Consider the following 64828-nt stretch of genomic DNA (forward strand, 5'->3'; position numbering starts at 1 on the left):
TAAATGGAGAGTGAGGCTTTGAGATTAAGAACACACAGTCTGGGGCCAGGCACAGTGGCTCATGCCTGTAATATCAGTACTTTGAGAGGCCATGAGGGATGAAACGCTTGAGCTCAGGAGTTTGAGACTAGTCTGGGCAACATGGTGAAACCACATCTCTACAAAAAATACAAAAATTAGGTCTTGCGCGGTGGCTCACATCTGTATAATTCCAGCACTTTGGGAGGCCGAGGCAGGCGGATCACGAGGTCAGGAGTTCAAGACCAGCCTGACCAACATGGTAAAACCCCGTCTCTACTAAAAATACAAAAATTAGCCAGGCATGGTGGTGTGCGCCTGTAGACCCAGCTACTCAGGAGGCTGAGACAGGAGAACTGCTTGAACCAGGAGGTGGAGGTTATAGTGAGCCAAGATCGTACCACTGCACTCCAGCCTGGGCAGCAGAGCGAGACTCCATCTCAAAAAAATAGTAATAATAAAACAAAAATTAACTGGGTGTGATGGCACGTGCCTGTAGTCCCAGCTACTTGGGAAGCTGAGGTGGGAGGATCACCTGAGCCCAGGAGGCAGAGGTTGCAGTAAGCATTGATTGCACTACTGTACTCCAGCCTGGGTGACAGAGTGAGATCTGTCTCAAAAAAAAAAACAAAAAAAACAAAAACCAAGAAAACACATAGTCTGATGCTGGAATGCCTGTCAACCATAACTGGGGTACAAGATGTTTATTAGGGATCAACACCTGTGGAAGGAAGGGGAAGGAAGCAGGATTGGGCTGAAGCAACCAACCATCCTGGTTTGTATGCAACTGAGGATTTATTGGGGCAAGGAGTGTTCAGTGCTAAAATCGAGAGACTACTGAGTAAACTGGGACAGTGGTCACCCTCATTGAGGAAACTGGTTATAAAGCCTTTGAAGGAGAATCTGGACAGTGAGGATCTGGACAGTGCATCTCTGTGTCTAACAAAAGCGCCAGTTTGTGCCTGGGTTTCCTCATCTGCAAAATGGCGGTAACAATGGTGAATGCCTGATTGCATTGTTGTGAAGGTTAAATAAGTTGATATGTGTAAAGTGATTAGAGCAGTGCCCACACAGTAAGCTCCTAAGTATTAGCTATCTCGCCAGATCAAGTGTCCTCCTATCAGATCCTGAAATTCTTGATCTTTGGTCTCCTTTGTCCAACCACCACACTAGTGTTCATCATGACCTCAGTCTGGTTGTGATGTACAACCAGACTGATTACATTTGCATTCATGCTGGTTTCTTGATTACAGCCAGAAAACTGGGGTAAGAGGGTCTTCCATTTCCCTCTCACTCCCAGATTTTGACTGATTCAGCAGACCCCCTCAACTCCTTGTGCTATCCTATTTCTATTATTGAATAATGGAAAGAATTAAGTGAGGAGAAAAGTGACACAGAAGTAAGGGCAGAATAAAAAAAATTATTTTTATTTTATTTTATTTTATTTTATTTTTTGAGATCGAGTCTCGCTCTGTCACCCAGGCTGGTGTGCAGTGGCACAATCTTGGCTCACGGTAACCTCCGCCTCCCAGGTTCAAACGATTCTCCTGCCTCAGCCTCCCAAGTCGCTGGGATTACAGGCACGTGCCACCATACCCCAGTAAGTTTTGTATTTCTAGTAGAGATGGGGTTTCACCATGTTGGCCAGACTGGTCTTGAACTCTTGACCTCAAGTGATCCACCCGCCTCGGCCTCCCAAAGTGCTGGGATTACAGGTGTGAGCCAACACACCTGGCCCTATTTATTTTTATTTTGGAGATAAGGTCTTGCTCTGTCACCCAGGCTGAAGTGCAGTGGCACAACTGTAGGTCACTATAGCCTTGAACTCCTAGGCTCAAGTAATCCTTGCAGCCCAGCCTCCCAAGTAGCTGGGACTACAGGCTCACACCACCACACCCAGCTAATTTTTAAAATTTCTTGTAGAGTTGTTTTTAAATTTCTTTTAGAGATGGGGTCTTGCTATGTTGCCCAGGCTGGTCTTGAACTCCTGGCCTCAAGTGATCCTCCTGCCTCAGCCTCCCAAAGTGTTGGGATTACAAGTGTGAGCCACTGTGCCTAGCTGAATTTTTTTGTTTTGTTTTGTTTTGTTTTTGAGACACAGTTTTGCTCTGGTTGCCCAGGCTGGAGTGCATGGCACGATCTCGGCTCACTGCAACCTCTGCCTCCCAGGTTCAAGTGATTCTCCTGCCTCAGCCTCCCAAGTAGCTGGGATTACAGGCATGTGCCATCATGCCCTGCTAATTTTTATTTTTAGTAGAGACAGGGATTCTCCATGTTGGTCAGGCTGGTCTCGAACTCAGCCTGCCTCAGCCTCCCAAACTGCTGGGATTACAGGTATGAGCCACAGCACCCAGCCTGAATTTTTAAGTTAAAAGTAGCTTCAAAAAAAAAAAAAAAAAAAAATGTAAGCATGAGACTTTGGAAGCCAGAGGGGGATGCATAAAAGGCAGAGTGACTAAAGATCATTTTTAGCCTGGGTAACTTCTGTGATTATGAAGCTGATGAAATAAACGATCCTCACTCTGGCTTCTCTTTTCTCCAAAATAAACCACGTCGTGTAATTCTATCAGGTGATCACTGGTTGTTTGTTCCTCCATTCTGAAGAAGCTAAAGCTACTAAAAGTCATGTGAATCACTTTATGAGCAAGAGCAGGAAACAGCACTAGGTTAAAATTTGGAGTATGACATTTTCCGTATGAGAATACTTCCCTCCCCGAAGAGCTGGACACAAATTACTTTTTATAGCAGCCCTTGGCTTTTCATCTAGCCAGGAGGAAAGTATGAGGTAGCAGGGTTCCACACCCTTTTACCTGGATGACATCCCTCTGTGTCATTTAAACAGATGATACTTAGAATAAGGAGGTAGGTTATTTACTCTCTATTCTCATCACCTGAACTAAAGCAAGCAGACGAACAAGCCAAGCAAAAGAGCAATCTTAGAAGTCATTTTATAAAATGCCTAGACCTCTTTTGGCTTGTTCTTCTGTTGAATTCCAAGCATTATTTGTCTAGGTTCCCTTGCCTGAATTGTTGGCACAAGAGGTGCAATTTTATCCTTGAAGCAGGGTGTTCCTCGGGCACTGAGCCAGTGCAGTTGGCTCATTCACTTCCTTCCCTGCTATGTTTCTTCAGGGCTTTCTACATGTCAGAAGCCTATTACACAATGATTCAGAAGAGGATACAGGAAGTATTGTTCCTACTGTGACACTGGCTGCTCACCTCTCTCTAGCCCAAACTGGTTTACTTCTCCAAGGAAGCCACAGAGTTTTCTTCATTTCAATTTCTTTCTTTCTTCTTTTCAATTTCTTTCTTTCTTTCACAGTTACCCATGATGGAAATATGAAGTAGAAAGGACTTCGGCCAGGTGCAGTGGGCTCAGCCCTGAAATCCTAGCACTTTGGGAGGCCAAAGTGGGATGATCACTTGAGCTGAGGAGTGTGAGACCAACCTGGGCAACATAAGGAGACCCCTGTCTCTACAAAAAAATAAAAATAAATTAGCCGGGCATGGTGGCACACACCTATGGTGGCATACACCTGTGGTCCTAGATACCAGGCCGCTGAGGTGGGAAGATCACTTAAATCCAGGAGGCTGAGGCTGCAGTGAGCTGAAATCAAGCCCCTGCACTCTAGCCTGGGCGACAGAAAAAAAATAAAAATAAAAAAGTCAAAAAAGAAAAGGCATGGTGGCTCACACCTGTAATCCAGGCAGTAGTTTGGGAGGAGGAGGTAGGTGGATTACTTGAGCCCATAAGTTTGAGACCAGCCTGGGCAACATGGCGAAACCTCATTCCTACTAGAAAATACAAAAAAATTAGCTGGGCATGGTGACGCACACCTATAGTCCCAGCCACTCAGGAGGTTGAGGTGGGAGGATCACCTGAGTCCAGGAGGTCAAGGCTACAGTGAGCCATGATTGTACCACTGCACTCTAGCCTGGGCGGGCCACAGAGTGAGACTGTGTCTCAAAAAAGAAAGAATAATTTGAAGAAAAAAAAAAAGAAGGACTTCCATGTCCTCTTTGTGGGGAAAGTGATTAGGACTTTTGCAGCTTCTGATGGAGAGCCCAGGACGTCTGTCATGCAGGGCTGCTTGTCTGATTTCCACTATCCATGCTGCTGAACTTCTTTTGTGCAGGTGGCCCAGCTAAGCCCTGTCCTAAGGACAGGCACATTCATGTGTTTCCCTAGTGGAGGTGTTGATGTGCATCACTGCAACCTTTCTCCCTCTCCTGGTTCTTCTCAAGAACCAGAGCGCACAGTTCTAAAATCTTATGATTTGAGGCACCTGGCCCAGGTTAGGGATGACTACTCTGCATCTCTTTCCAGGAATCATGCAGACACCTTGATCTCAGAGCCCACTCAACTGTGTGAACCATTCCCAGGAAGCCTAAAGATCCTGTTTCTTTGTAATGAGCCAGACCTGCCTGTCCTTACAGGCATCTCCACACAGGCTCAGGGTTCTGATCAGAACAGTAATGGGGCAAAGGGGACCTGCACTGGAAATTTGTCCGCAGAATCATGACAGAGGATGGTCTCTGAGTAGAAAGCCTGCCAGAAACCAGAGGTAAGAGAAAGAGCGAGCTGCAGGTTCAGACTTCCCCCTTCTATCATGCGACTCGAAGATCCTCTTACCAGCTGGAGAGGCGCCCAGCCGAGCTTCTCATTCAAGGATGCAGGAGATAAAATGGCTGGGTTGGTGTTTAAGCAAATGATTCACTCACCTTTTTATAATCAGGAGGACACAGGAAAGTTTTAGTCTTTCCATACATTTTGTACTTTATCCTTACATTCTATTGATTAAAGTGAGAAAAACGAAAAAGAAAGCACAATTATCTGGGAAAATTCTTTCATATGCTCCAGACTCAAATTTATTTTATGCCCATAAACCGAAGTCATCTTATCTCAGAACTGCTTGAGCTTTATAATCAATGCGTTTTTAAGGTTTCACATTGACTATACCTATACCATGAGACTTCTTATATCCTACAAAGATGATTGGATAAATTCAATATATTTTTCCCCCACTGCCTCTTTTTTTCACTCTCCACTTTCAATATAACCACTGCTAAATGATCCGACAATCGATTTCATATACATAAAAACATGGTGCTTAGTTCCATGTTTTTATGTATATGAAACTCTGGGGTGTAGGGGAGGAAGACATGCGTAAGAAGGTGTGCTGGCAAAGACACGCTGTGTCAGTTCCCTCTGGATGTTTTGTAAAACTGGTTGTGAAAAAATGCAAGAGAGGGTAGACACTGCATGACAGTGATGGAAACAGGCAGTGATGAAGGAACTATCTCCCTGAAAGCCAGCTATCTTCCAAGTACATCCTGAGTCTTGTTTCTCCTCCACATCTGCTATTCCTCCTCATGTAGCTTGCCTTCCTCCCACATCCTCAAGATTTGTCTCTTTTCTCATCTAAGGTTCAGCTGGAGATGCGAAGAGGAAACTGAGATCCTCAGATACTTTTTCCACCATCAAAGCTCCCCAGAATGTATCTTTAACTTGGAATCAAACTTAAAGGGCTTACCTGCCTTCCCTGTAAATTCTTTTGGGCCATTTGGGCAGCTTGTGAAATCTGTCCCTCAGAACACTGCTGGGTGCCTCTGTCACATTCACCAGTTTTTCCTTTCTTTGTCCTTTGATGAATTTTGAAAAATGTCCAAGGGTTCACTATACAAGGGGCAAACCATGTTTCCAAAAGACATCATAAAACCAAACCAGAAAAAAAAACAAAAAGAAAAAAAATGAAAATCTTGTACCTACAGAATTCTGAGGCATTTTTTGTAATTTTTCTAGAGAAGAGATTTTTAAATGCTATATGCAGAACTCAATCGGTGGACATAATATTGCTTTATGATCTCGTATGAACCATAAGCTGGAATTGTTAAAATAAATTCAGGTGGACAGATGCCAAATGACAAAGCTGGGGTGGAAATTGGTGGTAAAGAGGGATTTTTACTGCTCCATTTACTCACAGAAAAACTCCACCCAATAATTTCTGCAAAGCAAGACTAAAATACACTGAATCCTCTGCTGATCTCTAAAATCTTGAGCCTCTGCATTAAGGTGAGGAAAATATCCTGATTGAAGTCATTAAAATAAACACTGGTACAAGTGCCCAGAGAAAGCTGGCAGTGGTTCTGCTGAGAAATTCTCTAATTTGTTCCATTTTCCTTCAGTGCTTGTGCTGACATTCTGAATCTACTTGCCAAATAAGTTCTGCTAATAGACAAATACTCTGAGGTGTAGGGGAAGAAGACATGTGTAAGAAAGTATTCTGGCAAAGGCACGCTGTGTCAGCATAAATTTTATAGGACAAGTTGACTGTTTTAGGCCATACTTTTCTAGTTGTTGAAAAATACCATTGTAACAACACCTGTGAAACACTGAAAAATAAAAATAATGCTTCAGAAGTCCACCAGCTTGATCCTAAACTGTTCTGACTGGCTTGAACGATGACTAGGTACAGCCAGTGATATCTATTTGCAGATGTCAATTTGTATGACATGACTTGCCTGAGGGAAGAGAGAGGAGCCTGTGAATTGGAAAAAGAATAAAGAAACAAAAAAGAGCCGGGTGCAGTGGCTCACCCCTGTAATCCCAGCACTTTGGAAGGCCAAGGCGGGCAGATCACGAGGTCAGCAGATGGAGACCATCCTGGCTAACACGGTATAACCCCGTCTCTACTAAAAATACAAAAAAATTAGCCGGGTGGGGTGGCGGGCTCCTGTAGTCCAAGCTACTCGGGAGGCTGAGGCGGAGAATGGCGTGAACCCGGGAGGCGGAGCTTGCAGAGAGCCGAGATTGCGCCACTGCACTCCAGCCTGGGCTACAGAGCGAGACTCCATCTCAAAAAAAAGAAGAAAGAAAAAAGAAAAAAAAAGGCCGGCGCAGTGGCTCACACCTATAATCCCAGCACTTTGAGAGGCCAAGGCGGGCAGATCACGAGGTCAGGAGATAGAGAGCATCCTGACTAACACGGTGAAACCCTGTCTCTACTGAAAATATAAAAACAAAAATTAGCCGGGCGTGGTGGAGGGCGCTTGTAGTCCCAGCTACTCGGGAGGCTGAGGCAGGAGAATGGCGTGAACCCGGGAGGCAGAGCTTGCAGTGAGCCGAGATGACGTCACTGCACTGCCCCCTGGGCGACAAAGCAAGACTGTCTCAAAATAATAATAATAATAATAATAATAATAATAATAATAATAATAATAATTAAACAAAAAAGATAGCACCCTATTTGATTCCTTAGCTCATTCCCAGTACACACTTCTGAGCCCTAGAGACAAAAGGGCTTCATACAGTTGTTAAAGGAAACAGTTTTATGAGAGACATCTGTAAGGCAAATCGGCCTACATTGTGGTGCTGGGTCGAGGGGTGACATGGAGTGAAAGCATTAGGAGGCAGCACACATTTATCATGGGCATCAGTCTCGTAATGCTTGGTACTGACATAGGTATGGACCTGCAAATGGCTTCTTGGGCCACAGCCAACAACATAGGAGGCAAAAGAGAGGAATATGAGAGAACTGTTTGTGAGCCCGTAGGAGATCATCCTTGGGGATTCTGGGAGAGACATCGGGTGACGCCAGAAAACCTGCATTATGTAGGTTTAAACAAGAGCCAGTGAAAATTAGGATTTGTCATTAATGTGACCAAATTGGCCAGGCACGGTGGCTCACGCCTGTAATCCCAGCACTTTGGGAGGTCAAGGCTGAGAAAGCAGGTGTCATGCAGAATCTGTTTTCTGGTGAAGCTATGGAGCTTGCCAGTGGCACAGAAATGGCCCAGCACCAGTATTGGTACCCCCAGCAGAGAGTTAGTGCAGCCACAGTGCCAACGCCAGCGGCATTCTCTTCTATAACAGTCCAGCAGTATGATTTGGATATAACTTCCTGCCAGGTAACCCATTAGGTGATTCTCTGGCCCTTCCAGACAGTCTATGTACTATCTAATACCCTTTAATACTTTCATTTTATTTTATTTTCATTCTTTTTTTTTTGTCACTCTGTAACCCAGGTTGGAGTACAGTGGTGCAATGTCAGCTCACTGCAACCTCTGCCTCTCTGATTGAAGTGATTCTCCTGCCTCAGCCTCCTGAGTAGCTAGGACTACAGGCACAAGACACTACACCCAGCTAACTTTTTGTATTTGTAGTAGAGATGGGGTTTCGCTATGTTGACCAGGCTGGTCTTGAACTCCTGATCTCAGGTGATCCACCCACCTCGGCCTCCCAAAGTGCTGGGATTACAGGCGTGAGCCACCATGCCTGGTTCATTTTATTTTTAAACTAGTAAGAGTGGAGATTCTGTTGTTTGCAACCAAAAATCTTGAACAATATACCTGCATTCATGATTTTACATTAGGCTGAAAGACTTAAAAGTGGGCCAGGCACAGTAATTCATGCTTGTAATCTCAGCACTTTGGGAGGCCGAGATGGGAGGATCACCTGAGGTCAGGAGTTCAAGAGCAGCCTGGCCAACATGGTGAAACCTCATCTCCACAAAAATACCAAAAATTAGCCGGACATGATGGCGGGTGCCTGTAATCCCAGCTATTCTGGAGGCTGAGGTGGGAGAATCGCTTGAACCCAGGAGGCAGAGGTTGCAGTGAGCCAAGATTGTGCCATTATTGCATTCCAGCCTGGGCGACAGAGCAAGACTCTATCTCGAGAAAAAAAAAAAAAAAGTGATTTATTTTTCTTGTTCATCATGTTTCCCCAGCCTGTAGATATAAATTTGGTCACTTTTTTTTTTTTTTTTGACATGGAGTTTTGCTCTTGTTGCCCAGGCTGGAGTGCAGTGGCACTATCTCGGCTCACTGAAACCTCCACCTCCCGGGTTCAAGTGATTCTCCTGCCTCAGCTTTCTGAGTAGCTGGGATTACAGATGCCCATCACCATGCCCAGCTAGTTTTTTGTATTTTTAGTAGAGACGGGTTTCACCATGTTAGCCAGGCTGGTCTCAAACTCCTGACCTCAGGTGATCCACCTGCCTTGACCTCCCAAAGTGCTGGGATTACAGGCGTGAGCCACCGTGCCTGGCCAATTTGGTCACATTAATGACAAATCCTAATTTTCACTGGTTCTTGTTTCAACCTACATAATGCAGGTTTTCTGGCGTCACCCGATGTCTCTCCCAGAATCCCCAAGGATGATCTCCTATGGGCTCACAAACAGTTCTCTCATATTCCTCTCTTTTGCCTCCTATGTTGTTGGCTGTGGCCCAAGAAGCCATTTGCAGGTCCATACCTATGTCAGTACCAAGCATTACGAGACTGATGCCCATGATAAATGTATGCTGCCTCCTAATGCTTTCACTCCATGTCACCCCTCGACCCAGCACCACAATGTAGGCCGATTTGCCTTACAGATGTCTCTCATAAAACTGTTTCCTTTAACAACTGTATGAAGCCCTTTTGTCTCTAGGGCTCAGAAGTGTGTACTGGGAATGAGCTAAGGAATCAAATAGGGTGCTATCTTTTTTGTTTATTTATTATTATTATTATTATTTTGAGACAGAGTCTTGCTTTGTCGCCCAGGGGGCAGTGCAGTGACGTCATCTCGGCTCACTGCAAGCTCTGCCTCCCGGGTTCACGCCATTCTCCCACCTCAGCCTCCCGAGTAGCTGGGACTACAAGCGCCCTCCACCACGCCCGGCTAATTTTTGTTTTTATATTTTTAGTAGAGACAGGGTTTCACCGTGTTAGTCAGGATGCTCTCTATCTCCTGACCTCATGGTTTTATCTTCTGCATTCAGTGTTGCATGGCTACATCTCATTGCAGAAACTAGGTCACATGCTTATACCTTGGCCGCAAATAAGACTAGAATAGAGAATTCTAGTTTTACCTTGAAAAACAGTACTCAAAATGTAGAAATTCCCTTGATATGGGGAGGGCTTTTAAGGGACGATAAGAAGCCACAAACATAAAAAATGTCTACTAGGGCAGGCACAAAATGATTAGGCCACCAAACCCTTGAAAAGCAGCAGGAGGCCAGTGTTTGCAAGGAGACTTCTGTTCATGATTGGAACAGAAAACCGTCATAAAAGGATTTTTCTGTAACAACAACAACAAAAAAAAAAAAAAAAAAAAAGAAAAGGGCTTGCAGGAGGCACTCAATCTATAAATTGTTTTCTTCCCACCAAATACAAGGAGAGATTCAAGGTGTCTCCCTCTCACCTTGGCTTTGGCAGGGATTCCCAGAAACTTTGCAGACATTATTAGCACACTGAAGGACAGTCATATCTCCACCTTGACACAGATTTGGAAAAGAGTAGGCGGAAAAAAATGAAAGCAATTTAAATGTAGTTTTAACATTTGTGTGGTGCGAAGCAAAAGATCTCCATAGCAGACTTTAAGTAACTACAGACAGACTGAGACAGACAGACAGCTGAGAACTCTATCATTAGTGGGTCCCATCAGTTGAGAGTGCTATGGACTAGCACAGAAGTAGATCAGCACAAGGCACAGAATCTGGACAATATAGGAACAAATTCTGGAACTGAACTAGGACAGTGACGTTACCTTAGCCAAAATCCTCTAAGGCAGAAATTCTCAATAGATTTTATCTTATGTACCAAGATCTATGGTTGTGGCAACCTCAATTACCTTGTAAAAGACTGCCAAGAGGCTGGGCGTGGTGGCTCACACCTGTAATCCCAGCACTTTGGGAGGCCGAGGCGGGCAGATCACCTGAGGTCGGGAGTTTGAGACCAGCCTGACCAAATGGAGAAACCCTGTCTCTACTAAAAATACAAAATTAGCTGGGTGTGGCGGCACATGCCTGTAATCCCAGCTACTCGGGAGGCCACAGCAGGAGACCGTTACACTCCAGCCTCCAGCCTGGACAACAAGAGCGAAACTCTATCGGGAAAAAAAAAAGACTACCAAGAAAAATGTCCATATGTAAACCCATTTTTACATGGTTGATACTTACAAGGTTGATACTTACAATTTTGTATTCTGCCTTTTTCCTCATTCATTGAATCAAAAACGTCTTTTCATGTTGTTTAATCTTGTTAGTTATCCCTTTTAACATCTGCATAGTATTCCACCAGCTGATGCATTCTAATTTACTCAACCATTTCTCCACTATTTTATACTAGGATTAGCTCTAATAATTTGAGAAAAGTAAGTAGAATTTTTACGCTTTTTTTTTTTTTGTCTTTTTTTTTTCTTCCTTTTTGTGGAGAACAGGCTCTTGCTATATTGCCCAGGCAGGTCTTGAACTCCTGGGCTCAAGCTATCCTCCACCTCTGCCTCCCTGAGAGCTGTGATTATAGGTGTGAGCCACCGCTCCTGGCGAGAAAGGTAAGTAGAATTTTTAAAATAAAGTATTTCTGTTTTCTAAATAGATTAGCACAGAAATAGTACCTGAGCTTTTCACGGATATGGTCATGTCAACCTTGGGCCTTTAGAGATTCCACAGGTACCTTTAAAGGAAAAGTGGCTTTATGAGAAATCAGGTTCCAATACTTTCTTGGGAACTTCAAGCAGAAAGACTTTAGGAAGTCCTGACATATGTTCCCAAGGTGGCAACTACATACTACAATAAGATCTCTCTTCCTGAACTGAGTATCTCTAAGATATCCTTGGGGAAAGAGACCCAGAATGGGGCTGGCTCCCATTTGAAGTTCTGAAAACCACTCAACTTGAAAGCTCAGTCTTCGGAGTCTGGATAATTAGTGGAGAAAATGCAGAGAGCTGCTCAGCCTGTTGTGGGTTTTGAGATAAAACCTCAATTTCCATAATCGTCATAAAGAGCAGAATAGTTTTTCTACCCCAAAATATATCCAATATGAATTGTGAAGTGTCTTAGGAAGAATTTGCATGCAAGAACAGAATTCCACTAACTCAAATAAAAAGAGGGTTGATTGAAAGGCAGAGGTTATTATGGGGTCACAATAAGCCAGCGCTGGAGATACAGCTGCTGGGCATTATAGGACCAAGAAGGGGATTATGCAGATTTGATTTCTCTCTCTCTTTCCTCTGCCTTTTGAGGTACATGGCCTCTCTGTTTGACTCTGGGTGTCGGTCTGCCCCATCTTCGTGCTCTTTTGTTTGCACACGAGTTTTTTCTGCTGACTCATGGTTTCTCAGCTTCCCTTCACTGTGGCTAGCATGAGGTTTTGGCCTGCTATGGCAGGCCAGCTGGGCATGACCTTGCAGCTTGGCTCCACATAGCTAAATGACTCAGCCTCTTTGTCCCTATTCCAAATTCCTGGGAGAGAATTCGATCAACCCAGCTTGAGTCAGATGTCTACTCCGAGGTCAGTAACTGAGACTGGTGGGGCACAGTCACATGGCAGGTAGTACTCTCCCTTCCAACTCAGGAGCGGGGCAGAGTCTCCAAGGCAGCATATGGGCAGGGAGGAGGGAATGTTTGACATCTCTGAGGCAGATATGGGGCTGAGAGAGGCATGCACAGTTGTGATAAAAAAAAAAAAAAAAAAAAAAGCATGGGGTTTGGAGAAAAAAAAATCTGCCATTTCATAGTCGTGAAACTATAGACAACTTTCCTAATCTTCCAAAGACTCGTGTCCTTAATATGTAACCTGAACAAAATGACCTCACAGCTCTCAGGATCTATTACTGCTATTTTCATTTTAGGAATCTCATAATGTAAGGAATGACCAACTCTAATAGCAACAATTTGGCAGGTTTTATATGAACAAACATTGAAAAACTTGTCTTTGCATTAAGTCCAATGGTGTGTTATTACCAACATTACCATTACTGTAAACATTTTTGGAAGGCTGCTAACATGTGCTAACAATGTTGAAGTCCCCAGCTGGGCATTCAGCAAATGTTTCTTGCTTAGGGGGGAATTCTAAAGGAAGAGGAAAGCAGAACTTCCTTTGAGGTTTGCCTGTCAAGGTGTTAGAGGCTTGAAAAAGTAATGTGGTGAATAGATGCCTCCATTTCAACAGATGATTCACTCAGTTCTAATGCTGAGGGTGAGCATTGCTCTAAAATGCATTATTGGTGAACTGCTGCAAATAAAGAAAAAAGACTATGTTAACTGAAATTTCTATCTACGCCAAATTAATACAGTTATCCTGCAGTGTATGAAACTGAGGCATTCCTGTAATCTTGCTGTAATCTACAAAGCAAGATTAATTTTTCCCCATGGAAATCCATTGTGGCATTGAACATTTAGTATGTTCCCATGAAGAAAGGAAAGATCCAAAGGGAAACACTTAGAAAAATAACAATTATCCTGGTGAGGATCTTAATTTCTCAACCTACTCAAGTTTCTTTTTAAAATTTGAGCATCCGGCTGGGTGTGGAGGCTTATGCCTGTAATCCCAGCACTTTGGCGGTGCGGGGCGGGATGGGGAGGTGGGCGGATCACGAGGTCAGGAGTTTCAGACCAACCTGGCCAACATGGTGAAACCCTGTCTCTACTAAAAATACAAAAAGTAACCAGGTGTGGTGGTGCACGCCTGTAGTCCCAGCTACCCAGAAGGCTGAGGCAGACGAATTGCTGGAACCCAGGAGGCAGAGGTTGCAGTGAGCCAAGATGGCACCACTGTACTCCGGCCAGGGCAACAGAGTGAGACTCCATCTCAGAAAAAAAAAAAACAAAGAAAGAAAGAAAAAAAATCTGAGCACCCATACAAACCCATGTTTGATAGCAAGTAAATATGTTTCTGGAATTACCCTAGGCCACCTCCAGTTTCTCAGTTGCGCCTCTAGGTCTTCCTATATCCAAACCCTCACTCGGTTGCATACCTCATTTCTCATCATTTACCTGTCTGTTCTTTTCATATATAAATGTAAAAATATATTATTTTTGGCCTTGGCTGAAGAGTTAAATTCGATTTAATTAAGTTCATTAATTCATTTATAGCAGAAGAGAAAGGCCCTTGGGTTGTAGGTAAGCCAAATTCTTCAAATAGGATGGTCCTTAGGCCAGGCGTAGTGGCTCATGCCTGTACTCTTCAGCACATTGGGAGGCTGAGGCAGGAGGATCACTTCAGGTCAGGATTTAGAAACCAGCCTGAGCAAGGTAGTGAGACACTCCCCCATCCCTACAAAGAAGTTTTAAAAATTAGCTGGGCATAGTGGAATGCATCCTACTTCTAGCTACGTGGAAAGCTGAAGCAGGAGGATTGTTTCAGCCCAGGAATTTAAGGTTGCAGTGAGCTATGATCATGCCACTGCACTCTAGCCTGGGTAATAGAGTGAGAAAAAAAAAAAAAAGGATAGCCCTATGTACTCTGTGGTGCTAGGGGAAGCTGACTTTTCTCTTGTACAACCTAGAGAGCTCCTCCTAATAAGCCCAGGTCCCGGGCAGGGGCAGACTTTATTGCCACCTGCTATGCCTGATTGTTACTGGGACAATATTGGATTTTTTGTTTTCTTTCTTTAATTTTAAAATAGTCGATATTTTCCTTTCACATATGAAATCTGTACTCTTCCACCCCCCCCCAAAATTGCATCTCTTACTGCTTCTCTTCTGATTATAAAAGTAATTCATGCTTAAAAAAAAATTCAACAATATGAAAAGGGATAAAGTGGAAAGTGGAAAGTTCACATAATTCCATTCCCAGAGGCCACAATTATTAGTTTCATATGTTTTTTTCATATCAGATGGGTAATATGCCAATGTTGTAACAAGGTTTGAGGGTGGTACATCTTACACATGTGTGGGATCACCCAATCATCTTGCTCATGAACTACAAAAGGATCTAATATGTATTCTTTCAGATACATATTACATATATATAAATATATATGTGTGTGTATACATATATGTATGTACTCCAAAATACTATGTATAGTACATAATATGTACTCTATATGTTAACAAAAATGGGGTCATATTATCTACTCTTTTCTGTGCCTTCCTTTTTTTTTTTTTTTTTTCTGAGATAGAGTCTTGCTCTGTCACTCAGGCGGGAGTGCAGTAGCATGATCTTGGCTCACTGCAATCTCTGCCTCTTGGGTTCAAATGATTCTTGTGCCTCAGCCTCCCAAGTAGCTGGGACTACAGGTGTGTGCCACCACGCCTGGCTAATTTTTGTATTTTTAGTAGAGACAGGGTTTCACCATATTACCCAGGCTGGTCTCAAACTCCTGACCTCAAGTGATGCACTTGCCTCTGTCTCCCAAAGTGCTGGGATTACAGGCATGAATCACCATGCCTGGCTTTTTTTTTTCCCCCCTACAGTTTGTCATATACATCACCATTTTCCTAATGGTCTCTCAGTATTATTTTGTACCATAACCTCTACCCTCCACTGAAGGGCATGTATGATGTTCTAAGTTTTTCTTAAATACTAAAATACTGCAATAAACATATATGTAGATATATGCCTGTGCATGTTCTGATTATTTCCTTAGGATAAATTCGTGTAAGCAAAATAACTGGGTTAAAGCTTATGCACATTTAAAATATTAAAACATAATGCCCAATAGTACACCAGAAAAATCATATCACCTTCCTCTCTTAGCAAGTTTCCTTCAATTACCTTTGTTTTTGATTGTTGCCAACTTGATAGTCCAAAAAACATTAGTACCTTACATTGTTGTACAAATTTGCATATCTTTGAATATTAGTGAAGATGAGTATCTTTTCAAGTGCTTGTTAGCCATTTGGTTTTCATCTTCTGCAAATTGTTTGAAATTGTATGTCTGTACTACTCAATCTGTTTAATCCTCCCATTCCATATATATGTACATTTGGTTGAGAGTATCAGGGGCAGACGTGTGATAGGAGCCGGGCTAATAAATTCCCTCTTCTAGGAATTTGAATTGGAGAATAGGGCATCTCTAGTCTGCTGTATTTAAGCCAGGAAATCATGCAGTGCTCTCTGGGTCAACCATTTTTTATCATGTACATCATAAAGAAGAGAAAGTAGGTCTGCAGAATGAAAAGAAACAGGGACACTTTGGAAGCAGAAGAGATGAGGGCTTGTGGCCTTGCTCACACCCTTTCTCCAGGCCTGTGAGAAAGTTCTGTGTCCTCAGGCTAGTTTGATTGGATTTCTGTTAAGATAATCACAAGTTCTCTTCATAGGAATATTAGGGTGGAGAGGGAGGAAATGGTTTTGAAAGAATATTCTGATCTTTATTTTCCTCCCTCCTGGTTCCTAAGAAGCCCAAAGAGCCCTAAGAAATCTGTGATCCCAAGCTTTGAGGCAAGCCGAAGCAAAAAATTGCACAATGGACCAAATGTGTCATCACTGTACTAGTCCTTCAACTTGTTCTTCTAGGATTCTCCATCTGATCAGTTGCCACTCAGCTCCCTGTCAGCCTGATCTCAGTACTGCAGTGTTACCATAGTATTGGCTCTGTTTATTGAGCACTCACTATGTAATTGCTAAGTGCTTTGCATACATTAATTATTTGACCATAGTGCATATATTATTGCTCAATTTGACAGAAGAGGAAATGATGGCTTAGGGAGGGTTAGTAAGTTGCCCAAGAACACTCAGCTAGAAAGTGGAGGAGAAGGTTTCCAGTTTCTGCTGTCTGATTCTGCTATACCTCCTGCTCCAGGCCAGCTTGGCGACTACAGCCCAGAACTTAGGAGACATTGGCTTCTAGGGCAGAATTGTGGTCTCCAAGATTATGACTCCAGGCCCCCTCTTACTGCCACTTTCAGATCCTTGTCTTTCTTAGAACAGGAGGTACACTAATAACCTAGCAGCTAGCACATTTCTGGCCACAGGCAGCACAGCCTCGCTGCCCATTTCCAGTGTGAGGTTTATGCCAGGACCCTTTGCTGAATAAGCAAGCTCTGAAGGTTGTGCAGGCTACATCCTGAAGACGGGCTGGTTTTAACAAAGGTGTACTCACTCTCCTCTCTACACTGGTCTTCCCTTAGACACAGGCTTCCCATCCCCTCTGTGGTCTATGTCCTCTATAATAACGATAGCCAACACTTACATAGAGTTGGTCATTCAAAGCCCTCTACATATACTAGCTCATTTAACATCGCTGTTTGGGAGGCCAAGGCAGGATGATTGCTTGAGGTCAGAAGTTCGAATGCCACCTGGGCAATGTAGTGAGACCCTGTTTTTACAAAAAATTAAAAGATTAGCTTGGCATGGTGGCATGTGCCTGTAGTTCCAGTTACTTGGGAGACCGAGATCGGAAGATCACCTGCGCCCAGGAGGTTGAGGCTGCAGTGAGCTATGATTGTGCCACTGCACTCCAGCCTGGATGATATGGATGATAGAGTGAGACTCTGTTTCTGAATAAATAAGTAAATACATAAATGAATAACCATCCCTATCTCAAAGATAAGGAAATGGAAGCATAGACAGGTTAAGTGACATGCTCAAGGTCACACAGCTAGTAAACAGCAGCCAGGATTCCAACCCAAGTATCAGACACTCCTTTGAGTAGTTGATGAAAGCTAAGACTTGCTCCTCAGAAAAATGCACATATTTGTGATTTTGTTTAGTGTCAGGGTTTCATCTCAAGGAATCCCCTATTGTAGGTCAAGCACTTTGCATAGGAGGGCTCAGAAAACTTAGATGTCCTCAGGGGCCAGGCAGGAATGTTAATGAGTGAATGGGCTAGATGTGAAGAAAGACAGGGGGCCTGCAGAGTTTTTTCTACCCAAAAGCACTCTGATGAGAACAACCATCCAAAGCAAATCCCCCGTACTGGACCAAGAAAACGTGTAAGCTGACCTCAATCAAGTATTATACAATCAGTTGGCGCTTCTGTTAGAACACAGCACAGGCCCTTATTTGCTATAGACTCCCAGCAGGTCTGTCTGGTGATCCTAATATTCTGGTGTGTGGAACTGCTCTCCCAGCTCAGGGTGGACCTGCAGTTTATTCCAGGTAGAATCTCCCCATACAAAGCCTAGAGCTGATTCCCAAGTGACTTTCACCAAACCTCTGGGTATCCAGGGCCCCAGCTACTCTTCCTTGGGCTTCTGATGGGCTAAGGATGTTCTGAAGGTGCAGTTGTTCAGGTTGCTTGAGGCAAATGGTGTTACTCCTGCAGACAGTCATGAATACGGAGAAGGGATAGCTGGCTCTCAGAGACTCTGGATTTAGGCAATGGCAGTTCCTAGCTCCCAGGTGGCTCCTGGACTCTGGAAGATGGCCCACTGTAGCTGAGATGTGCCTGGTTTCTGTCTTCCTGGCCTCTTCAGCCCAGCCCTCTCTTTTTGGATCCCCTAATCTCCCTCCTGTCTTTGTTCTTCCCTACACCCACTCTCAGGAAGTTAGCAATATTTTTCTAGTCCTGGGAAAGCTGCCCTCTCTCAATACTGCTGCTATTTTTTCTGAGTGGCACTTGCTCTATTTTGTTATTACTGCCTCAAAACACTTGGCATAATTTGCTTAATAGGTTTAGGCTTTTTGGAAACACAAAAGCTAGAAACCATTTCTGCTTTCCATTTGGTAATGCTCCTCTTCTGAAGCAATGAATCACATGTTTGAATGTGATTCTAGGATTACCTGCTCGAATGGAACAGAGTGGAGGAGAAAAAGAAGGGTGGAAATATGGGACAAAAAAGTTACCATTAATTATTAAAAATATTATTCTATCACATATCCATCTTAAGACCTTTCACACTTTTTTTCTTTTCTTTTAAATTATAAAATAGCTTTCTTTGACAAATTTTAACTGTATATAATGATGGGGTACACAGTGATGTTATGATATATGTATATAATGTGGAATGACTGAATTAAACTAATTAATATCTCTATCACCTTCAATACTTATTTATTTCTCCTAACTGAACCTTTGTACCCAAGACCCCTTGACATTCTTTTTTTCTTTTTTGGGAGACAGAGTTTCGCTCTTGTTGCCCAGGCTGGAGTGCAATGGCACCATCTCAGCTCACTGCAACCTCTGCTTCCCGGGTTCAAGCGATTCTCCTGCCTCAGCCTCCCGAGTAGCTGGGATTACAGGCATGCACCACCATGCCCGGCTAATTTTGTATTTTCAGTAGAGACGGGGTTTCTCCATGTTGGTCAGGCTGGTCTCAAACTCCCGACCTCAGGTGATCTGCCTGCCTCGGCCTCCCAAAATGCTGGGATTACAGGCATGAGCCACTGCACCTGGCCTTTTTCTTTTCTTTTCTTTTTTGAGATGGATGTGGCCCAGGCTGGAGTACAGTGGTGCGATCTCGGCTCACTGCCACCTCCACCTCCTGGGTTCAAGCAATTCTCCTGCCTCAGCCTCCTGAGTAGCTGATATTACAGGTATCTGCCACCACAGCTGGCTAATTTTTGTATTTTTAGTGAAGACGGGGTTTCACCATCTTGGCCAGGCTGGTCTCGAAATCCTGACCTCAAATGATCCACCCGCCTCGGTCTCCCAAAGTGCTGGGTCAGCACTTTGGGAGATACAGGCATGAGCCATCGCGCCCAGCCACATTCTTTTTATTTATTTATTTATTTATTTATTTTAATTTTTTTTTGAGACGGAGTCTCGCTCTGTCGCCCAGGTTGGAGTGCAGTGGCCAGATCTCAGCTCACTGTAAGCTCCGCCTCCCAGGTTCACACCATTCTCCTGCCTCAGCCTCCCGAGTAGCTGGGACTACAGGTGCCCGCCACCTCGCCCGGCTAGTTTTTTGTATTTTTTTTAGTAGAGACAGGGTTTCACCGTGTTAGCCAGGATGGTCTCGATCTCCTGACCTCGTGATCCACCCGTCTCGGCCTCCCAAAGTGCTGGGATTACAGACTTGAGCTACCGCGCCCGGCCTCTTATTTTATTTATTTATTTATTTATTTATTTATTTATTTATTTATTTATTTGAGACAGAGTCTTGCCCTGTCACTTATGATGGAGTGCAGTGATGTGATCACAGCTCACTCAGCCTCAACATCCCAGGCTCCAGTGATCCTCCCACCTCATCCTCCCAAGTAACTGGGACCACAGGTGTGTGCTACCATGCTGAGCTAAGTTTTGTACTTTTGGTAGAAACAGGATTTCGCCATGTTGCCCAGGCTGGTCTTAAATTCCTGGGCTCAAGCTATCCTCCTGCCTTGGCCTCCCAAAGCACTAGCATTATAGGGGTGAACCACCACACCTGGTTCCCTTTATGTTCTTGACAACCCCAAAAACCTTGTTTATGTGGGCTATATTGTATTGATGTTTATTGTTTTAGAAATGAAGATGGATAAATGTTTCAAGTGTTTACTAATTCATTTAAAAATAACAATAAACCCATGACATGTTAAAAATGACTTTAAAAAAAACTGTTTTCCAAAACAAATGAACAAACAAAAAAGATTTACTGAGAAGAATGACATCATGTATGTTTCTGCAAGTCTTTTTAATGTCCAGCATAAGAGATGACAGTTGGATTCACATATGTGGTTCTGTACTCAATGTGTTGTGATATATCACATGTCACGTAGCTTCTGGAAAACTCCCCCGTACACTGGTGAGCAAACGAGTGAAAGACACAAATGACATCTTAGTATTTGGTGAAAATACCTTTACCTAGAGGACTGCCTGAAAGGACCACACTTTGATAACTGTTCTTTCAAATCATGATGTATATGCAGTCTAGAGTGCTAGTCCTGGCAGGAAACATACATAGTCATCATCTTAAGGAGACAATACATAGTCAAGGACACTGATTTCGGAAGCAGACACTTCCAGGTTTGAAGCTCAGCTCCTCAACTTCCTACAGAGTGGCCTTGGGAAGGTTACTGAACTTTCCTAAATTCCAGATCTCCTACCTAGAAATAGCGAATAGTACTTACCTTACTGAGTTTTTGAAAGATAACGTAGTATTTTCCAAACTTCCTTAGTCATAACATTTGCCAAGTCTGTGTAAGACCTATACTATTATCCTTTTGGTGTTTTTCTGTTGCTCACTTTTTAAACTTCAATAAATGTTTTAAAAGGAAATTTTACGTCACTGTTATAAATGCAACACTACTTGCCCTAAATTGAAGGTGCAATGAAAATTAAAGACCCTGTTGCCTGAGAAAGTGTTAAGCCTAAGGCCTACTCTTCTTTTATAACGAAAGGAAGTTGACATTAGAAAGTCATTCAAGACCTGCACCAACGGCAGACTCTCTGCCAGGTGTAATTAGGAGTTAGAGGCTTGAAGAAGGAACAGCTTTCTCAATATGTGATGCAATTTGATTTCTGCCTAGCCCATGTACCACTAAGCCATCAACTACCTGAAGCCATTTCCTGTATCACCCCACACTTAGGAGACAGTGAGATCACGCAAGTAAGCACTTAGCTCAATGCCTGGCACACTGTAAGGACTCTGCCATGTAGCTTTTGTTATGTTTTCTAATTCTTTCTTTTCTTTTCCCACAGAGGTTAAATGAGTCACCTAAGCCTGTAGCTATTAGATGAACTAGGACAATAATGTGTGTCTTATATCCCCTTGTGGGTAAGGGCATGGACTCTAGAACTGGGCTTTGCCACTTTAGTGCTGTGTGACCTTGGGCAAGGGACTCAACCTCTCTAAGTCTCAGTTTTCTCATCAGTAAAACAGTGATACAATAGCAGCTAATTTATAAGACTAAATAAGTTAACACACATAAAGCACTCAGAACAGTACCTGGCACACAGTCAACACTCTGTATATATTAGCTAATAGTGTTCTTTTTCACCATGCTAGCTTAGATGGTGGTAGTCATTAACAGGTAGCTACACTACCACAGAGAAGTTTTTCTCAAACTATCTGAAGGAACAGCTTTTTTCCCCAATCCATGTTGATCAATAATTTTGTAAATAGAACAAAATTAATTACTAGAAAAAAATAAAAAAGAGAAAATATAAAATATAAGCCCTTTTTTATTTGATTTAATAGACATATATTTTAATAAATATAATCAGAGGCAGGCTGGGTACAGTGGCTCATGCCTATAATCCCAGCACTCTGGGAGGCCGAGGTAGGCAGATTGCTTGAGTTCAGCAGTTCAAGACCAGCCTGGCTGGCCCACATGACAAAACCCTGTCTCTCTCTAAAAAAAAAAGAATCAGAGGAAAAACAGGAAAAGATAAATTACAAAAAATGTACATATTGTTAATTGAAAGCCTAGGTATACATGATTAATAGAGTCTTGCTTCACTACTTTGTTGTTACTCCCCATTTGTGATGAAACAAAAAGTTATGAAGGAAATAGCAATTCTCTATGTTAAATGCTGATATGTACACTTGAAACAAACACCTTGTATACTACCATTTAAATTTTTTCGTGGCAAAAACCACATTTACTTTTGCACCAACCTAATAAGATCCTAAAGGCAGTTCCACACTGTTGACTTGGGTGGCAAAGAAACTCTGAAGGAAGTAAATGGATTAATTTAAATTTTACAGAGCATCACAATGGAAATAAGTAGAAGTGGTTAACTAGGCTCACTGCAATCTTTGCCTCCTGGGTTCAAGCGATTCTCCTGTCTCAGCCTCCTGAGTAGCTGGGATTACAGGCACACGCCACAATGTCTGGCTAATTTTTGTATTTTTAGCAGAGATGGGTTTTAGCCATGTTCGCCAGGCTAGTCTCGAACCCCTAACTTCAGATGATCCACCCATCTCAGCCTCCCAAAGTGCTGGGATTACAGGCATGAGCCACTATGCCTGGCCTAAACAATGTTTTTAAGGACAGTCTCACTAAGTTCCAGAGGGCACAAAACATGTCTCCTACAACTGCCTCATTGTGCGTTTTTTTTGGTGGTTGTTGCAGAATCTCGCTCTGTCGTCCAGGCTAGAGTGCAGTGGCACGATCTTGGCTCACTGCAGCCTCTGCCTCCCAGGTTCAAGTGATTCTCCTGCCTCAGCCTCCTGAGTAGCTGGGATTACAGGCACCTGCCACCACACCCGGCTAATTTTTGTATTTTCAGTAGAGATGGGGTTTCACCATCTTGGCCAGGCTGGTCTTGAACTCCTGACCTCAAGTGATCTGCCCACCTTGAGCCTCCCAAAGTGCTGGGATTACAGGCATACACCCTCACTGTTTTGTTTCTCCATGGAACCTGACACTTGAGTACCAAGCTTTAAAAGATGATTGATGAACTTACTGCACTAGAACACGTTTCTGTTCTAAGTGATTGAGTTCTCCAAGAGTATTGGGAAATGACATGGCCCACATGACATATTTGCCTTTCCTAAGTAATGTCTTTCATCTTTTCTCTAAAACAGCTAGCACTTATCTACAGATCACTAAAAATCATTCCCATATTATGTTTAGCCACACCTTTTACTTCACCTAAATAGATAGAAGTTCAGGTTCCTTTCATTCCTCTTGGTTCCTTGCCACTCAAAATGTGGACCACAGACCAGGGGAAGCAATGGCATCACCTGGTAGGACACCATTGGCATCACCTGGTAGAATCCAAATCTGCATTATAACAAGATCCCCCAGGTGACTCACATGCATCTTAAATTTGAGAAGCTCTGCTCTAGTTCACTTAACTTCTTGGCAGATGTGTTAATGACACTATGCCATGGTCCTCAGGTGCGTGGCAAGCTCTCTGTGAGGCCACAGAGATACTAAGATAACTAAGACATGAGCCCTGTGATAGAAAGTAATAGTCTCAACTCTGCTCCATTTTAGACTGTGTGACCCTAGGCATGAGCCACAAATTCAATAGTAAAATGGGATTAACACTATGACCATGTAGGATTTTTATTAGGATAAACTGAGAACACACCTGGGCCACGGTGGGATCCTCTGTAAACAACAACTCTTATTAGGTTGGTGCAAAAGTAATTGTAGGTTTTGCCATATTCCCCCCACATATTGCCAACTTAGGCTGTAACTCAACTATCTAAGCAGGATTAAAGTGGCACATATCCTAAAACCCAACTGCACTGATTGGGAACACTAGATGTTATCTGAGTTCCCTCTTTTGCACCCTCTCTAGTGATATTTGTGTACATTTCTCCTCCACTAGACTATAAGCGTAAGGGAGGGGCGGTGTCTTCTTCACCTTGCTAGCCTCCATGTTGTCAAACAGTGTCTTAGACATAGCAGACTCTCAGTACATGGTTGTTTAAACAAGAAAAACTACTCTAGGTGTTCAAAATAGTTTTTATGTGCACCCCATTCTCATCTTTCACGTCACTTTTCATATTCCAAAATAAACTGCCAACACACAGGTTTAATGAACCTAATCACTATTATCTTCTATTGTAACCTAAAAGGCACAGTAGGTTTTAGAAGTTGAAAATTAGGCCATAATCCTGACATTCACTACTCCTGTACTGTGTGCTTATCAGAGAACATTCAATTGGGCTGGCTGATTCTCTTCTCAATGAATTCTCATAACCTTTCTTTCAGAAGGGTTGTGAATTTTTAAATTGACAATTGTGCGTGACCAAAACAATAAAAGATGAGCCTCCAATTAGAATTGAAATGTCAGCTGGAGAAAGGTTGGGAATATTAGTTTGACAGTTTTGAGTCTGAACTCTCACTCTTCTTTGGGAAGACATGTAAGAAGTCTTTGAAACACAATAGAAGATAATAAGGAACATCCTAGAAAGGCAGTCAGAGGTGAGAATTAAACTCATCACCCAGGAGTAAGACAAAATTGAATAAAGGTCATTGGCAGCATTCTGCTTGGGTGTGTATGTGGTGGGGGCAGTTGGCTCAGAAACTGGACTTCAGCAGCCATTATTGGCCTGTGGGCAATCTAGTAGACAAAAAGGATTGGGGAGATTTTGGCGTTTTCCTTAGCATGATAATAATAGACATGGCTAACTAAGGGTTTACTATGCGCTAGACAGTATTGTGTGATGTACTGGCTTTTAGTTTCCAGATTGATGGTAACTGGGATGACTTTTTTTCTCCAGAAAAAAAATGATATTTTATTTTTCCAAATTATTATGATAAATGGGACTTTTGAAAAAGAATTTTCAGACAAGCTTGTAAGATAGAAAGTAAGCTTTGAAGGTAGGAATGTCTTATTCCCATGGACCCACTCCATGACCCCACTACTCAGAGAGAGGCAAACCTTACCAGGAGTGTGAACTATCTCCTTTAAGTACAAGATGGGGACAATTCCTTGTACTCATCTGGCCACAACATATAACAAACTGTGGGACACAAGTTTCAGATAAAATCTAGCAATTTTTTGAGTACTCTATAAAGTCCTAAGTTTAACACAAGCCCTGAGGACTGCAAGGGACCAATAATCAGTCCCAAGGTGATGCTTGTTATCAGTGGGTGGGGTTAGGAAAGCTGCTCCTGGGGTAAGAGTTGAGCCTCTTTTTTCATTTCCTTCACGCCGCGCACCTGGCTAACCATTATAACAATGGGCTTGCAGAGGAAGCCCAAAGTATTGGGGAAGTGCAGGCATCATCTCATTCTCTCAGAAAGTCTCATCAGAGGAGGTTCGTGGTGGCATCATGGAACCACAGGACAAAAGGTACAAGAGGGAACGAGAACCTGACACAGAGAGTGACACCAATTCTGAGTCAGGCTTGGACTTCAGCAAGACAACGGAACAGACAGCTGCAGTAGAAGGTGTGAAGGAATTCTAAAACTAAATGATGAGGCGGGGCTAGAGACAACCTTCAGGGGCTTGAGGTCCCCCACCAATGAGGAGATAGTGTGTGAAGCTTTTCATTATTCATCAAATGTTTACTGTTTAGTTTATAGCTGGCACTCTGCAGTGAATAGAACATGCATGGTCCAAAGTATTTCATGTATTTAACTTTCCAACAACTGAAACTTTATCTGAATCTTAAATACCTTCTATGGGATGTTTTCTTTTCTTTTCCTTTCCTTTTCTTTTTTTTTGTGGGGGGGGGATGGAGTTTCACTCTTGTTGCCCAGGCTGGAGTGCAATGGCACGATCTCGGCTCACCGCAACCTCCACCTCCTGGGTTCAAGTGATTCTCCTGCCTCAGCCTCCTGAATAGCTGGGATTACAGGCCTATGCCACCACGCCTGGCTAATTTTGTATTTTTAGTAGGAACAGGGTTTCTCCATGTTGGTCAGGCTGGTCTCGAACTCCTGACCTCAGGTGATCTGCCAGCCTCGGCCTCCCAAAGTGCTAGGATTACAGGCGTGAGCCACCACACCCAGCCAGGGTATTTTCTAATATCATGTTTGTTACACATTTTTAGAACTGCATACTAAATATAGTTTGTGCTTTTCTTGACTCATGGTCACTGTCTTGTGCTCCTTACTTTGGGTTGCCAGATAAAATACAGGGCACCCAGTAAAAACTGGATTGCTAAATACATGTAATATTTGTGACTTTTAAAAAAATAGAGATAGGGTCTCACTATATTGCCTAGGCTGGTCTCAAAATCCTGGCGCAAGCAATCCTCTCCCCTCAGTCTCCCAAAGCGTTGGGGTCACAGGCATGGGCCACTGCATCCAGCATGTGACATATTTACACTAACAAATTATTCCTTGTTAATCTGAAATTCAAACTGAATTTGAATTTGGGCATCTTATTTTTTATTTGTTAAATCTGCAACCTACCACTGTTATATATGATGTTATAATAATACAAGGGAGACTCAGCTGCAGTTGAGCTGTGGTAGGGCTAGTTGTCCTGACAGGTAGGTGTCTCAACGTTGTTGTGCTTTTTGAATTCTGTAGTTATTTCTGACAGTCTCTTTTATTGCTACCCAATGATTGTATTGCTTGTTGTAGCCAGTGTATAGCATCTTTAATTCTCTTTTCTCTCTCCTAGTATATTCTTCCAGTTGGTTTGGCCTGGAAAATAAGATCCTCAAGCACATTTGAATTTTCTGTAAAGTTAAGAGTAAATAGTCTTTGAAGAAGGGTGCAGATACTTGAGGGCATATACTTAAGAAAAGTATGCAAATTTTTAAATAAGGACTTCATAATATTTTAATGTGACTGCCAGAGATTATCCTGTAATTTCTTTTCAACATTCCTCAGGCTAAGTGAATCATGGTTTATTTCCTGGAGTGCATAGGGCATTGTATAAGGAGAACTCAGTCACTGATGAAGAGATGAAAGCTGTATTAGCTTGGTGCAAAAGTAATTAAAATTAATGGCAAAAATTTTACAAAAAAAATTACTTTTGCACCAACTTAATCGATAAAAGAATTTGCAATTGTGTTTTTTACACTTGAACGGGATTCTGAATGTTCTTGACAATCTTTAGGAAGAGTCAGGTACTGGTCTGGCTTGAGTAGTTAACAGGTAATCTTGCCTTGAGGCTGGATTGCACTATGTGACCTCTTGAAATCACTAGCAGATATATGGTTCTGCTTACTCTGTGATCTACCCAATCGACTCAAAATAATGACCACATCCAAAATTATGAAAACTGAAAAATTAGTCAGCGTCATATCTACAATGGAAGGTACTATGTATTCCAAATATGGTGCTTAGAAGAGGTTTGGGCCAGCTTGCAAAATCTTATGCAGAAGGAATTACAATGTCTATTCTTCCCTAACTGCACTCATTTACACAACGATTAAACAATGTTTCTGCCCTAGACAATCCTTGTTCTGCATATAGATTTGAAGTGGCTCCTGAATTAGAACTGCCGTTCCTAATGCTGAGCCTATGATTTTTCAAACTCAGCATGAAAAGTCAGCAAACACCTCCCCACACCTTATATATTTGCATTTATCTTTATTTGACATCAGAAAAAAATGGTTTGAAAATGATTTAACGTAAGCAGATGATCTTCAGGCTCAGGATGATGAGGTCTTATGTTACCCAACTATGTCTGCTTTTATTGGCTTTAGTCAAAGAATGACTCAACAGAATCAGATCCTGGAGAATATTTTGGGAGGTGTTAGGAAGGTCTAATACCAAGCAAGACCAGTATCTTGGTAAAATAGTTTAATTTCTTCAGAGGCTTCTGAGATTGTACAAATCAGAAAATACTTGCTAGGTCATGGTAAAACTATTCTAAATATGTTAAACCTTTAAAACTTGTTACAGGCTTTTTAATTACAACAAGAGCAATTCTGGTCTCTGTAGGTCAATGGAGCCATTAGTTGTACTGTATATTTAGACTCATGTGACCTGAGTCAACTTATTAATGTGTTAAATATAGTTTTAGTTTTCCTATTCTTTCCTTTTTTCTTTTTCTTTTTTCAACATTTTTTTGTAGCTATGGGGGCCTTGCTATGTTACCCAGGCTGGTCCCAAACTCCTGACCTCCTCCCTGCTTCAGCCTCCCAAAGTGTTGGGACTACAAACATGAGCCACTGCCCTCGGCTCTTTTTCCTCTTTGTTACTACCTTACCCCGATCTCCCATCTTAAGGTCTGCTTTTTCCTCTTGATCAACAACATACATTCATTTCTCAAATATATTGTGGTGGCTCACACTTATAATCCCAGCACTTTGGGAAACAGAGGCAGGAGGATGGCTTCAGGCCTGGAGTTCAAGACCAACCTGGGCAATGTACTGAGACCCTGTCTCTACCAAAAAAATCTAAAAATTAGCTGGGTATGGTAGTGCAAGGTTGTAGTCCTAGCTATTTGGGAGGCTGAGGCAGGAGGATCACTTGAGTCCAGGAGGTTGAGGCAGCAGTAAGCCTTGATTGTGTCACTGCACTCCATCCTAGGTGACAGAGCAAGTCCCTGTCTCTAAAAAATAAAAGTGAAATATACTATGTCACGGCTTATGGCTTTTGAGTATTATTTTTATTTTCAAGTTAGCCTAATAAATACTTTTGTACATTTTGTTTTGTTTTTTTCCAACAGCTTCCTTCTATTCTAAAAGGGTTGCTATAGTATTTTAGCAGATCTATAAAGGAACAAGGATAATGTGGGCCACTGAGGATAGTGTGATAAAAAATGTTTAAGAAATATTCAATGGACATTTACTGAAGCATGCAAGGTATTATACTATTGGTAAGGAGCTAACACAATGGTAGGAGAGGCAGATTCATGAACAGAATTTTATTGCAATGTGGTGAGGATAATGATGAAAACATGCAGATAGGTGTCTCTTTCTCTGTGAGGCTATAAAACTAGCTTGGCTTTGAAACACTGGGGAAGGCTTCCTGGAGGAGTTAATGCCTGGCTTGAGTCTTAAAATATAAGTAGGCAAAAAGTGTGGAGCAGAGAGCCTGAGCAAAGACATAGGGGAACAGGGAAGGGTCTCCCTTGTCTTTTTAGTTTCTGAAGTAGCTTCCTGAGTCATTGGTAGAAGGGGAGGCACCCAAGCCCTGTCACTGCTTAATCTTGACAGCCTTTTGCAAATATGCTGTGCAGTGGTGACCGCACAGGCAGCTATTATGACTAAACTATCAAGTTTACCAGATATCCCCCACCACCTTTAAGTACAACAACACTTTGCTGGCTGGGTGCAGTGGCTCAGCCTGTAATGCTAGCACTTACTGAGGCCAAGGTGGGAGGATCGCTTGAGGCCAGGAGTTTGAGACCATCCTCAGCAACTTAGACCTCTGCCTCTACAATTAAACAAAACAACACTTGCTTCATTTTCTGGGCATTCTGGTATATTTCAAATGATAGCCTGATAACCATAATCCTCTCTGTATTAGTTTCTTACAGCTGCTATAAGAAAGTACCACAAACTGGATGGCTTAAACTATAGAAATTTATTGTTTCACAGTCTAGAGAACAACTCTGAGAAGGTGTTTTCAGGGTTGGTTCCTTTTGAGGACTGTGAAGGAGAACAACTTCTCTCCTAGCTTCTGGTGTTCTGCTGGCAATCTTTGGCATTCCTTGGCTTGTAGAAGCATTACCCTAATCTCTATTTTCATGTTCGTGTTCATGTGGGTCAAAATTCCCTTGGGCCCATGCCTGGGTCCAAATTCCCACCCCCACCCACTCTCCCCTTCACCCTGTCCTTTTTCTTTTTCTTTTTTTTGAGACAGGGTCTGGCTATGTCACCCAGGCCGGACTGTGGTGGTGTGATTACAGCTCCCTGCAGCCTTGACCTTCTGGGCTCATGCAATCCTCTCACCTCAGCTGCCCTGAGTAGCTGGGACCACAGGTGTCCACCATCATGCCTGGGTTTTTTTTTTATTTTTGTAGAGATTAGGTTTCTTATTATTGCCCAGGCTAGCCTCAAACTCCTGGCCTCAAGTGATCCTCCCACCTTGGCCTCCCAAAGTGCTGGGATTACAGGTGGGAGCCACCACATCCGACCCAAATTTCCCTTTTTTCTAAGAATACCAGTCATATTGGATTAGGCGACCATCCTACTACATTTAGCTAATTACGTTTGAAATAATCCTATTTCTAAGTAAAGTCATATTCTAAGGTACTGGAGGTTAGTACTTCATATGAATTTTGAGGGAACACAATTCCCTCAAACATAAGGAATTTAACTCACAACATCACATTTCCAAGGTAGGTTTTATAACTTAAGGGCAAATCTTAATTTCAGAAAATATTACCAAGAATGTAAATGCTTTATCTGATTTCCATGGGTTAACCAATCTTTTTCTACCTATTTACATAAAATATATATGTTCTGTTAATTTCACAGTATTATGAATTTCATAGTGTTTAGAATTTAGTAGAAATTTACCTAGTAGGTGTCTTAGTTAAGCTGCTATTTCATTAAATGCTTATCGTTTTCAAAAGATTTTCCAAATGTAGGAAATGTAGGATATTTCCAAATATCCTAAATTAAAACTAGACGGGCTTACTTGTTGACACAGTGTGATCAGGACTGCTGATCTCTGAAGCACTGGACAATTCTATAAAACAAGAATATATTGAACTCCTTCCAAATATGGTTTAAAAATAATAGACAAAATGGCTATACAACATCTGTTACTGAATAAACGAGAATATATGAGCATTGGAAATCAGTGTTTATAATCATTTGACAGTTGGCATTCACAAAATTGTTCCGTATTGCACTGGTGATAGTTTCTACATATATCACTTTTTTTTTTTTTTTTTTTTTTTTTTTTTTGAGAGGAAGTCTAGCTCTGCCACCCAGGCTGGATCTAGCTCTGCCACTCAGGCTTGATCTTGGCTCACTGCAACCTCCGCCTCCCGGGTTCAAGCGATTCTTCTGCCTCAGTCTCCTGAGTAGCTGGGACTACAGGCGCGTGCTACCACGCCCGGCTAATTTTTTGTATTTTTCGTAGAGACAGGGTTTCACCATGTTGACCAGGCTGGCCCCGAACTCCTGACCTCGTGATCTGCCTGCCTCGGCCTCTCAGTGCTGGGATTACAGGCGTGAGCCACCGCGCCCGGCATCCCTTTCTTTTCTTTTCATTTTTTTGAGACAGAGTCTCGCTCTGTCACCCAGGCTGGAGTGCAGTGGCACCATGTGGGCTCACTGCAACCTCCACCTCCTGGGTTCAAGCGATTCTCCTGTCTCAGCCTCCCAAGTAGCTGGGATTACAGGCGCGTGCCACCACGCTCGGCTAATTTTTGTATTTTTAGTAGAGACGGGGTTTCACCATGTTGACCAGGCTGGTCTCGAACTCCTGACCTCAGGCAGATCCACCTGCCTTGGCCTCCCAAAGTGCTGGGATAACAGGCGCGAGCCACCATGCCCCGCTACCTGATCACTTTCTAAATTAGTGCTGTATTTGTTTCTTATTTTAGGTATCTGATTAAAAATACAACTTTTAGAAACATTTTTCCCTCCGCTTACAAAATGGACCCATCCAATATCTGTTACCTAAACGTTTCACTGTCTTTTGATTAGTTTTGTACCAAAATTCACAATATATGCACCAGTATTCAATAGAAATAATGCAATGTCTGATACCACTTGTTTTTTACCCAAAGCAAAACAATTTGATTCTGTAAGTCGTTCAAATCCTATTCATTTTCAGAAGCAAAGCTGGCTTTACGGAATTTAACTAGTGGATGAAGCAGCTACCTGGGAAGGGCAAAGCATCGAGTTCAATCAAGGATCCTGTAACCTGATACTATTACTGTTGTTCTGTCTGCCAGTCCTAAATAGGTTTCATAATATCATTATCTCCTATCCTCTCCATGTTAAAGGTCTTGTTTTGGGTACTGTCGATACCGAAATTAATCTAACTTTGACTAGAGATTGGCTTATTATATTTCCCAGATCTTAAATCACTGTGGGAGCAACTATATAAAGAATCTTAAAAGAGTTCTACGTCGCTTAGCTTGCTTTTTCCACCGGTTCTCTTTTCCGTCTCCCACACTGTCTCAGAACCTTTTCTTTTTTCTCTTTTGCTTAGTTCCTTTTACACTCAAGCTGTGTAGGGGGATTTAAATTCCAACCCGGAACTCGGAATCGCGCGCCTTGCATCACGGAAGTCGTAGTTTCTATAACTCCTCCCTTCCCGTCCTTCAAGCCGATTCCTCCCCGCAGCTAAAAACTACAACTCCCAAAATGCATCCTCGGTTTGGCCCGCCCCCGTGCGCACGCGCTCTGAGGCCGCCGGATTTGAATCGGCGGCGTTGTTATTGACGCCATATTGGGGCCGGCGGCGGGTGGGAGAGTCCTACGGGGGAGGGGGAAGCGGTTGGACGTGTTCGCTTGCGGTCGTGCTGCCGCAGCCACCTCGCAATCTCTCTGCATCGATCGCCGCTCTCAATCTACTGACCGTACTCGGGCGTATTAGGAGCCGCGTTCCAGCCTCACGCCCCACGGTGCTGTTTTCGACTTCAGAAAGGATCTAGTCTCAGCACAGAAGCGCCTCAGGCGGGGCGCAAAGCTCGAGCGGACGGCGGGGGCGGCCGGAGCCTCTCCCGGGGGAGCCGCGCCTGAGGAGGCGGAAGAGCCCCCCTGACGCGACTGGCGTGTGCTTCTGCCCGCCACCGCCCCTCCCGCTCTCACCCGGGCCGTCCCTGGCCACTGCCCCTGCCGCGGAGGCAGCGGCGGCGGCGGCTCTCTTTTCCACAGCCGGCGCTCTGAGACCCGCTTGGCTCTTGAGCCCGTCGGGTAGGCTCTCCTCGAGTTCCCGCTTCTTCCCTCTTTCCCTCGCCCTCTTCCTCTCGTCACCCCTCCCCGACCCCGCCCGAGCCCGGCGCCTCAGCTGCCCCCGGCCATGGCGTGCGGAGCCACTCTGAAAAGGACTCTGGATTTCGACCCGCTGTTGAGCCCGGCGTCCCCGAAGCGGAGGCGATGTGCGCCATTGTCGGCGCCCACCTCGGCCGCTGCCTCTCCGTTGTCGGCGGCCGCGGCCACTGCCGCCTCCTTCTCGGCTGCGGCCGCCTCGCCGCAGAAGTATCTCCGAATGGAGCCATCCCCCTTCGGCGACGTCTCCTCCCGCCTCACCACAGGTGGGACCCGGCCCCGCGGCCGCCGGGGTAGTCGAAAGAACAGGGGTCCTGGGGCGTGGGATGCGGCCCCTGGGGTGGGGGTACCGGACTGTGTGGTTCTGGTTCTTAGCAAAGTAGTAGGGCAGCCACATTTTTCATTAGGTCCTCGTAGCCCGAGGACCTAATAAGACACAATAGAAATGGGCTGATGTCAAGGGGGTAGTGTTTGGAGGTGGGTAGGGGCTTTGCCTTGTCGGTATTGGGTAGAACAGGGACATCTTTTTCTTTGGGCCGAATGATTGGAATTGTTTCCGTAGTCGCTGGAGACTCAGCGGAAATGATTAGAGAGGGCGATATTACTCGTAAATTTAGGCGAAAGGGTCACGTTTCGCCCCAATCTCGATGTGTGCCTGTCGGAATCGATTGGTTGCAGCTATTAACTCTGGGACTGGGTGGTTTTGAGGCGAGGCTACAGCCCCTCCTCCAGTTCAGACATGGCTGATTTTAGTATAGTGGGGGTGGGGGGTGGGGATGGATGTCACTGGGGCGAGATCTAGGCCTGTCATTAATCACCCACAAGAACGCCACTTTGGCTGAGTCAAGACCTGTTTCCTTAGCAGGGTCAACAACAAAGAAAACGCTCTTCCCGAGTACTGTAATATGATCATACTGTACGTCTAGACCTTGAGAAATCTTGAACTTTTAATAAGCATATTGCATTGAAAATTGGGGCTGAGGAGTTGTTTTTATTTGGAAATGCTTTATTTTTGCCCAACAAAGTATGTTGGGAGAAAACAACCTAGCCTTGAGGATAATGAAGAAATCAACCCAGCATTCCAAGGGACTAAAGACTTTTGCTTTTCATCTTGAAACATTTCCTGAGAGAGACTATGGGGAATGTCTTTTGGCTGCTTTGTAGGGCATGTGTATGCCCAGTTTTTTCTGTACTTTGAAATCCTTGTGTGCCCCTGGCACAGTCCTAGGATAGGCTTTTGTGGATTGAAGTGTAAATGTTTCCTTTGTGTGTAGCATGCAAAGATTTCTGTGTGAGCCTTTAGTAATAATATCACCCTTTAAACAAAGCCTTTTCATAGCTTGATTTAAATGTCTCATTATCATTAGCTTAAAAAAGTGAAGTATATACCTCTAAGTTTGGTGACTTCCATTTGAAACTGACTTTAGTGTTTTTTTTTCTTTATGTCACATTTTGAAATACTTTCTAAATCCATGGAGTGACCCTCGAATATGCAAGCTACCATTTTTGCTATTAAATATTTGATCTAATTTAAGGACATACTATTTTAGAGTTGTAGTGAGTTGTCACGGAAATTCTCGGATAAATTTATTTAATGACCTTACTAACTGTCTTTTAATTAGATTGAAAAGGCATTTGTTGATTGTTAGGCTTTACTTTGAAAAAAAAAAAAAGGAAACAGCCAATGTCAAGAATGAGCTACTGGTGGTTGACATAGTGAAATGGTATCATTGGAAATTGAAATGAAATCTGTACTTAACTAATAAGGCCATTTCAAAATAAGGTCATTAAGTAGCTAACCAATAAATTTCAGTCGAGGGAGTGAATTAATACAGTGCTAGGTTTGGGAATTAAAGTACTATATCTCAATGGGAAAATAATCTTGGGCATGTGTGTAAACCAGTGGAGGTTATAACATGTTCCACCGCTTTAAAGCACACTTACTCGGAAAGAACTGTGATGCTTTGTAAACCTGACTTTTCATTGGCATATCTGTAGCGTTGGTTAATACAATTGGCTCCATATTATCTCAAGTTTAAATTAATTGAAGTATCATAGTAAAACGACTGGAATTATTGGAACTGTTTAAGCCAGCCGATTCAGATTCACATTCACTTTCCAAAATACTGCTATTCTGTTCTTCAAGGTGTTTTTTTGACATCTACTTTGGAAGTTTGATTATATCCTGAAACCTAAAATCACATCCTAATTGATTCTGAGTCTGCTGAAAGTTATTCTAACTAATCTGAATATTATCTTAAAAAGTTGACTTGAGAAAACAAGTTGAAATTGAAGTTTTGACTTGCTAAAATTACATTTTTTAAACTGTAGTTTTGAATGACATTCTAAATGTAATTTAATTTGACTTTGTGTTTATATGGCCAGTTTGGGGTATGGTCCTGTATGTTTTTTGTAATGCCATAATGGGAGCTGCAGTGTTGTGCAGGTATCAAAGAGCTTCCCCGTTTTCATGTTACTAAACTTGGAAATAATTTTCTCATGCACCTGATTTTTAGCTTCCTATTTTAACACCGATTATTCTTAAACTTTATGGGAGTAAATACCTATCTGTCATTAACTAAAATGAAGAGTTAGGATTGGAAGTAGACAGTGGCTTACCAAATTGAGATTGGCGAACTTTCGGGAACTCTGTTTTCCTTTCACATCTGTGAGTTCAAATATAATACAAATAATGTAGAATTAGAGTACTAAAGTGAATTTTTTTCAGAGCATGTATACAATTTATTTTATCATTGTTCTCCTCTGGATATTTTCAGTTTCTGATGGCATAGCTGAAGTCATGTTGTGGCTTTTATTAGTTTCAGGAACTTGGATGTTTTAAACCTTAGCTATCATTTTAGTCATCCCAGGAAGTTTGACTTGACTATTCTTATTTAAATATTTTTCAAACTGTTGCAACTTAATGCTAGGAAAAAGGAAGGACTAGCTGAGCTGAAGGAAGTTAAGATTGCTTTCTTAACCGCAAGGCTTAGAGCCTTTATTATGCTAATTGGCATTATGAATATTTTAGGGGCTCCTTAACACACAGATATCCCAAACCTGTTTTTTAGGACACTCAAGTGTTACTACTTCAGAAATGCTGTCCAGGGTCTAGGGGTGGTTGACAAAGTACAGCCATATTTTTGTGTAGCCTGAGAGCTAAGAATGTTCTTTACATTTTTTAAATGGTTGGAAAAGAATCAAAAGAAGTATTTTGTGACACGTGAGAATTATGTGAAATTCAAATTTCAGTGTCCATAAATAAAATTTTATTGGAACACAGCTGTGCTCATTCTTTTTTTTTTTTTTTAAAGTGTTGTTCATTGCAGGTGACGATGGCAGAGTTGAATAGTTGTCACAGAGAGTGTATTGCCCCGAAAACTCCATATTAGCTCCCTAGTGTTTACAGAAAAAGTTTGCTTACCCTCGTGTGGGGTGTCAGCAGTGAGGTTTATAATACCCCTGGGTATGGGAAAGGAAAAGTGATCAGTGGAAGTAAAGGGAGGGGGGAGTAGAGGCATCCAATATCGTTGGGGAAAGGGAATACCTCTAGTAGCTGCATCAATACTTATCCTGGTAAGTTAGTTGAAAACCAAAATATGCTTTACAATTGGTTTTTGAAACATCTGGTAATACTACCATTTAGCCAAAAGATTGTTATGACATTCCCAAGAGAGAATAAAACCAAAATATTGCAACATTGTAAGAGACCATCAATCAAATCCAACACATTGTTTTCATTATTATGTAGTGAATGAATGGTCTGAAGATACCCTTCTGTGAATGTTCATGTATTTGTGAGTTTGTTAGGCACATTAATTCACATTGTTTATGGCTTGGTACCATTACTCTAGTCTGCCTTAGGAATTGAATTCTGTGAAGAGTTAAGTTCCTTTGTAAGAACTCATTGTGCTTGCTGGAAACTTGCCATTAAAAATGGAAACTACAGCTTGTGAATGGAGAAGGGTTTACAAGAACATAGATTGTTCACCAGACATTGATGCATGCCTGCAAACGGAGACACCAGCTGGCTTAAATGAAATATAAATGGTTCTAGGCAAACAAATGAGACGTCTGTTGGAGGAGGCAGCATCTCACTTCAGATGTCATTTATATTGAGCCAGAAGTATTTTTTAATATTTTGTGGTTATTTAGACAGCTGTTAAGTTGCTCCTAGTTTCTCACTGGATTTGGCGAATAAATGTTTTTAATGGTCTTTGTACTTTGAATCTTAAACCTGATATTCTATTTAGGACTGTATGTAGCTGCAGTTACTGTGTATTTCTATGACTTATGCATTTAAGAATCCTGTAAGTTTATGGCCATTAAAAACTGCAGTTGTATTCTGATATCGAGATTTTTTTTTTTTTTTTGAGACAAAGTTGTACCCAGGCTGGAGTGCAGTAGCGTGATCTCAGGTCATTGCAACCTGCATCTCCTGGGTTCAAGCGATTCTTGCGCCTCAGCCTCTGGAGCAGCTGGGATTACAGGTGTGTGCCACCACACCTGGCTGATTTGTGTGTGTGTGTGTATTTTTAGTAGAGACGGAGTTTCACTGTGTTGGCAGGGCTGGTCTTGAACTCCTGACCTCAGGTGGTCCCACTGCCTTAGCCTCACAAAGTGCTGGGATTATAGGTGTGAGCCTCTGTCCCCGGCTTTTTGTTTGTTTGTTTGTTTTGAGATGGAGTCTCACTCTGTCGCCTAGGCTGGAGTGCAGTGGCGCATTCTTGGCTCACTGCAACCTCTGTCTCCTGGTTTGAAGTGATTCTCCTGCCTCTGCCTCCCGAGTAGCTGGGCTTACAGGCGCACACCACCACGCCTAGCTAATTTTTGTATTTTTGGTAGAGATGGAGTTTCACCATTTTGGTCAGGCTGGTCTTGGACTCCTGGCCTCATGATCCACCCACCTCAGCCTCCCAAAGTGTTGGGATTACAGGTGTGAGCCACCGCTCCCGGCTTTTTTTTTTTTTTTTTTTGAGACAAGTCTCGCTCTGTCGCCCAGGCTGGAGTGCAGTGGTGCAATCTCTACTCACTGCAAGCTCGGCCTCCCAGGTTCACACCATTCCCCTGCCTTAGCCTCCCAAATAGCTGGGACTACAGGCGTCTGCCACCACGCCCGGCTAATATTTTGTATTTTTAGTAGAGACAGGGTTTCATCGTATTAGCCAGGATGGTCTCCTGGCCTCGTGATCCGCCTGCCTCAGCCTCCCAAAGTACTGGGATTACAGTTGTGAGCCACTGTGCCCGGCCCCTGGCTTTTTTATTAAGGTAGAAAAATAAAGCCTAACTTGAGCACAGCAACACATAGGCTAAACATGGCTAGATTAGAGGTTAGCCCCTCTTTAGGTGTGGAAGGTACTAGCCACTGTGGTTGCCATGGAGACATAACCTGAGATGTAAAGGAGAATAAATTTCTTCAGTTTTTTAATGGTTTTATAGGAAAAAGAATGTAGTACATATTAATCAGGTCTTTGTTTTGTTTTTTTTGAGACAGAGTCTTGGCTTTGTCACCTAGGCTGGAGTGTAATGACACAATCTCGGCTCACTGCAATCTCTGCCTCCTGGGCTCAAATGATCCTCCTGCCCCAGCCTCTCAAGTACCTGGGGCTACAGGCATGTGCCACCATGCCGAGCTAATTTTTGTATTTTTTTTTGGAGAGATGGGATTTCACCATGTTGCCCAGGCTGGTTTCAAACTCCGACGGCTCAAGCAATCTGCCTGCTTCGGCCTCCCAATGTGCTGGGATTATAGATTTGAGCTGCTGTGCCTGGCAGGTTTTTTCTGCTAAGTATTTTGATAGACCTAGAAAGACAGTGATAGAAAGCTTTCGTTTTGAAAGACTGCGAGTAAAAGCTTCAGTGGAAGTGCCCAGTTGTGAGTATCGTTCCTATTTGAAAAGATATTTTTTTTCTTTATTAAAGAAGAATGTGAAGTAATAGCATGGGTTAAGTTTGGGCCTCTTGAATAGTTGGTTCATTAAACTAGATAATGTTACTGGGAGTGGGAGTAGGTATTTTCAAGTACCTATCAGTGAATTAGTTAACCAGCAATTTGTAGTCCCTGTAGTCCTTGTGTGAACCCTATGCCTAACACTGTTGATTCACAGAATGTTCTTTACATATGTGAAATTGCAGGGAATTTCTTGCCGTTGAGAGAACTACCTGCTTTTAAAAAGGTATGAGAGAAAATGCTTAAGCCTATACAAACCAATTGGGCACCTGAAGTTGCTAAAGAAGTCTTCACAAATGGATTTAGTTCAAAGAGATTCATCTTTAATTTTATTGCTGACTACAGGATTGTGGAACTCGGCTTACCTCCAGTGTTTCTTAGCTTTCTAAACACACCTGAGAGATACACTGTCTCAGCAGCAGTCTCACTGTAGCCATGACTGTTAACAGGAATATCTCCTGAATTTTGGGGGCTGGGATGAATCTTGGGACTTGAATATGGTGGTTTGAAAATAGCCCGCAAGATTCTTATCTGCCATACCTTCCCTTTTAATGTCACAAATAGTTTTAAAATGCTAAATTTATTTGTTGAATTAAGTCTTGACATTTCCCAAGCTTCTTAGAGTTGCTATGGTTGAAAAGAAATGTAATTTCAGTTTTACCCTATAATTCTGTACCAAATTTTCTTTTTAGACTGTTCTATGACATTGTCATAATGTGTAACATTTTTTGACAAAAAATGTGACTCAAACGAGTCGTAATAAATACTGCAATTAGTTTAAGACTTTGAATAATACTTTTCTGAGGCACTTTAAGTATACTCAGTATTCATTTTTCTGGATAATGATGAGAAACATGGATTACGTGAATTACAATATTTTAAGTAGCCCCATGTGTAAGAATTTCTCTATTATCAGATATTTGCTCATCGGAAGAAACATTTTAAAAGGTTTTACAGGATTTTTAGAAGAGAATACTTTTTAATACAAAGTTCTGATTTATTTCTAAATAAATTTATTTGTTATAACAAGTTTCTCACATGAGATGATATTGTAGCCATATTAAGCAGGGAATCCTTGCAGGTAATTTAAAATTCTAGTGGATATTAGTCTGTCAGCTTTGATACTTATTTTGGGCCTATTGATCAGAATTTTACAGTATAACATATTTTGTAATATTTCTTGTGATCAGGATTTTACAGTATAACAGTTTTTGTAATGTTTCTTACATTTCTTACATGTAGGCTTTGTTGGGTGGTGAACTTTCTAGCACTAAGAAAGCAGCTCGTAATAATATACTTTTAGTTTGTCTTGGGGTGTAGCTTTTTTTCCCTTTAGTTTTTATCTGTCACAAGTGTCATAAGCAGATCATCTTGAGATGTACTAGTGGATATTCTGATTTTATTAACATTGTTATCTTTCCATAAATACAACTTCTGGATTTGACTTTTTAGGTCCTTTGATGTACCTGGATTTTCTTAACATTATTAAAACATTTAAATTATTCTTCTAGAAGTCACTTGTTCAAACCCTTATGAGCCTCATTTGAGTTCCAGGTACTGCACTGGCTAGGCAAAGAGTAAGAGTCTCTCTTGAGAGACTGATGATAGAGCGGCCACTGTTGATACTTTATTAGCTAGCACTTTATCAGTATACCTATTTTCATTTCTTATTAACATTTTTCTATATTAGTGTTCATTTCCCCTTTGATAGCCTAAGTATTAAAATTGGTTTACTGATTAAATCACTTCTGAAAAAGTTTTTTTCCTAAAAGTATTAAGGCTTGTTTACTAAGTTTCTGAAATTGTGTCAGTATATGATGTGTATTCTCACTTTGGTTAGCATTCATTTTCATTTCTGTTAATGTTAATTCTTATAAAACTCCCTCAAAAAAATCGAACTAGACGGAATGGTTGGAGAGAGGGACTTGGATTTTTCTTTTGTTTCTTTTTGTTGAACTGATTAGCAAATGAAGAGTAGAATGTACAGTGAAGTTTGAAGAAAGCCAATTTTTCAAACATGACTGTCCCTCTGAACTGTGCCTTTTAATTATGAAAGGAGATTGCCTTGTTCCTCCCACTAAAATATGATTAGAACTTCTCTAACTGGTATACTTGATTTAAAGTATAGAAGATTTTAGTTGCTGTGATAGAGAGGGGGACTTGATGCTGTCCGTGACAATCTTTCATAGCCCAGGGTAAAATAGTGCATTATCAGAGCCTGGCATTGTAATCAGTTGAACATGTGTGGAAATACTGACCTATCAACTTGGAATAATTCTTCACTTTTTTTTTTTTTGAGACGGAGTCTCGCTCTGTCACCCAGGCTGGAGGGCAGTGGCACGATCTCGGCTCACTGCAACCTCCACCTCCTGGGTTCAAGCGATTCTCCTGCCTTAGCCTCCTGAGTAGCTGGGATTACAGGTGCGTGCTGCCACGCCTGTGTAATTGTATTTTTAGTAGAGATGGGGTTTCACCATGTTGGTTAGGCTGACGTCGAACTCCTAACCTCATGATCTGCCCACCTGGGCCTTCCAAAGTGCTGGAATTACAGGCGTGAGCCTCTGCGCCTGGCCATTTCTTAACTTCTAAAACACCAGTAAAACATTCTGGTTAGATACAAATGCCTGTCCTAAGAGGAGGCATTTTAGACTCTTTAAGCATCCCTTATATACATTTCTGGATGTAACATGAAGAGGTGTTACGGTTTTTTTTTTTTATAGCTAGTGATCGCTGTTTCAGGAGTCTCATTAGATGAGAGTTATGCTTCATTTTGGTTATTGCCTTTTTTTTGGGGGGGGGGTCGGAGTCTCACTCTGTCACCCAGGCTAGAGTGCAGTGGCGCAATCTCGGCTCACTGCAACCTCCACCCACTGCAACCTCCACCTTCTGGGTTCAAGCGATTCTCCTGCCCCAGCCTCCCAAATAGCTGGGACCACAGGCACGTGCCACCACACCCAGCTCCTTTTTTTGTATTTTTAGTAGGGATGAGGTTTCACTGCGTTAGCTGGGATGGTCTTGATCTCCTGACCTCGTGATCCGCCAGCCTCTGCCTCCCAAAGTGCTGGGATTACAGGCATGAGCCACTGCGCCTGGCCCGTTATTGCCTTCTTGACAATCGCATTTTTGAAGTTTCAGTGTATGAAAGTATAAATTATGCATAGTATTGATGTCTCTAACTCCTATTTTCTAAAAATTAGCTTTCCTTATTGTGATATTTTGAGACAGAGTCTTACTCTGTCACGCAGGCTGGAGTGCAGTGGCATGATCTTGGCTCACTACAGTCTGCCTCCTGGGTTGAAGTGATCTTCCTGCCTTAGCCTTCTGAGTAGCTGGGATTACAGGCATGCGCCACCGCGCCCGGCTAATTTTTGTGTTTTTAGTAGAGACGGGGTTTTGCTATGTTGGCCAAGCTGGTCTTGAACTCCTGACCTCAGGTGATCTGCCCGCCTCTGTCTCCCAAAGTGCTGGGATTACAGGCTTGAGCCACCACGCCCAGCCCATTGTGATTTATTTTAACGTTAGATGCTAATAGAATTTTGACTAAGTGTAGTAATATACTACTGGATAGGGTAGTAGATGCTAAGAACTTGGGCCCTGAGGTCAAACCTGGCTCTGCCATGTTCAAGCTGTGTGACATTTCAGAAGACACTGAAGCAGAGCCTCATTTTTCTCATCTCAGGAAATGTGCACATGATGATAGTAGCATCTGCCTCTTAGGGTTGTTGTGAGAATTATGAGCATTTACTGGCCAAGTGATGGAAACGGTCTCAAGAAGGCAACCTCAAATGGGACTTTTATTGACCAGCAATTTTGCCTTTCATTGAATAAGCCTGCCATCTGCAAAAGAAGAGTTGCCATCAAATCACAGTTTTTCCATTGTTTTTAGTACCAGCACTACTGACATTTGAGCCTGTCCTGTTTTAGTATCATCGAGGATTAAATAATTATGAAAGCACTGTATACAGTGAGGGAAATATTCCACTTTTCTCCAAAGTAACCTTATCCTCTTGATTATTCCCTTTTTCTTCTCTCAATTGGATCTTTGCTTTTGTCTTTATATATTCCCAAGTCTTTCATGAGAAAGTAAAAGAACAAAACATACTCAAATTCCTCCAGCTATCTTCTAGATCTCTTCCACTTCAAAATCAAATTCAAAGAGCTTTCAAATAGTCTGTTTGCTTCCATTTCTTCAGTTCTCAATTCCTGACATGCCTCAAGCAGCTCCTGTGAGGTCATCAGTGACTTCCATGACACTCAATCAGTCCTCCTCTTATTTGACCTTTCTTTCAGCATTCTTCCTGCTGGCACACTACTTTCTTTTTGAAATGCTTTTTTTTCTTCTTTGACTATAATTTCCCTCTACTCCCTAGCTGTTCTTTTTGTCTTTACCTGGGCATTAAACCTCGTTAATTTTTTAGTTCTAGCTCTAGCTCCATGCTTATCTCACTGCAACCTCTGCCTCCTGGGTTCAAGCAGTTCTCCTGCCTCAGCCACCCAAGTAGCTGGGATTACAGATGTATATCACCATGCCTGGCTAATTTTTGCATTTTTAGTAGAGACAATTTCACCATGTTGGCCAGGCCGCCCTCGAACTCCTAGTGATCCGCCCACCTTGGTCTCCAAGGTGCTGGGATTACAGGTGTGAGCCACCATGCCCAGCCTAATTTGGACCTTTTTATCGTCAGATCTTGTTAGTGCCTTCCCTCTACCACTAGAAGTCAGAATTTTTGTGAAATCCATTGACTTTTAAATGTTCACAACTAATTTACAAAATACATGGGATAAATAAGAGATGTATGTGGACTTCTAATCAGTGCCTTATGTGAGAGGTGGTCTTTTTGTTGTTGAAACCGTCTCACTCTGTTGCCCATGCTGGAGTGCAGTGGTGTAGTCTTGGCTCACTGCAGCCTCCATCTCTTGGGTTCAAGTGATTCTCCTGCCTCAGCCTCCCTAGTGCTGGGGTTACAGGTGCCCGCCATTATGCCTGGCTAACTTTTGTATTTTTAGTAGAGATGAGGTTTCACCATGTTGGTCAGACTGGTCTCGAACTCCTGACCTCAAGCCATCTGCCCAGCTTGGCCTCCCAAAGTGCTAGGATTACTGGCGTGAGCGACCGTGCCTGGCCTGAGAGGGGGTCTTAATTCCTCTTTTAAAAAGCGGTCATGTTGGTAAAGTAAATGAATTGCTTCATCATCTGTCACATAATGACGAATATGAATTTCCTTTTTTAAAGTGTATTAGGAGAGATGGAGTAATCATTGTATATAGGTTAATGTCATGTAATGAGTTTTCCTAAGTAGGTCCAATCAAGTTAAATTAATTTGCAGAATATTTTCCTCCTAGGGGAGGGGTATGTCTAACTTAGAATTACACTTGGAATTACACTTGATCTTAGCCAAAAGGCTGAGAAGCAATGAACTTACAACTATAAAAACCATTCAGGTGAGGGTGGCAAAATGATTTTAAGTTAGCTTAGATATTTTCGTACTTGTAACAACTGGGCTGCTAACGTCTTCCTTTCCTTCCTCTCCACTCCCTAGTATGTCCAATAGTAAACCAACCACTTTTTAAAAAATATTCAATTAAAGGTTTTTTGTTTGTTTGTTCTTCGGTTTTTTTTTTGAGACGGAGTTTCGCTGTTCCCCAGGCTGGAGTTCAATGGTGTGATTTCAGCTCACTGAAACCTCTGCCTCCAGAGCTCAAGCGATTCTCCTGCCTCAGCCTCCCAAGTAACTGGGATTATAGGTGCCCGCCACCATGCTGAGCTAATTTTTTTGTGTTTTTCGTAGAGACAGAGTTTCACCAGGTTGGCCAGGCTAGTCTTGAACTCCTGACCTCAGGTGATCCACCCACCTCAGCCTCCCAAAGTGCTGGGATTACAGGCGTGAGCCACCGCCCTTGGCCAAGGGAGTTGTTATTTTAAGCAGGGGCTAGAAACTTTAAATACGCATAGTTCCAGAGATATAAATGATTTAAAGTAAACTAGGAGGGAACTAGTGAATTCCAGTACTGACCAGCAGCATCACCTCATAAGGAATGTAGAATCTTAAGCTCCACCCTGCAGGGTCTACATTTTAACAAGATCCAGAGGTAATCTGTGTGTGCATTAAAATTGTAGAAGCACTTGAGAACTTAGGCCCAAAAGGTAGCAGTCACTTTGAATCTTCAGCTGAGTTTTGCCATGTTACCTGGTTTTCTAAGAGTTGTCAGAAGTCTGACTTTATATGTAAAACCACCCAGTTTTTAAATGGCTACAAATTAATGTGTTTAAAAAAAATCATGTCCGTGGGGCTGAGTTTGGCCTGTTAGTCATCAGTTTTGCAAATCCTGGTTCCAGGTACGTTTTTTTTTGTTTGTTTTGAGACCAAGTCTCGTTCTGTTGCCCAGGCTGGAGTGCATTGGCACTATCTCGGCTCACTGCAGCTTCCGCCTCCCAGGTTTAAGCGATTGGGATTACAGGCGTGCACCACCTTGCCCGGCGAATTTTTTTGTATTTTTAGTAGAGACGGGGTTTCACCATATTGGCCAGGCAGGTCTCAGAACTCTTGACCTCAGGTGGTCCACCCTCCTCGGCTTCCCAAAGTGCTGGGATTATAGACATGAACCACTGTACCTGGCCCAGGTATGCTAATGTTTTTTTGGGGTGCCTGAACAAGTTGTTATAGGAAATGAGTTTGTTCTTCAGCTTGATTGTGCTGTACTGGAGTCCTCAAAGAGTCTGCTTTCTCAGTCTGTGCAAGGTGGTTTAGGTTCTACATTTATACTTACATAATATTTAACTGTATAAAAGGCATTCATTTATCTTCCCTACGGGAGGAGGAACAACTATAATCACTACAAGGGCAAATTCTTTGATTTCACTGGTACTGTGTAGCCAGTGCTACTTATTTGAAGTAAATTTCTCAATTTGTTAAAACCCTGCAGGTAAGTACCATTGCCCTTGTGGCTGTAGTTAATTGGAATAAGAGCTGAATCTTTTGCTTTGGAACCAAATGTTTCTATAGCATGCACATTTTGGGTTTTGGATTTGGGGCAGTTCAATTTCCACTTCTCCATTTATTGCCCTTTTTCTTTGAGATGGAGTTTTGTTCTTGTTGCCCAGGCTGGCGTGCAATGGCTTAATCTCGGCTCACTGCAACCTCCACCTTCCCCTGGGTTCAAGTGATTCTCCTACCTCAGCCTCCCGAGTAGCTAGGATCACAAGCACGTGCCACCACACTTGGCTAATTTTTTTTTTTTTTTTGGTATTTTTAGTAAAGATGGGGTTTCTCCATGTTGGTCCAGCTGATCTTGAACTCCCTACCTCAGGTGATCTGCCTGTCTCGGCCTCCCAAAGTGCTGGGATCACAGGCGTGAGCCACCGTGCCTGGCATCTTTTTTTTTTTTTTTTTTTTAAGATAGGGTCTTGCCGGGCACGGTGCATCACACCTGTATTCCCAGCACTTTGGGAGGCTGAGGCGGGTGGACACCTGAGGTCAGGAGTTCAAGATGAGCCTGGCCAACCTGGTGAAACTATCTCTACTAAAAATACAAAAATTAGCTGGGCTTGGTGGCAGGCGCCTGTAATCCCAGCTTCTCTGGAGTCTGAGGCAGGAGAATCGCTTGAACCTGGCAGGGGGAGCTTGCAGTGAGCTGAGATCACACTATTGCACTCCAGCCTGGGCGACAGAGCGAGACTCATCTCAAAAAAAAAAAAAACTCAAGGTCTCACTCTCGCCCAGGTTGGAGTGCAGTGGCGCCATTGTAGCTCACTGTAGCCTGGAACTCCTGGATCAAACTAACTTTCTGCCTCATTTTGCCAGTAGCTGGGGACTACAGGGGCAAGCCACCACACCTTGCTAATTTTATTTTTTATGTTTTGTAGAGATAGAGTTTTCACTTTGTTGCTCAGGCTGGTCTCAAACTCCGGGCCTCAAGTGATCCTCCTGCCTCAGCCTTGCATGAGCCACTGCATGTGGCCATGCTTTCTTTGTTATATTTTGGTAGCTTGTAAGTTATTTGAGAAAATACTTAAAAGTAGTTAAGAGCTACATAACAATAGCAACAAGGTTAATGTATCCCCTTAGTGTAAATATAAGCTGGAGATGTAAAACTTAACATTTACCTGCAGTGTTTTAACAAATTGAGTCGTTTCTTTCAAATAAGTAATCGTTGGCTATATGTACCAGTGAAATAATAGTATTTTAAAGTGAATTTAAAATGGCATCAGCTCATTCTTTATAGTTAAATAGCTCTTGGTTGGATAAGAATATTGTCCTTAAGATTCCATCAAGGAGAACATAAGAACTGTTTTAGTTTCTGAAGAGATGATCCTGGGAAAATAGCCAATTAATAAAGATGGGTCTCCATAGCAACTCCAAGTTGTGTTTTGTTTTGTTTGAAAATGGAATTTCGCTCTTGTTGCCCAGGCTGGAGTGCAATGGCGCAATCTCAGCTCACCTCCACCTCTACCTCCTGGGTTCAAGCGATTCTCCTGCCTCAGCCTCCCGAATAGCTGAGATTACAGGCATGTGCCACCACGCCCAGCTAATTTTGCATTTTTTTTTTTTTTTTGAGACGGAGTCTCGCTGAGTCACCTGTACTAGAGTGCAGTGGCCGGATCTCAGCTCACTGCAAGCTCCGCTGCCTTCCGGGTTCACGCCATTCTCTCACCTCAGCCTCCCAAGTAGCTGGGACTACAGGCACGCGCCACCTCGCCCGGCTAGTTTTTTGTATTTTTTAGTAGAGACGGAGTTTCACCATGTTAGCCAGGATGGTAATTTTGCATTTTTAGTAGAGATGGGGTTTCTCCATGTTAGTCAGGCTGGTCTCGAACTCCCAGCCTCAGGTGATCTGCCCACCTCAGCCGTCCAAAGTGCTGGGATTACAGGCATGAGCCACCGTGCCCCGCCCAAGTTGTGCGTTTTAATTTAGAAAGTAATCATGACAGTATCTAGTGTGTAGTTCAGAACCGTACATTGCTCTGTTATTTTGGAACGGTGTCTTAGTTTGAAGTCTTAATGGCTACTGCAAGTGTTCTTTACTTAATTATGTACAGGTTTTCATATCATTTGTGTTCCTGACTAGAACTGGCAGACTTTCTAGATTTTTTTTTTTTTTTTTTGAGACTGAGTCTTGCTCTGTCGCCTGGCTGGAGTGCAGTGGTGCGATCTTGTTTCCCTGCAACCTCCGCCTCTCGTGTTCAAGCAATTCTGCTTCAGCCTCTCAAGTAGCTGGGATTGCAGGCGCCCACCACCATGCCCGGCTAATGTTTGTACTTTTAGTAGAGACGGGGTTTCATGTTGGCCAGGCTGATCTCGAACTCCTGACCTCAGGTGATCTGCCTGCCTTGGCCTTCCAAAGTGCTGGGATTACAGGCATTAACTACCGCACCCAGCCCCAAGATTTCTTTTTTAACCCCATTGTTTGCGTTGTCTTTCTAGGTCCACTTTCATTTTGTTTTCCAAAGATATTCCATGGAGAAATAAATGGTATTGATCTATAAAATGATCCAGAGGGACCCCATACACCTAAACTTAAAACTGTTAGCGAAACCTTAATGTTTGATCTAGTAATGGTGTCTGGAGGAAAATAGTAAAGCTTTATGGGTGTGGAGCAAAAGTTTCTAGTTTCACATGTCAGATTTTTAGAACTTAAATTTATGGAACCTGGAAAGATACTTTGACAGCCCACCCTTCCTTTGTGGTTCTCCTTAAAGTTATTTTTAGTTGCTTCTAATTCCGTGTTCTTTGCTCAGTCTAACCTTGATGCTGTTTGTCCTGCCCCCATCAATTCCATTATGCTTTTTATCCCGTAACTACTTTCTCCTGTTCATATTGTTGACCTTATTCATGGTGCCCAGCATTTCCTAAGTAATCAGTGGCAACTAGAAAGAGGCCTTTTATTTCCACGTTTACAATATTTACTTATTTATTTTTTTGAGACAGAGTTTTCTTTCTTGTTGCCCAGGCTGCAGTGCAATGGCATGATCTCAGCTCACTGCAACCTCTGCCTCCTGGGTTCAAGCAATTCACCTGCCTCTGCCTCCCAAGTAGCTGGGATTACAGGCACCCGCTACTGCACCCAGCTAATTTTTGTATTTTTAGTAGAGATGGGGTTTCACTGTATTGGCCAGGCTGGTCTCAAACTCCTGACCTGAAGTGATCCTCTGGCCTCGGCCTCCGAAAGTGCTGGGATTAAAGGTGTGAGCCACTGCTTTCGGCCTCCTTATTTGTTTTTAAAAATATTCCAAAGAAATAAGTGCTGACTTGTTGATACCACCTAATTAGCAATTTTAGTGACGTGTACTAGTTTTGAGAATGAAAATGCTGTGAGTCATAGAACTCGCTAATAATGACTTCCACTTAGCAGTATTTTATGGTAAAAGAGGTAGTTTTTAGGATTTAGTAAAAGAATATAGAGCCATTTGTGTGCTGTAGGTTGTCTTGAAGATAACTCTCCATATTTTGCTCTAAATGGTTGCTGCAAATTCAGTCTATGCCTCATAAGCCAAATAGGAAGGCATATGATTAAAACTGGAATATGCAACTGATAATACAAGTGAAGCTTGGACTTTTTTCTTTAATGAACTTTAAATTGTGTTGGCAAGACAATGTCAGATATTACATGTACCTTGGATAAAATGTTAACTTGCTGGTTTGATAAGAGATGGTCAGATCTAAGTAGCTTAGGACTAAGTAGACAAGTACTTTACTGATACATGGAAGGCCTTTATCTACCTGGTGTGAAAGCAACTCAGGTCAGCCAAGTATCTAGATTGACCTTAGCAATGTGGTGGTTGTGGAATATTGAATCTGAGGAAGTTTCTTGAGTTATCAGCTTCAAGACCGTTTATATCCCTGGACTGAAATAAATTGAGCTTGAGGCTTGCCATTGCAGTTAGCTGTTTGCTACTTGTGCAGTTGAGATCTTGGCCAAGTTAAATTGGACCCTTCACTGCATAACATTGTTGATCACATGTTACCAGTATTAGAGCATTTGAGGGCACCAGTGTGGCTTAGATGACATAGTTGCATCATATTTGATGTAAAAAGCATGCAGTCAATAGCTTTAAAAATTCTTCAGCTCTTTAGCTGACAGTATCAAGTGTTGGCAAGGATGTGGAACAGCTGGAGCTGTAATACTTTTATGGTAGGAATGCAAAATGACAAAATCACTCTGGAAAATGGTTTCGCGATTTTATTTTGTAAGAACAAAATAAACCCTTCATTTGCCATATGATTAGGCAGCCTATTCCCACTCCTAGGTATTTATCCAAGAGAAATGAAAACATGTCCGCCAAAGACTGATACTTGAATATTCGTAATAGTCCCAAATTGGAAACAGTCTAAATGTCCATTAACAGGAGAAAGGATAGATGTGTATATATGTATACATACATACAATGGAATTCTCACCAGTGAAAAGGAATTTCTGACTCATGCAAAATATATGAATCTCAAAAGCATTTTGCTGAGTGAAAGTTCAGACATAAAAGTCTGTACTCTTTATGATTCCATTTATGTGAAATTCTAGAGAAGGCAAAACTATATAGTAATAGCAGATGAGCGTTGGTAGACTGTACTGGGGAAGTGGTGATGGTGGTAGTGAATTAACTGCAGAGGAGCCCAAGAGAATTTTTTGCAGTGATAAAAAGTTACTTATCATAGTTATGTTAGTTCCAAAACTGTATGTATGTACTTGTCAGAACTCAAATGAATTGTACATTTAAATTGGTTAATTTTGTCATTTGTAAATTACACCTCAAAATGTCAGTGATGTCTCTAAGTGTCTGATGGTACAGAGTTTTACAAAGATAAATTTTTAAAAGTTTTACTGTTTCTTAATTCTGGGTTAGCTTTCATTTGAGATTATCAAATGAACAAATTGAGGTGGTTGTTATACCAGCATTCTTTTGGTACATTTTAGTTGTGCTTTGGTTGGCTTGTGAAGCAGAAGGAACACTAAATCTGAGAATAGCTATGTGGTGATGAAAGAATGTATATAAGTCACACAAAAGATAAATATTAAGGTCAGGTTACTCTAAACTAGTACCGTCGGGGGGCGTGGCGTGGCGGCTGCTGGGGGCCCGGAGCGAAGTACCCCCCGGCGAAGTACCTCCTAAAATCTCTGGTTATAAATAAATTTTATGGCCGGGCACGGTGGCTCAAGCCTGTAATCCCAGCACTTTGGGAGGCCGAGACGGGCGGATCACGAGGTCAGGAGATCGAGACCATCCTGGCTAATATGGTGAAACCCCGTCTCTAATAGAAAATACAAAAAACTAGCCGGGCGACGAGGCGGGCGCCTGTAGTCCCAGCTACTCGGGAGGCTGAGACAGGAGAATGGCGTGAACCCGGGAGGTGGAGCTTGCAGTGAGCTGAGATCCGGCCACTGCACTCCAGCCTGGGCGGCAGAGCAAGACTCCGTCTCAAAAAAAAAAAAAAATAAATAAATAAATAAATAAATTTTATGATGTTTTGAATAGCACTTTTGATCAGGATAATGGTAGCTTTGGACAGAAAGTGATGAATGTGAGGGAAGCTTTCTTTCAGAGAGCAAAATATAAATGCTGGGTGCGGTGGCTCACACCTATAATCCTAGCACTTCGGGAGACCGAGGAAGGTGGATCACCTGAGGTCAGGAGTTCGAGACAGGCCTGACCAATGTGGTGAACCCCTATCTCTACCAAAAATACAAAAATTAGCTGGGCGTGGTAGCTCACGCTTATAGTCCCAGCTACTCGGGAGGCTGATGCAGGCGAATTGCTTGAACCTGGGAGGCAGAGGTTGCAGTGAGCCGGGATCGCGCCACTGCACTCCAGCCTGCATGACTGAGCGATACTCCGTCTCGAAAAGAAAAAAACGCTTTAGATTGCTGTTACTGAAAAGAGGTCTGTTATTTAAAAAACGAGGATATTTGTGTTTGTCCTGGTCGATACCAGATGTTACATTAGTTTTATTGGGTACCTCTGGTGAATATTAGGCAACCTATTTATATCAAGGTATGCTTACCATTCAGTGGACAACTCTTTCATGCCAACACTGATAATTTAATAATTTAACCACTGTCACTCAATTGGAATAACTTTGTTTTCAAATTACAAAGTAGTTCAAATAAATGCAAAACGACTGAAAATGACCATAACCCGTATTAAACAAATGTTAACAAATGAAAAATGTTAAATACAGCTAAAGCACCCCAACATAACCATCCTGAAATTAATCATTATAGACCTGTTTATGTACACACGAATGTGTGATTTTGTACTTAAACCACACATTCATGTATATATAAACAGGTCTTTTTATACAACAAAATTTATGTAAATGGTATCTTTAACTGGATATGTCTTGCAACTTTTTTTCAGTTTAAATAATGAAACAGGCAGTATCTAAAATGTTTAAGGGAACTTATTTGTCTTCCCAGAGTCTCTCAAAAATTCTAAAAATTCTCCTAGGGAAATAAAGTGAGAAAAGAGGTAAGTGACAAGATTTTGTAGATATGGTGGTTATCTACGAAAACCACCAGCATTACATTTTAAAAAGAATTATTGTATGTAAATCTTTAGCTTTCTTTTTTGTGTGTCGTAGAGACAGGGTCCCTCTATGTTGCCCAGGCTGGTCTCGACCTCCTGGCCTCTAGTGACCCTCCCACCTCGACCTCCCAAAGTGCCGTGGTTACAGGTGTTAAGCCACCACACTTCACCAATATCTAACAGTTCTTAAATTAATGCATCATTGTAGAATGGAATGTTAAGGCTACACTTCACTCTGTCAGTCTTTTTATTGCCAGCTAATTGCCACCTAAACATTTCATTTTTGTTTAATCTTGCTTTGGATTTTGATTAGTAAACTTCTAGGGATGTAGTTTCACATTGATAATCTGTTAAATTGGGAGCTATGGAGTGTGGAGGTGTAGTGAGGAAGTCTGGATGGGGAGTGGAAACCCCCAGGTAGGGATTTTCTGGAGGGGCCAGATGGTAATTATTTTGAGTTAGAAATCTTTCTGAAATGAATCATACTGGCCTAAAAGATACGCCAGATACAATTTTACTCATTCATGTGATTGTGGTTCAAGATAATTGCACTGTGGTATAGTGGTTCTTATTTATTGAGGACTTGTCATGTACCAGTCACTTCACATGGTCTCTCCCTCACCCCACCCTCCAGCCCCAAGATTCAGAATGCTATAGTATTCTTAGGTTTTACTGAGCTTAAAATAATTGGCCATGGCCATTTAATGTATGATGACTTTTTTAGTTCCCATCTGCTTTGTCATTTTGTTGACCTACTGTCACTTCAGACTGTTGTGTGCTTGAATATACATAATCCCCCATGCCCCTTCTTATTTATGGGCTTGGGAAAGGCATAAAGGCATTAAAGGCAGTTGGAAAAGCCTGTTAGTGTAATAGTTCTATGTGATGAATAAATGAGCTTTGAGTTTGGAACTCAAGAATCTGAGTAAAATAGGTGTTTGGGTTCAAAGACTCCTTGACCATTATTTTGATTGAAAAACTTTATTTTTGCTAGTCAGTGCTCAGCAAGAATATTGAACAGCTGAATTCCAGTTGGTGTGTATGTGCTAAGTGAATGTCCTCATTTATGCTGAAGTGAGTTCCTACCAGAATGTCAAGTTTTCTGGATATTATTTGAAAGGAATATTTTGGGTAGATTGGTCTACTAAATAATGTTGGAAAGCCAACCTCTTTTTTAATGTGAAAGTTTTTATCTTGCCAAATTTTAACTTTTTTTATTTTAGAACAAATTCTGTACAACATAAAACAAGAGTATAAACGAATGCAGAAGAGAAGACATTTAGAAACAAGTTTCCAACAGACAGATCCGTGTTGTACTTCTGATGCACAGCCACATGCATTTCTCCTCAGTGGACCAGCTTCACCAGGTGATAACATTTCTTTTCATTTACAAAGTTTATTATTTAGAGTGAGAAAAGTTTAATCCAAATTGTCTTTAGTCATTTAAGCTACTCTATCTCCTCTGAGTTTTAAAAAAACATTTATACAAGTAATGCATGACATCTTAAAAATATGGTACAAAATAAGGAATTATCACCTGGATTCCCACTAACCAGAGACAACTACCTGTATAATAATACCCCCAAAGTGGACATCCTGTAAATACTATGATTTGTAGACTTTATTAAAAAAATTAACAATAGGCCAGGCACGGTGGCTCATGCCTGTAATCCCAGCACTTGGGGAGGCCGAGCGAGGTAGACAGGTCACTTGAGGTCAGGAGTTGAGACCAGCCTGGCCAACATGGTAAAACCCTGTCTCTACTGGAAATAGAAAAATTAGCCAGGCATGGTGGCATGTGCCTGTAGTCCCAGCCCCTTGGGAGGCTGAGGTATGAGAATCACTTGAACCCGGGAGGCAGAGGTTGCAGTGAGCTGAGATCGTGCCGCTGCACTCCAGTGAGACTTTGTCTCAAAAAAAAAAAATTAACAGAATACTATATGCTCCTTTGTTAGGTATAGATGTACCTTATCATAACCGAACGCTTATTGATAATTCAACTTAGATGTTTTGCCAGTATAGTATTTTAAGAAATATCCCTGTATACATACCCTCCCTTACACACTTGTCTTATTGGGATAGATTTCTAACGGTGGATTATTATTATTTTTTTTGATCCTGTATCTGTTTTTACCTACCTTTTGTTGGGGGGAGTGTTTGCAAATAACCTTCCTTTAAAAAAAAAAAAAAGGAATAAGGACTACTTGAAGGAAAGAGAAAGTTGAAGGTTTTGCTGAAAGAGAGCCATCAATAGTGGCTCTTACCTTTAGTAAAGTTCTCAGCAAAATAGCTTTTCTTGTGACAACAGTTGCCTTTGTTCAACGCTTTCTCTCCTCCCTCTAGCAAGGGTAGGAAAACCTGGCACAATAAAAAAATTTCGACCAGGCGTGGTGGCTCATGCCTGTAATCCCAGCACTTTGGGAGGCCGAGGCGGGCGGATCATGAGGTCAGGAGATCGAGAACATCCTGGCTAACACAGTGAAACTCCATCATTCTAAAAAAACAAAAAATTAGCTGGGTGTGGTGGCAGGTGCCTGTAGTCCCGGCTACTGAGGTAGGAGAATGGCATGAACCTGGGAGGCAGAGCTTGCAGTGAGCAGAGACTGCACCATTGCACTCCGGCCTGGGCGACAGAGCGAGACTCCGTCTCAAAAAAAAGAAAACAGAAAAAAAAAAAAAAAAAAACAAAGACCATGATATAGTCAAAGAAAATTAGATTAGGAAACATGAAATTGTTCAAAACTAAATACCGCCATGCCCGTTGTGGGGGGCCAGTTATTAGTGGTTGAAACATAGTAAGAGGTGAGGGTTGGGTACTAGACTATATTAGCAGGAAACCAAGATCATTATTTCCTTACTCACTTAGAAGATCAGTTAACTGGCAGTCTTAAGTAACAAAGCTGGGAATGTGAAAAAAATTAAGATAGCCTTGGGTAATTATGGAATAAAGCTGGTGTGCTTTGTTATTGTGATGTGCGCAGTTCTAATAAGCATAGTTAACTAGCTCCTGCCATGCTGGTTATAAGCAGCATTAAGTTAAGAGAGTAATATTGGTGGTACCAGGGCAAATTCACAGAGCGAGATGAAGAAACAATTGGTAACAAATGAGTGGTGCACTTGAATATGAATGAAATACTTCTAGCAGTATTACAATAGATGTTATTACTACAAAATATTTTCTCTTTTATAAAAAAATACTAATAGGTATAAAAATGCTGAAGGAATATTCTTGCCAATTTACTAATGAAATTGACAGACACTGATGTTGCAGCTGCTTTGGGATTCTTAGTGTGATGATAGTGTAGTTCTATGATATTATAGAGTTTTGAGCATAGCATTATCAGCTCAATGCTGGAGCTTATTTTTCCATGCGAATTGTTGTTAACTGAATGGTAGTAGTCAATGTGTTCAAACACCTTTAGAATCATTTATGCTTCTCCAGCAAAGTAGATTCCAGAACGTCTTTTTTGTTTCATTTTGTTTTTGAGACAGGGTCTCACTCCGTTGCCCAGGCTGGAGTGCAGTGGTGAGATCTTGGCTCACTGCAACCTCTACGTCAGCCTACCCTGTAGCTAGGAACAGGCACATGCCACCACTCCCAGCCAATCTTTGTATTTTTACTAGAGACATGGTTTGCCATGTTGTGCAGGCTGGCCTTGAGCTCAAGGGTTCCACCTGCTTCAGCCTCCCAGAAAGTGCTGGGATTATAGGTATGAGCCACCATACCCAGCTAGATTCCAGAATGTTTTTTAATCTTTTTAAAAAAGGGTTCATGCTGTACCTTCTTTTTTTAAACATAAAGGTTTTATTGTGCCAACATGAAATTTCTTTTTTTTTTTTTTTGAGATGGAGTTTCCCTCTTGTTGCCTAGGCTGGAGTGCAATGGCATGATCTTGGCTCACTGTAACCTCCGCCTCCTGGGTTCAAGTGATTCTCCTGCCTCAGCCTCCCGAGTAGCTGGGATTACAGGCATCCGCCACCACGCCCAGCTAATTTTGTATTTTAAGAGCCAGAAGCTTTTTTTTTTTTTTTTTTTGAGGCAGAGTCTCACTCTGTCACCCAGGCTGGAGTACAGTGGCCGGATCTCAGCTCACTGCAAGCTCCGCCTCCCGGGTTTACGCCATTCTCCTGCCTCAGCCTCCCGGGTAGCTGGGACTACAGGCGCCCGCCACCTCGCCCGGCTAGTTTTTTGAATTTTTTAGTAGAGACGGAGTTTCACTGTGTTAGCCAGGATGGTCTCGATCTCCTGACCTCGTGATCCGCCCGTCTCGGCCTCCCAAAGTGCTGGGATTACAGGCTTGAGCCACTGCGCCCGGCCCTAATTTTGTATTTTTAGTAGAGACGAAGTTTCTCCACGTTGGTCAGGCTGGTCTTGAACTTCTGACCTCAGGTGATCCGCCCGCCTCAGCCTCCCAAAGTGCTGGTATTACGGGCGTGAGCCACCATGCCCAGCCTATTTTCTTTTTTAATAAAGGAAAACCCCTTTCTAAAGGTGTGAAATGATGGTAGAATAATTTACCAGTTCATTGTGTGTGGGCTGTTAAGATATTAATGGTATGGCTTTGAAGACTACTAAGTGTCTTTTTACTGGCATAATGATTTGTTATTCTGGGACTAAATACATTAAGTTTAGACCTGAGGTGTTCTTTATTCCTGGCGTAGGAAAGTTTAGTCACTAAAATACTTCATGGTATGGTATTTTCCAGAAAGGAGATAAGAAGTTTTGTAATGGGACCCATCATTGTAATGTTTGTTTTTCTCTTTTTTAAATTTAGTTTTTAATTTTTTGTTTTTGTTTTTTTGAGATGGAGTTTTGCTCTTTTTGCCCAGGCTGGAGTGCAGTGGCAAGATCTCGGCTCACTGCAACCTCTGCCTCCTGGGTTCAAGCAATTCTCCTGCCTCAGCCTCCCCAGTAGCTGGGATTACAGGTGCCCACCATCATGCCTGGCTGATTTTTTTTGTATTTGTAGTAGAGACAGGGTTTCACCATGTTGGCCAGGCTGGTTTCAAACTCCTGACCTCAGGTGATCTGCCCGCCTCGGCCTCCCAAAGTGTTGGGATTACAGGCATGAGTACCACACCCAGCCTTTCTTATGTCTTAAAGGTTTTTCTACTCATCTTTAGACTTTTTTTTATCTTGATTACATCTTGCCGTGTTTTTCCAGTGTCACCGGCTGATGGAATTATTATTTTGGTTGTTTTAAGACTTGTGAAATGCTGTGCTTAAAATCTGATTTTAAAATGCTTTTATATCAAGATTGAAGAGATCCAAATGAAACCTCTTCATTTAGAAACTGCTTTCTATCATGGCTCTAAACCAGGTGCTATTTTTTGTCCTCATTGTACATAGGGTCTTCATCTGCAGCATCCTCACCATTAAAAAAAGAACAGCCCTTATTTACTCTACGGCAGGTTGGGATGATCTGTGAACGTTTGTTGAAAGAACGTGAAGAGAAAGTTCGAGAAGAATATGAAGAAATATTGAACACAAAACTTGCAGGTATGAGGTGTGTTTATTAGAGTTTCCGAGGAACTCAGTTGTACAAAATGCATTATTTTCCACGTGTGCTTTAATTTCACTTTCTATACACTAGTGCAGTATATTCTCTGAGAACTAGAAAATTTCCGTTCAGGAAAGGAAATTAACCTTATGGCTCATGGCCCGCCTTGGTAACCTCAGGAAAAGACTATTGGCTAGCCATGTAGATCAGCAGGAGTATTAGTATGTACCTGTACTAAAAAAGGATGTTAGTTGTTTACCTCAATTTGGTTGTGGATTTTTTGACTTCATATTTTTCATAACTTTGCCATCAATCTAGACATTTAAAATATCTAATTGGCTGTCACTGTGTAAGTCATTTGAGTATCAAACTGCAGTCCTGTTTTAATTATCAGAAGAAATCAGTAAAATTTGATAATTTAAGTACAGTAAATAAAATTTATTATGTATGGTAACATAAATAGAATGTTTAGCCACAGATTTACTGTTTATATAGATAAGTAAGCTTTTTGATTCTTAAGGAATTAATGTAGAGGTGTTAATGTAGAGAAGAGAATTTGCTTAGATATATAACAGCTTTTTCTGTGATAACTTGATCAGGTTTTAGGTAGTTTTTTGTTGTTAGCTTTTGTTATCCTATTCTCATTGCAGTCAGTTGCCATTCATAGCCCACATACAATAACTTTCAGAGTAGAAGGGTAAAAACCTATTGAAAGCCCTTTGTTTTTTTTTTTTGAGACGGAGTCTCACTCTCACCCAGGCTGGAGTGCAGTGGCAGTGTTGGCCCACTGCCAGCTCCGCCTTTCAGGTTCACACCATTCTCCTGCCTCAGCCTCCCGTGTAGCTGGGACTCCAGGCACCCGCCACCACGCCTGGCTAATTTTTTTGTACTTTTAGTAGAGACAGGGTTTCACCGTGTTAGCCAGGATGGTCTTGATATCCTGACCTCATGATCTGCCCGCCTCGGCCTCCCAAAGTGCTGGGATTACAGGCGTGAGCCACCGCGCCTGGCCAATGTTTTTGTTTTTGTTTTTTTTTTAAAGATGGAGTCTCGCTCTGTCGCCCAGGCTGGAGTGCAATGGCACGATCTCAGCTTACTGCAACCTCTGCCTCCCGGGCTTAAGCGATTCTCCTGCCTTAGCCTCCCGAGTAGCTGGGACTACAGGTATGTGCCACCATGCCCAGCTAATTTTTTTTTTTTTTTTTTGTATTAGTCGAGACGGGGTTTCACCATGTTAGCCAGGATGGTCTCAGTCCCTTGACCTTATGATTCGCCCGCCTCGGCCTCCCAAAGTGCTGGGATTACAGGCGTGAGCCACTGAGTCCGGCCATGTTTTTAATTGTTAGGAAATAATAAATCTCACCTATTCTTTGTGTCAGGTCATGTGATCGGACTAAAACCTAGGTTTCTTGACTGATAAGCTCCATGCTGTTTTTATTTGATACACTATTAGTACTACCGAGGTTATGTAAGTGATTGTCAACTTAGAATTGTTTTACTATACATTTTGTAATTTCAGTTTATCTGGCTCTTAATATTAAGGCATTTTACAAATCATGTAATTGATATGTACCTTGATTTATAGAACAATATGATGCGTTTGTGAAGTTTACGCATGATCAAATAATGCGACGATATGGAGAACAGCCTGCTAGTTGTAAGTATTTCACCTTTGAAGTTATAAACTCAAAATAAGCCTATCTTTTAAGGAGAAGACATTATAATTATTTTCATACTCAAAAAGAGAATTTAACAAAATTACTGAGACTGTATGGAGGAAATAGGCAGTATAACTTTGCAAGCCGTTTGGTTACTTAAATACCTAGGGGCAATACTGGGAATCAACGTCTAGTATTTGTTTGGATTTTGACCCGTATTTTGCACTAATTTTTCCTTTTCTCACCCTTTAGATGTTTCATGAATCACGTATCCTGCATTTGTGGGCTGCCTTGTTCCTTGTTGAGTTGTTGCAAGAGGTCCCATTTATGACATGCAGCAATGCCAATACCCCTTCTGTGAATACAGGTTATTTCAAGCTTTCGTCAGTGGCAACCACTCTTAGGCAGCAGCAACTGGTTTTGGAAATTTCCCTGATGTCAGTACCACCTGGATGTGGACCTTTGCTACCTGTATTAATACCAGTGGCCTCATTTTGCTGTATCATTACAATTTGGCTTCTTATATTAATGTTTGAAAAGGATTAAAGCTGGTATTCTAGAACATGCCCTTCACTGGTTGTGTAAATAAAACTGTAGAATGACACTTCAGATGAAGTTAGTGTGATTTTAATTGTGCACTACAACCAAGCTGTAACCAGTTACTAATTTTAGAATGTAATCCCAGGACAATATTAAGCAAATAGCCTGCAGTGCTTCCTGTGAAATAGTGAAGGAGGAGGGCATTTCTGTATTCCAGGACTTTTTGGGGTTTCAGAATGGGTTTATATGATTTTTTTTTTTTGGTAGTTTTATTTATTCTATCAGTCTTTTTAACAAATGTTTATTGCTGCATTTTTTTTTTTTTTTCCCAGTGTATCATTGTTTTATTGCCCTTGTAGTACTGGAATTTAGTTGGAAGAATAAAACATTTACTTCTATTCTGCTTGTTTCTTAATGTACAGATGGGGGTAGTATTTGAATAAAGGCGGTGTTTTAAAACGTAAGCATTTTCCAGGAATCAATGAAGTTAATTTTCTAAGATTGTAGTGCTATTTCAAAAAGCAGTTCTGATTCTAAATTCCTTCTGTAACTTACTGCCTGATAGGATGTTACAGGTATCTTAACTGCTATAGAATTACCTCAGATATCAGTAGAATCCAGTTTTTCCTTTAAGGACTTGATACGCAAAAGCATGATTTCAGCAAATTTGACTCCCTTTCCATACATGGTTTCCAGACACAGCTTTCTTACAAGGAAGCGAGCAAAAAAATGCTTCAGTGAATTCTTTTGTTGAATTCTAATAGCATATTTCCAAAATTTAAGACAATCTTAAATACACATTTATAATTGATCAAGTTAGTAGAAGAAAAAGGATTTTTGTTTTTTTTTTTTTGATACGGAGTTTTGCTCTTATCACCCAGACTGGAGTGCAATGGCGCAATCTCAGCTCACTGCAACCTCCGCCTCCCAGGTTCAAGCGATTCTCCTGCCTCAGCCTCCTGAGTTGCTGGGATTATAGGAATGGGCCATCACGCCCAGCTAATTTTTTGTATTTTTAGTAGAGATGGGGCTTCACCATTTTGGCTGGGCTGGTCTCGAACTCCTGACCTCAGTTGATCCGCCCATCTCAGCCTCCCAAAGTGCTGGGATTACAGGCGTGAAACACTGCGCCCGGCCGGATCTTTTTTTTCTTTTTAGCTTTGGTAATTACATTTCACCAATTCCATGGTTTCACAAGGTGCCCAGGCAATTTATATGCCAATTAGTGATTGAGAAACATTGGTATAGCACAGGGTGGCAATAAGGTGCGTAATTCTATGCCCCCCCACCCTTTTTTTTGAGACAGAGTCTTGCTCTGTCACCAGGCTGGAGTGCAGTGCTGCCATCTTGCTCACTGCAACCTCCACCTCTTGGGTTCAAGTGATTCTCCTGCCTCAGCCTCCTGAGTAGCTGGGACTACAGGTGTGCACCACCACGCCCTGCTAATTTTTGTATTTTTAGTAGAGACGGGGTTTCACCATGTTGGCCAGGATGGTCTTGATCTCTTGACCTCGTGATCCGCCCGCCTCGGCCTCCCAAAGTGCTGGGATTACAGGCGTGAGCCACTGCACCTGGCCAATCCTACTCCCTTTTAATGGTCTAGAACAGAGATTCTCAACCTCATTACTTAATGGCAGTTTGGGCCAGATCATTCTTTGTTGTGGTGACTGTTCCTGTGTATTATTAATATTTAGCCACATCTCTGGCCTCTACCACAACTGTGATAACCAAAGTGTCTGTAGACATTGCCAAATGTCCCTGAGGGACAAAACAGTTCCCAGCTAAGAACCACTGGTTAGCAGGACAGCCTGTAGTCCCAGCTGCTTGGGAGGCTGAGGCACAAGAATCGCTTGAACCCAGGAGGCAGAGGTTGCAGTGACCTGAGATCATGCCACTGCACTCCAGTCCAAGTGACAAAGTGAGGCTTCATCTCGGAAAAAAAATAAAAAATTTTTTTTCTTCCACAGCCAAATTTCTGCATTATCACTTACCCAAAAGTCCTAGCTTATGGGCTACTCTGACTTCAGATGGGTCCAGTAGTTGATTAGTCCAAATACCAAGCATACATGATTTCAATATTAAGATTATTTTAGCTACCTAGGGATTCTGAATTCCCCAAATCCCTGAAATTGCTTGTAATAAGTATCTATAGAATTGTGTTAATAGTCATCTTAGTAAAAGGCAGTACTGATACAGTACTGTACTATGATATGTTTAGTAAACAAGTGCACATAGGTATAATTCTTTGTATTTTTGGAAAAATAGGCAATCTGAGAAAAATAAATATTGGAGGTTTAAACTAGTAAAGCTGTCTTTGGCCTATGGCAAGAAGTAGACACGACCCTAAAGAAAATGGTGGAAGATTCTCAGGCTCTACCTATCCCCAGAGACTGCTTTAGACAATTGGTGGGAGGGGAGAACTTTTGGAATCTGTTTAATATGCTGCCTAGGTGATTCAAGCAGCTAGGGTTGGAAGTGACTTGTTTTTGCCCTGTTTGGGTTCTCTTTACTCCCTTCAAACTCTTACAGTAATTGGTATTAATTGAATATTCTACAAAAGCACCCTGATAGTCTGACTCTGTCTACTCAAGGATATATGGCTCCCACAACTCTCTGCTCCTGCATTTGCCCTAGGTAAGGAGCACTAGATGCAAAGCCATGTCTCAGGCAAAGATACAGCTCCAGCAGTCCTCTCCTCTCTCTATTGCATCTGTTTTCTTTCTCTACTAAATCATTTCCAAAAGCATAATCATGTTATTAAAAAAACTTGATCCTATATCGCTTGCTAGTGATTATTTCACTGCTCCCCTTTATAAAAGCAAAACTCAAGAATTTTCTAAACTTCCCCCAGTTTATTACCCCCTCCTTTTTTTCACCAACTTGTTTTATTAGGAAAAAAAATTCAAACAGAAAGTTGACTTTCCCACTTAAAATACTTCCCCAATTTAACATCAAGTCCTTATTTCAGATTTTTCCATGTGTCTCTCTTTTAAATAGCTACCCTCATCCCCCAAATAGGGTTCAATTAAGATTCTTACTTTCTGAAATACTAGGCCTGTTGTCTTCTTGAGTTTTTCTTTGTAGTGTCATTAATTGTAACTTCTAATATCCCTTTGAACTTCCTGTAAACTGAAAGGTCTAAAGTTTTTGTAAGTTTCAGGTTAAACTTGTGCAGGAGTGCAAGGTGATGCTACGGTCTCCATATTGCCTCACACAGTTATGGCTTTTCCAGGCTAAGTTTGGACACTTGGTTAGGTCATCTGATAGGTGATTAGACTTCGTCTCCACTCCGTTACTCTTAGTAAAACACAGCAAAGATTTCCACTTTGTTAAATCTAATCAGCAGCCAGCATTTGACCTTGAAGCACTCTTCAGTTGGCTTGCAAAATACACTTGCTTGATGTTTCTCCTTTACTGGCTGTTCCTTCTCAGTCTGTCTTTTGCTGCTGGCCCAATCCTGATTTCCCTGAATTTTGCTAAAACATAAGTGTGCCCCCAAGCTTGACCTTGGGCTGCGTGCCTCCTCTCTTAGTACTCATCTTGGTGATCTCATCACATAAGGACATCAGATTATATTAACCTCTCCATGTGACATCTTCAGTTAGGTATCTAGTAGACACCTTGAAATTTATGTCTAAAACTTACTTTTGCCTCTGAAATTTTTCCTCTCAGTCATCCTCAATCACTTAATGGCCACTCCATTCTTTGTTTCAAGGCAGAAACGATCTTGGACTCCTCACATCCTTCATCTAATCTTAGTTCCACCTAAAATGTTAACATCTCTACTGCCATTACCCTAATCCAAGACACTATCATAGTTTGCTTTGATTATTTCTGTGGTTTCCTAACCGGTCTTTGTTTTGCCTCATTTTGTCTTCTCTTACCCATCCTATTCTCTCATAGCAACCAGACTGATCCTTTAAAACTCTTAAGTTTTGTTTAGATGGCTTCCTACCTAAGTAAAAGAAACTTCACAAAGGTCTGTGGAGCCCTAAACTACCTGCACTCAACCCCACCTCATTCAATTCCTATTGAATTCCTCCTGCTCACTCTACCTTGTCCACATTGGCCACCTTTGCTCTTCTTCCAGCGTAGCTAGCCGTAGGATTTTTGTTAATGCTAGTGTCTGCCTAGCATGCTCTTCTCCCACAAAACTTCATGGAAAATTTTTTCCTAACTCTTGACTTTTTGCACAAATGTCATCTCAATGAGGCCTGCTCTGACCACTCTGTTTAAAATTGCAGCCTGAACATCCTGGTGCTCTGCCCTGCATTTGTTTGTTTTACTCCCTCTGGTAAATGCAATGAAGGCAGGGATCTTTGCTCACTGGCATACAGTACCTGGCACATGGCACATGCTGGGTATTTTTTGAATGAATTTCACCCTACTTCAATTCAGGGTTTTCAGATCAGTATTTCTTAAATGAAAGATTTAGTAAAGCAGAATACTTCTTTGTAAGATATTTTGGTAGAGTTTTCCTGAATTACAGAATGGACACAGAATTGAACTGACATTTCATAGGCTGTCTTGAGGGTTTTGTGCTCCATTAATGATTACCACAAAGGAGCTTCATGTTTTAATTTTATAACTCTTTTGTGTATTCATTGTGAAAATGGGGCAGTTTTCGACTGGGCATGGTGGCTCATGCCTGTAATCCCAGCACTTAGGTGGGTGGATCGCTTGAGCCCAGGAGTTCAAGACCAGCCTGGCCAACATGGCAAAACCCCATCTCTACTAAAAATACAAAAATTAGCCGGGCGTGGTGGCACACACCTGTGGTCCCAGCTACTTGGGAGGCTGAG

The 64828-nt window shown here is 42.0% G+C and overlaps 1 protein-coding gene and 1 non-coding gene across 2 annotated transcripts; one reads left to right on the forward strand and one right to left on the reverse strand.

Annotated features, from left to right (window-relative positions):
- Positions 1-14614: 14614 nt before the first annotated feature.
- Positions 14615-14718, reverse strand: LOC111538112. The gene has a single exon (XR_002730217.1). It is a non-coding gene; the product is annotated as a small nucleolar RNA U13 (small nucleolar RNA).
- Positions 14719-32289: 17571 nt separating this feature from the next.
- On the forward strand, positions 32290-60490 carry AKIRIN2 (akirin 2). The gene is made up of 5 exons (XM_023205262.2): positions 32290-33127; positions 53551-53694; positions 57678-57827; positions 59414-59485; positions 59739-60490. Exons 1-5 carry the CDS (start codon positions 32893-32895, stop codon positions 59747-59749), a joined length of 612 nt encoding a protein of 203 aa, XP_023061030.1. The 5' UTR covers positions 32290-32892; the 3' UTR covers positions 59750-60490.
- Positions 60491-64828: the final 4338 nt, after the last annotated feature.

Source organism: Piliocolobus tephrosceles, chromosome 5 (assembly GCF_002776525.5).
Source record: "Piliocolobus tephrosceles isolate RC106 chromosome 5, ASM277652v3, whole genome shotgun sequence".
NCBI classification, from domain to species: Eukaryota; Metazoa; Chordata; class Mammalia; order Primates; family Cercopithecidae; genus Piliocolobus; species Piliocolobus tephrosceles.

Excerpts from the sequence above, each read along its gene's own strand:
- AKIRIN2 (XM_023205262.2), top strand. The coding sequence starts at position 32,893 with ATGGCGTGCGGAGCCACTCTGAAAAGGACTCTGGATTTCGACCCGCTG. Across the intron at positions 53,695-57,677 it reads CAGTGGACCAGCTTCACCAG|GGTCTTCATCTGCAGCATCC; the intron begins GTGATAACATTT and ends CATTGTACATAG. Across the intron at positions 57,828-59,413 it reads ATTGAACACAAAACTTGCAG|AACAATATGATGCGTTTGTG; the intron begins GTATGAGGTGTG and ends CTTGATTTATAG.